Source organism: Mytilus galloprovincialis, chromosome 10 (genome assembly GCF_965363235.1).
Source record: "Mytilus galloprovincialis chromosome 10, xbMytGall1.hap1.1, whole genome shotgun sequence".
Classification (NCBI taxonomy): domain Eukaryota; kingdom Metazoa; phylum Mollusca; class Bivalvia; order Mytilida; family Mytilidae; genus Mytilus; species Mytilus galloprovincialis.
This window is the reverse complement of record NC_134847.1, coordinates 65,920,573-65,988,162: the sequence shown is the minus strand read 5'-3', so window position 1 is coordinate 65,988,162 and position 67,590 is coordinate 65,920,573. Positions and strand designations below refer to the sequence as shown.

At 30.8% G+C, this 67,590-nt stretch overlaps 4 protein-coding genes across 4 annotated transcripts; all 4 read right to left on the bottom strand.

Moving 5' to 3' along the window:
* Positions 1 to 12,646: 12,646 nt before the first annotated feature.
* LOC143048145 (protein mono-ADP-ribosyltransferase PARP15-like) lies at positions 12,647 to 19,154 on the bottom strand. Its single transcript, XM_076221649.1, has 4 exons — positions 19,009 to 19,154; positions 17,011 to 17,168; positions 16,614 to 16,791; positions 12,647 to 14,549 (listed from the first exon to the last, which is right to left on the bottom strand). Exons 1-4 carry the CDS (start codon positions 19,016 to 19,018, stop codon positions 14,266 to 14,268), a joined length of 630 nt encoding a protein of 209 aa, XP_076077764.1. The 5' UTR covers positions 19,019 to 19,154; the 3' UTR covers positions 12,647 to 14,265.
* Positions 19,155 to 20,394: 1,240 nt separating this feature from the next.
* On the bottom strand, positions 20,395 to 25,958 carry LOC143049556 (uncharacterized). Its single transcript, XM_076223159.1, has 4 exons — positions 25,699 to 25,958; positions 23,823 to 24,065; positions 20,721 to 20,902; positions 20,395 to 20,424 (listed from the first exon to the last, which is right to left on the bottom strand). The coding sequence occupies exons 1-4, from the start codon at positions 25,829 to 25,831 to the stop codon at positions 20,395 to 20,397; spliced, it is 588 nt and encodes a 195-aa protein (XP_076079274.1). The 5' UTR covers positions 25,832 to 25,958.
* Positions 25,959 to 28,514: 2,556 nt separating this feature from the next.
* Positions 28,515 to 35,466, bottom strand: LOC143049555 (uncharacterized). Its single transcript, XM_076223158.1, has 4 exons — positions 35,207 to 35,466; positions 33,331 to 33,573; positions 30,174 to 30,410; positions 28,515 to 28,678 (listed from the first exon to the last, which is right to left on the bottom strand). Exons 1-4 carry the CDS (start codon positions 35,337 to 35,339, stop codon positions 28,515 to 28,517), a joined length of 777 nt encoding a protein of 258 aa, XP_076079273.1. The 5' UTR covers positions 35,340 to 35,466.
* A 2,558-nt stretch (positions 35,467 to 38,024) lies between these two features.
* Positions 38,025 to 44,763, bottom strand: LOC143049554 (uncharacterized). Its single transcript, XM_076223157.1, has 4 exons — positions 44,558 to 44,763; positions 42,684 to 42,926; positions 39,687 to 39,923; positions 38,025 to 38,188 (listed from the first exon to the last, which is right to left on the bottom strand). The coding sequence occupies exons 1-4, from the start codon at positions 44,688 to 44,690 to the stop codon at positions 38,025 to 38,027; spliced, it is 777 nt and encodes a 258-aa protein (XP_076079272.1). The 5' UTR covers positions 44,691 to 44,763.
* Positions 44,764 to 67,590: the final 22,827 nt, after the last annotated feature.

Sequence of the window (67,590 nt, the reverse complement as noted above, 5' to 3'; positions counted from 1 at the left end):
CAGGACACCAAATGCGTCTTCGAACGACGTATAGATAATAGAAAGTATAAAATTTGGACAACTAGTATGTGACAAACCGGGGTACCTTTTTCTGACTGATGGAATCCGGAGAGCTAAAAAAGAAGCTAGATTTGATGCGTCAATGAACTAACAACCGAATAACACAATGAAAAAAAAAACCATCTAAACGTTTTATATAGAAAGTCTTTTAAAATATCAGTATTGACTATAGGACATACATCGAGTACCATCTATGACTATGGGACATTTAACAATTACAATGTATCTACTATAGCTATATAACATTCAACAGGTTCCTGTTATAACTATAGGACATTCAACAAGTACCTGCTATATTTATAGGACATTCAACAAGACCTGTTATACCAAGAGGATATTCAACAAGTAACTGCTATATTATAAGGCATTCAACAAATACCTTTTATAACATTAGGTCATTCAACAAGTATCTTCTATATCAATATGATATTTAACAATTACCTGCTATATCTATAGGGCATTCAACAATTCGTATCAGGTCAAAGTGTATGTAAAGGACATTTATCAACTCTAGAAATACTAAAAGACATTCAACAAGTACCTGCTTTGACTAGGAAATTCAACAAGTACCTGCTATTTCTATAGTACATTCAAGAAAATCCCTCTATATATCAATAGGATATCAACATTTTCCTGCTAAATCTATAGGACATTCAATCAGTACCTGTTGTATGCAGAGGACATTTATCAACTCTAGAAATACAATAGGACATTTAACAAGTACCTTATATGACTACTGGACATTCAACAAGAAATTACTATACCAAAAGGATATTCAATAAGTACCTCTTATAACTATAGGACATTCAACATGTAACTGCTATCACTATGGAACATTCACTAATTACATGCTATAATTTTAGGTCATTCAACAAGTTTCTTCTAAAGCAATATGATATTCAACAAGGACTGCTTATACCAACAGGACATTCAACAATTACCGGTTATAACTATAGGACATTGAACAAAAAAGTATCTGCTTTAACAATAGGATATTCAACAATTAATATCTGTTATAAGAATATGACATTCAACAAGTACCTGCTATGACTAGGACATTCAACAAGTACCTTCTATATTTATAGTACATTCAAGAAAATCCCTCTATATATCAATAGGATATCAACATTTTACTGCTAAATCTAATGGACATTCAATCAGTACCTGTTGTATGCAGAGGACATTTATCAACTCTAGAAATACTATAGGACATTCAACAAGTACCTCATATCACTACTTGATATTCAACAGGTACCTTATTTGACTACTGGACATTCAATAAGTAATAACTTTACCAAAAGTATATTCAATAATTACCTGTTATAACTATAGGACATTCAACAAGTACCTACAAAAACTGTTAGATATTCAATAATTACCTGTATAATAATAACTATAGGACATTCAACAAGTACCTACAATAACTGTAGGACATTCAACAAAAACCTGCTATCACGAAAGGACATCCAACATGTTCCTACTATAGTGATAAGATATTCAACACGTACCTTGTATATATATATATAGGATATTCAACAAGTACCTGCTATACCAATAGGATATTCAATAAGTACCTGCTATAACAATAGGACATTCAATAAGTACCTGCTATAACAATAGGACATTCAACAAGTACCTGCTATAACAATAGGACATTCAATAAGTACCTGCTATAACAAAAGGACATTCAACAAGTACCTGCTATAACAATAGGATATTCAATAAGTACCTGCTATAACAATAGGACATTCCATAAGTACCTGCTATAACAATAGGACATTCAATAAGTACCTGCTATAACAATAGGACATTCAACAAGTACCTGCTATAACAATAGGACCTTCAACAAGTACCTGCTATAACAATAGGACATTCAATAGGTACCTGCTATAACAATAGGACATTCAACAAGTACCTGCTATAACAATAGGATATTCAATAAGTACCTGCTATAACAATAGGACATTCAATAAGTACCTGCTATAACAATAGGACATTCAATAAGTACCTGCTTTAACAATAGGACATTCAATAAGTACCTGCTATAACAATAGGACATTCAATAAGTACCTGCTATAACAATAGGACTGACATTCAACAAGTACCTGCTATAACAATAGGACATTCAACAAGTACCTGCTATAACAATAGGACATTCAACAACAAGTACCTGCTATAACAATAGGACATTCAACAAGTACCTGCTATAACAATAGGACATTCAACAAGTACCTGCTATAACAATAGGACATTCAATAAGTACCTGCTATAACAATAGGACATTCAATAAGTACCTGCTATACCAATAGGACATTCAATAAGTACCTGCTATAACAATAGGACATTCAACAAGTACCTGCTATAACAATAGGACATTCAACAAGTACCTGCTATAACAATAGGACATTCAATAAGTACCTGCTATAACAATAGGACATTCAATAAGTACCTGCTATGACAATAGGACATCCAATAAGTACCTGCTATAACAATAGGACATTCAACAACAAGTACCTGCTATAACAATAGGACATTCAACAAGTACCTGTTATAACAATAGGACATTCAACAAGTACCTGCTATAACAATAGGACATTCAACAAGTACCTGCTATAACAATAGGACATTCAATAAGTACCTGCTATAACAATAGGACATTCAACAAGTACCTGCTATAACAATAGGACATTCAACAAGTACCTGCTATAACAATAGGACATTCAACAAGTACCTGCTATAACAATAGGACATTCAACAAGTACCTGCTATAACAATAGGACATTCAACAAGTACCTGCTATAACAATAGGACATTCAACAAGTACCTGCTATAACAATAGGACATTCAACAAGTACCTGCTATAACAATAGGACATTCAATAAGTACCTGCTATACCAATAGGACATTCAATAAGTACCTGCTATAACAATAGGACATTCAACAAGTACCTGCTATAACAATAGGACATTCAACAAGTACCTGCTATAACAATAGGACATTCAATAAGTACCTGCTATAACAATAGGACATTCAATAAGTACCTGCTATGACAATAGGACATTCAATAAGTACCTGCTATGACAATAGGACATTCAATAAGTACCTGCTATAACAATAGGACATTCAACAACAAGTACCTGCTATAACAATAGGACATTCAATAAGTACCTGCTATACCAATAGGACATTCAATAAGTACCTGCTATACCAATAGGATATTCAATAAGTACCTGCTATACCAATAGGACATTCAACAAGTACCTGCTATAACAATAGGACATTCAATAAGTACCTGCTATAACAATAGGACATTCAACAAGTACCTGCTATAACAATAGGACATTCAATAGACATTCAATAAGTACCTGCTATGACAATAGGACATTCAACAAGTACCTGCTATAACAATAGGACATTCAATAAGTACCTGCTATAACAATAGGACATTCAATAAGTACCTGCTATAACAATAGGACATTCAATAAGTACCTGCTATAACAATAGGACATTCAATAAGTACCTGCTATAACACTAGGACATTCAATAAGTACCTGCTATAACAATAGGACATTCAATAAGTACCTGCTATAACAATAGGACATTCAATAAGTACCTGCTATAACAATAGGACATTCAATAAGTACCTGCTATAACAATAGGACATTCAATAAGTACCTGCTATACCAATAGGACATTCAACAAGTACCTGCTATAACAATAGGACATTCAACAAGTACCTGCTATAACAATAGGATATTCAACAAGTACCTGCTATAACAATAGGACATTCAATAAGTACCTGCTATACCAATAGGATATTCAACAAGTACCTGCTATAACAATAGGACATTCAATAAGTACCTGCTATAACAATAGGACATTCAATAAGTACCTGCTATACCAATAGGACATTCAACAAGTACCTGCTATAACAATAGGATATTCAACAAGTACCTGCTATAACAATAGGACATTCAATAAGTACCTGCTATAACAATAGGACATTCAATAAGTACCTGCTATAACAATAGGACATTCAATAAGTACCTGCTATAACAATAGGACATTCAATAAGTACCTGCTATACCAATAGGACATTCAATAAGTACCTGCTATAACAATAGGACATTCAATAAGTACCTGCTATAACAATAGGACATTCAATAAGTACCTGCTATAACAATAGGACTGACATTCAACAAGTACCTGCTATGACTGCAGTACATGGTATAATTATAGGACATTCACCAAGTACTTGCTATTACTATAGGACATTCAAGAAGGTCCTACTTTAACAATAAGATAATCAACACGTACCTGTTATATCTATAGGTCCTTCAACAAGAACCTACTATACCAATAAGATATTCAACAAGTACCTGCTATAACTAATATCTGTTGTAACTATAGGACATTCAACAATTTAGTTGCAACATTTTAAGTACAAACAAAGATGATAAACTGTTATCACAGAGATATGTCTCGCTTTTTTGTAATTTTGATTATGCAAATGATGACATTAGAATAGCAATACTTAACATGATACATAAGTAAGGCAAATATTCAAAGTCAATGAACCATGACCGAGGTACTTGGCTAAGCAATCTTCATGTAAATAAGATGTTCCAATGCTAGAACAAATATCATTGACTTATTATAAGTCACTAGAACACACCCGCGAAATCGCGGGCATTCAGAGCGTATAGTTTAAAGTATGTAAAGTGTTGTTGGAAGAATTTTGTAAAATACTGAATGACTGGAGAATTTCAGCAAAAGTATCATAAGTCATACTAGGTTATTGGGGACAGGAAAATGATTTTTTTTATCCCTCCACCTTTATTTCTAAAGTTCCTAATTTTTGGTTTTAATTTTGACTTTCACTTTCAAATGGACGTCAAGTTACGAGAGAGTTCGTGGCCTCGAGACTCAAATATGCAAATTTTGTAGGAGATCGATGTTTAACATTTAGTAGCCAACCACGATTTTTCACCTCCTTTACAGGAGATCGGTATTAAGCATTTAGTTCCGACCACGAGAACAATCGGAGGCTCTCGGACATTTAGATAACTTGCATCGTAAATGAACGAAGTGTTACATTATGGTCATTTGCATAAATCATCACTGTTTTCTCGTGGTCACGTGATAATCTTTGAAAATGAAAGGCAAAATGCAGAAATCGATGGGTCTCTGTGAAAACTGTTAAAATATGGAAAAATAAAGGTTGGCAGGTAGGTGAAACTTACATAAATGAAAAGATAAATAAAAAATGAACAGATTGATGCCCGATTTATATAATTCCAAGGTCGTCAGTCGGCATCAGAAGCAACGAAGCAGCGCATCTATTTTGGGTGGGTAAATATCCACTTTTTGATATGGGACGAGCTCTGACGTCCCACGGCCCAGCTTGTCTGGCAAAACAGCCGTTGGACGTCAGAGTAATCTCGGACTATGAAGATGTTATCACTATTCTTGACTGAATATTTTTGAGTTTGATGGTTAATATCCCAACAGATAGTTGGTATAATTCCTATTTCTACTAATTGTTTACCACCACAGGCCGAAAGAATATTATCAAAGACAAAAAAGGCCTCAGTCTTTCAAAGTTCTTTAATTCTACTTTCCGATGATATAATTGATGATGATATGTCACTGAATAACCCACATTTCAAAGAGTGGTTACATTTCATATATCATAGTTAACTTATATTATGCTAATGATACTAATTTTGAGACACCAAAATTAAATCCATGATAAACGTGATAAATCAACTCAAAATCAGCTTCCCTCAGCCCCTCGTCTGTTATTTTAATTTCTCAATAAAATGTGCCATGTGCATGTATGCTGCGCCTGGGCTTCAGGGTTCTTTATAAAATTATGCTGTGGATTTTAACTTAACTTTCAGAAGTTTTAAATACAATTTACTTATAAACACGTTGGAATTTGAGTATTGAATGCTTATTGACTATTTGATGGAAACGACATGAAGGCAAATCCAGCTAAATTTCAGGTTATTGTCGTAGGACATATTAAAATGTTTGTAAAATATCCAAACATAAAAAATCACGAACATGTTCTTTCTTGTGAGAAAACTGTCAAGTCTTGGTATCGATATCAGTAAATGACATTTGATGCACCAACATCATCTATACTATTAAACGAGAAGACCTCATTTTGTGTGTCGCTTCTCTTCCTTCCACAATAAATTAATCATCATGCCTCTGTGTCCTATAGGTACCATTTACTGTCGCATTTGTCATCCATTCTTATGATTATTCAGTTTGGGTTATTTTCGGAGAAAAACGAAAAAAACTGCGATCGGATATTTTTCCGTCATTGGAAGAAATTTTAAGTCAGACTAGATATCCGGTTTGCGTTTTTAACACGCCTCTGTGCCCGATAGGTACAGTGCATAGTCACATTTGTCATCCATTCATATGATTATTCAGATTGAGTTATTTGGGGAGAAAAACGAGAAAAAAGGCATCCGGATATTGTCCCGTCGTTGGACGAAATTATAAGTCAGATTATACTTCCGGTTTGCGTTTTTTTGTATACTTTGAACATACATATACTACGAATAAAGTGTATTTTAATTCTATCTGCTATCATTTTCAAGTTTGCTATGCACGGCGGTCACAGAGTTTATTAAATAGAGGGTCTGTATACTATATCAATGACCACCATGGATCGATTAGGCAGCATCCAAAAACTGGAAACAAACTTTTTTTTCCAAAAAAAAACATAGCCCCCCCCCCCCCCCCCCCCCGAAAATCAAATGGTTGCTGCCTTAGTAAACTTAGAATTGAAAGTAAATACACTTTATTTATATAGTAATGAATGTTCATAATATCCAGATAAGCGCTAAAATTATTCATGTGAACTTTTGATACCTTTTCTGAAATTCTCCAGTCATTAAATCTTTTACAAAATTCATTGATTACAAAAAAAAGAAGATGAGGTATGATTGCCATGTGGAGACAACTCTCCACAAGAGACCAAAATGACACAGAAATTAACAAACTATAGGTCACCGTACGGCCTTCAACAACAAGCAAAGCCCATACCGCATACTCAGCTTTAAAGGGCCCCGAAATGACGATGTAAAACAATTGAAACGAGAAAACTAGCGGCCTTACTTATGTACAAAAAATGAACGAAAAACAAATTAATATGTAACACATAAACAAACGACAACCCCTGAATTACAGGCTCCTTACTTAAATGTTCATAACATACTAAAGGTATGTTCATATTAAAATTGATAGAAAACCAAAAATTGGGAATTTTGGAAATAAAGGAGGAGAGATAAAAAAAAAACATTTCCCTGTCCCCAATAACCTATGACACTTTTGCTGAAATTCTCCAGTCATTCAATATTTTACAAAATTCTTCCAACAACACTTTACATACTTTAAACTACGCTCCGAATGCCCGCGATTTCGCGGGTTTGTTCTAGTAGTTATGAGGCAAAACAACCAAAACGACACCTAATAAATTGCAGTTAGTTCAATTTTATCAATACCGTGTTGGTATGTATCAACTCACTGGGAAATGTTTTTTGTGATCAGAGATTTCTATGTCGGTTGATCTCTAGTTCAATTATTAACGTTAACATTTAATTGACCGAGTAAATTCGCATGCTGGAGATTGCATGCATATCAGGAGGTGCTTATCTTGTAGACGCAGCTGGTTTTTCGAATCAAGTCACCAAATGTATTTAAGTTGCCTTGATTTTTCTCTCCTTCCTCTATGTACGTTTTGAAGATTAAAGTTAGTCGATAATTTGCTTATTTTAACATTTTAAAGCGTTGACTTCCAATAAAAAATTTATTGCACCATGATACCATTTCAACAAAAATTTCAATTTGCGACATGAATTTTATCGATATCTTTACAGTGCCTTAGTGTTATGATAAGACGTAAATTTTAATATGTAGTACAATAACTTGATCTGTGACCCCGACATTATTTCCTTTTTCTAGACGTTGTAGTGTATTGAAATTGTTTTCAAAGAAAGGAGAAAGATATCAGAGCAACATTCAAACCCAAAGATAGAAAATATACTGACAACGTCATGACTAACAAAAAAGACCGACAGACAAACAATAATACACAAAATATAACATAGAAAACTAAAGACTGAGCTAGCATTACGAACCCTAACAAAAACGTAGGGTGATCTCGGGTGATCCAGAAGAGTAAGCTGACCCTTCACCACATGTGGCAGCTGTCGAATGGCTCATTTTGTACAAACCCGGCAATAAGTCTTATTCGGTAGGTCCCATTAGGGAAAAGTGACGAGATTGTAGTTACGACATTTTGTATATAATTATCCAATATCATCTGTGAAACGGATATTCAATAACGGTCAGAACTCGTGAAGTCATCTGTACAATTTACGAAGGATGGTTTCAACTCCAACACTTTTGGTTTGGAAGCTGTCTTTTGAGTCTGAAACATATATCAAGGAAATCATGACAGAAAAGTTAACACAAAGCTTGGAATATAGTGTCAATTGGGAGATATATACTCCACATGCAGGCGGTGCTGGAATGTTGCTAAATCGAAATTGAGAGTTCACAATTGGGAAGCTGAAATCATCTCTTTCTTCATAACGTTTTGTTTTCAACCTTCACTCATTGTCAATTTCTTAATATAAATCAAGATCATTGTATCTGTTGTATTCTTTATCTCAAGTTCGAGTGATAGATGTGTTCATTATGGGCACCATATTTTGAATTATTTAGTGAGAAAACACCGTTATTATAGCAAAAAGTAAACTTAAAGGACACTACTTTAAAACTGATTTCATTTTTCATAAAAATTTCAGCCTCATATAAAAAAAAAGGAACAAGTAGGCAAGTAGAGGAAAAACTGTTTATCCCCATGGGATTGACGATTGATTGTTGAAAAACACGACCTCAAAAAATTGCGTAACAAATATGTTGCCAATAAATAAATCAATTGTTTTGATAATATCAGATTCGGCGATTTTGTATGTTTGAAATAGTGATTTTTTACAATGTAGGGTAAATCACTTCCTAAGACAAAAAGCTTGTCATTGGTCATTCTTTTTTTTATGAAAAAAACCCAAGACCAAGTGTTTCAGTTTGTCCCTTAGTTTGTAATAGGCCATTGTTGTGCAAAGTGTATAAAAGTCAAATGTTTTAATACTATTATCAAGATAACAGAGTCTTACATTGTAGATATATAAATTTAGTATCAACATCTGATTCACGGGACTGCGGACAGGTGCATGTGGTTTTCGAAAAAAAAAAATGATGTTAATTGAGCAATGTAGAAAAATATACCTATGTTGTCAGTTTCTTTGACAGTCGAGAAAAATTAGTGATAACAAAGAAAATATAGTTGGGAGAGACAACTCTAACAAGGAAAAGTGTTCAGTTAAACAATGTCAATTTTCAAATGCATAAAACCTAATTGATATGATATCATTACATATTATATCAAATATATAAGTGACATCTTGCAAAAGCAAACTACCCTACAAGAAATAAAAACAAATCATCAGAGCAATTTCTAACGTGCTTTCCACGATAAATATGAAAGACCTTATATAACATATTCAAAATGTCTTAATCTATGAAAGGTGGATGACCCAATAATCGAAAGAAAACCAGAATTTTATTTCAAGAAAAGTAGTAAGAACAAAATAGAGCAAATAAAAAAAACTCCCCACTAAACATATTTATCAATAAGACTAGATCAGAGGTATACATACACAAAAAGAAGAATACAGAAGCAAATAACAGCTTTAATCTGTAAAACTATGAATTCGCTATAGGATAAATATTATCAATACACATTTAAAAAAACAATGTATAACATAAAAATGGAATTAAAATACAACAGAAATTCCTAATATGAAATCAATATAAATTATCACAGTTTTCGTTCCTATTCCTGAGCTGATTATGCAAAGAAAATATATATTAAATAATTAATAGGTATCATTGTATATGTTCTAGAACTACCCGAACTAACATCCAAAAACAATCTCATTAATTACGATTAAGAACTATGTGCAGCAACACCTGTCCAACTTTTTTTCTATCAAAAGACAAAAACTGCTCTACCTGAACTGTTTTGTCTCCTCTGAGGTCAAATTCACACGAATAGCAATTATCATTACAATAATTAATTATAAATAAATTTTATAATACTTCAAAATGGCAAACAAAATCTCCCATAAATAAATTTTATTAGGAGCAAGATATACCCAAAACATCTAATAGCGGTCATCAGGTATTTTTTCTTCATCCTAAATAATAATATACATGTAGAAATAAATGTAAATTAAATATATAGCAAATAAATATACATCATGACCAATCCTATTCTCACTTGGGTACGTGAAAAATAATAAAAATATTTTAAAACTACATGACATGTATCAACGCTACTCATATGAAATAAAATAAAATGCAAACGATTTATCTCTAAAACAACTAAAACAATCAACTTACAAGTGATAATTTCAAAAATAAGGTTAAAGACATAGATTATTTTTTACCGACTAGTACATGTAAAAACTGCTAACCACATCAGATATAAATAACACATGCAATATTATTAGTTATGCCGTGACTGTAAGGTGATCGCATGCAGACATATTGGGGTCCATGAAAGGAACTTCTTGGTTCAAAATCCAGTGCAATATTTGTTATGGACATTACATATTACCTCATTCAAATGCTCTCAGTATTCAGATAAAATGAATTTATCATCCAGAGACATTTTGTGGTAACAACATTCTGAAAACGTGTTCTTAGCTTTTACAGCTTATTACATAACGTTGAGTTAACTTCAGAACTTAACAATTTGTAAGTCTCAATTTTCATAGGCATTTTTATTCCAATCTTTATTATAAGTAATTTGTTTTTCCTTTTAAAGCTAATGTGCTTTGTCTATATGCCTTTTGTGTTCCTTTATGACGTGGCTTTGTACTTATACAATCTGTCATTGTGTTATTGTGCTTTGTGCTATGGTAAATTTTGTGTTCTTGTCTTTCAAATTTGGAAATGTGCTTTGTCTATATGCCTTTTTTGTGTTTCTTTATTACATATTTGTTTTTTTTTGTATAGTGATTAAGATCATAACACAATGTTGGCTGTTGTACCACTATTTTTGACATTTTTACCTGTTATGTCTGTTTGTTTTGTTCACACATTGTTGTCAATATAATGGAATTGTATGCAACTAAGAGGTGTATCTAGCTATAAAACCAGGTTTAATCTACTATTCTTTGCACAGGAAAATGCCTTTACCAAATCAGGTATACGACTCTATTCGTTTGATGTGTTTAAGTTTTAGATTTTGTCATTTAATTACGGACTTTCCGTTCTGAATTTTCCTCGGAGTTCGGTATTTTTGTTATTTTACTTTATATTTAATCAGAACACTTCTTGGTGCATTTAACATCATATACAATACATGTTTATATCAACAACGAACTTTTAACTATAACATACAAAAATGTGTTTCATATTACAATATATGGCTTCGTTCCTGTACCAAGTAAGGAATATGACAGTTGTTATCCATTCGTTTGATGTGTTTGAACTTTTGATTTTGCCATTTGATTTGGGACTTTCCTTTTTGAATATTCCTCGGAGTTCAGTATTTTTGTGTTTTTACTTTTTACTGGAATTAAAACCATTCTTTAATGAAATGCCTAACTTTTTGTCAGTTTGATATAGAAACAGCTGTCCTTTGATAATATATTTGAGATTCAAGTTCTACATTCAGAATATTATTCGACTATACAAAGGCAAAGTGACGTCAAAATATCTTAAATTAAAATATAAAATAAAAAAATTCTTACAGCTTTTACATTAATGCTAGCAAGACAAAATTTTGTTTGGCTTGCTTGCTTTGTTTGTATCAGTGTTTGCTCAAGCATGGTAATTAAGATAGGCGGGGCTTCAGCTTGTATACATTATACTTAAATTTTATTGGACGTTTTGTTGGAGGTTAAGGACACTAAATTTTAAAACATCACATGACACATATTCTCACATGTTTCCTTACCTGTAAATATACAATACAGACAGGATTCTACTTCGTCGAAATTATCTTCCTATTACGCCAGTTCATTTTCGCAATCGTAAAAATGGAAGACAATTTTTTTTCAAAGATCCAACTTAAAGACTGTCGTCAAGCACTTTTAGTAAAATAACTATTCGAACACACCTACTCTGATTTTGTGATCCATTGGATAGGTATTTCACTTGACCCCTATATTTCATCTTTTAGTACTGTGATTTTTTTTATGTTATAAAGTCAACCTGTAGCTTTGCTATATAAAATGATATAGTCTGAAGCGAGATGATGTATCAAATACTCTTGTTTTGTACATTTTCAAGACAAAATATTCATCTCAAACACACCCTAACATAAAAAAAGGTGCACTCGATTTTCTCTTTTCGATACAAATGTTTCCCATTTTTTTGAATATTTTCGCGGGTATAAGATTTTCAGAAAAAAAATTTAACATTTATTTTTCATTACAAATTTTACTAATTACCTTAAGTAGTTGTTACTTTATCATATGGAACAAAAATAATTCCAAAAAATCAATTCGTGTTGGCCCCAGACTTTTAAAATGTAGCTATCATTGAAAAAGCTCCAAATTATCTCCATTTGGTGCAAAAATGCCATTTTTTTTGGCATTAAAATTGAAATATCTTTTTTTAACTCATCGGTGACCTATATTTTTATTGTTGTTTTCGAATAAGCTGTACATAAACTAAATAATTGTAAAATTTAAGCGATTTCTGTAATATAGTTCTTTTTTTTATTTCGATATTACCGCTATCTTCCTATTAGTTCAACAGAAAAAAAGGACATTAACAAACATGTCTGCTTCTTTCGAAGGCATATTGTGAGCGTAAATGATCGGTGACCCCATTTTTTTTATTTCATTTTTCTATTAAGTATAAGACAAAGTTCATTTATAGAAAAATATATCGAAATCCTATATTAAATAAAAAAATCGATTTAGACCCGCGAGCCCCCTTAACCCATATGTTCCATTTGAGCAATAGTGGCTGTTTCTTGACGTAATAGGAAATAAATACCAAATTTATACTAGATTCATTTGAGAAGAATTTTTTTAATGGTTTTAGAAAACATAAACATGTTGTGTAAAATAGTCCTTATGGGGTCAATTGACAATTTTTGTCATTTTGATTTATTTGTAAATCTTACTTTGCTGAACAATTTTACTGTTTACAGTTTATCTCTATCTATTATAATATTCAAGATAACGACCAAAACTGCAACATTACCTATTCAGGGACAGCAACCCAACAACAGGTTGTTTAATCGTCTGAAAATATCATGGCAGATAGATCGCGATCTAATGAATAATTTTACCACATGTCAGATTTGCTCTCAATGCTTTAGTTTTTGAGATATAAGCCAAACACTGCATTTAATCTCTACATGTGTATGTTCAATTTTTAGCCATTGCTGCAATGTTTGTTGATGGATCAAAAATTCAGATACAATTCACAAACTAGATTCCTAAAGGAACATTCATTTAAATAAATGTTTAAAAGTACTAGGCACAGTAGTTTCAGAGGAGAATATTTTTAAATGTTAGCAAACATGAGGAACACATTGTGTAAAATTGTATTCAAAGTGCAATAACTCCTTAATATAAAAGGTTGATTGATAATTTTGGTTATATTAACAATATTGCTGTTAACAATTTATCTATAGTTATTATGATATCCAAGATAATAACAAAAAACTTTCTCTAAAATTACTAATTCAGTGACAGCAACACAACAATTGGTTGTTCGATTCATTTGAAAATTTCAGGGCTGATAGATCTTGACCAATTGAACATTTTTACCCCATATGCTCTAAAAGCTTTTAAATTAGTTTTTTCAGATATCAGCCAAAAACTGCATTTGTGTCAGCTATGCTCTAAAAGCTTTTAAATTAGTTTTATTAGATATCAGCCAAAACTGCATTTGACCCTTGTATTCTATTTTTAGCCCTGGCGGTAATGTTTGTTGTTGGATCAAAACCTAGGATACAATTTTTACACTGGATACCATAAGGAACATTCAGTTCAAGTTTGAAGATATTTGGCCCAGTAGGTTCTGAGAAGATTTTTGAAATAGTTTAGGACAACAGACGACGATGACGACATCAAACAATCATTTGAAACCTTATCTAAAAGTTATCATATATGCAGGATATGCCTGTGTATCATGGAAAATGATATATATGGTCGGATCTGTAGTGTTGTTCACAACACAATCGTATAAAATATCATGAGTCCCAGTCTTGTTCGGAGGGATTTTCATTCCTCTTCCCCCTAATGTAAATTCTCCTGTCAATACTTTGCAAAGGTACATTCTTTTGTTGCCACTGGAGTCCGGCACCGAATACGTATCTGATGCAGAAAGGCTTGCATCTCTAGCAAAATACACACCTTCACCATATGCTATAGCTGTAATAAAGTAAATTACCAAATCATACGTGTGAGTGCAAAAAAATCAATGTTCATAGTGACTGACTTTATTACAGGTTATAACAGTTACAGCATTGTACAAGAGGTTAAAGGAAAATGGGGAGGAGAGTGGTTTGAAGCAAGTGTTATTGTATTAGCCTAAATAAAAAAAACTGTTACTGTTGACAAGCCGACTTACTGACCTGTTAATGAGAGTGACATATTGAAGCAACATAAACTGTTACCGCAGTGATATGTCTCACCTTTATTTAGTTTTGATAGTAAAAGGCACATGTTGAAATACAAATGGCAACTCTTTAACCTGTTTTAAACTATGCACTCATACCACATTATCCTTATAACTATATGCAAATATAATTGGCTTCCCTTTAAACTGACCTCATCACAAACGTCAACATTTAAACTATGATAAAGTTTAGTAGTCTATGCACCATAATGTAGTGAGTAGAGCCATTCAATTTCCACGGAAAGGAGATATGTAAATAATCATTGAACATCATGTCAAATACCATTGACTTTCAATTTGTGGTCCATTTTAAACTGACCAAATTAAAAAAAAAAGATATTTACTATGCAAAGATATAAAGGGTAATCGACCATGACTGAGGGGGCGGAACAAAACAATCGTCATGAATATAAAATGTGATAATTTTGACATAAAACAAGCTATCATTGGTGTACCATGAGTGGTTCCCCTTGAACAGACCTTTATTGCCAGAAAGTAGTAATTGACTTACTTAATGCGTTCAAATTTAAACTGACTCACAAATTTTATCAACTCGTCGACGCCACAAACCACAACCGAAACAGCACACCACAGTTCAGTCTCTACCTCTTCGTATGGTTGATACAAATAACCAGAAGACATTTAAGTCAACATATATTCGTCAATAATACACAAGTGTCAAACTGTAAATTGACATGAACCAATTCGTTGTAAACAAATAAAATTATAAGGTCTAGCTGCATCAATACAAATTTAAATTCCATAAAAAACAAACACATTTAGATTTATCAGGAAATAACCACTCACAAAATACCGGAGGGTTAAGCTACATTTAAGTACTGTAGTAGTTACTCTTCACCTTTGTATAAACAAACTATTTACAGGAAAATGTAAAATAAGTTCATAATGACTATTTTAACTCCCCTATTTATATCAAGATAACGACATATTTTACAACAAAATAAAACATGCCCTTCTTAAATGCTCCTCAACTTCCGAAATGCTCTTCAACTTTGTACTTGTGTGGCTTTATAACTCTTTTGATCTGAGCGTCACTGATGAGTCTTATGTAGACGAAACGCGCGTCTGGCGTATTAAATTATAATCCTGGTACCTTTGATAACTTCTTTCTCTAATATAGGAGGGTTAACCTTGGGGAACATTGCAAAGTTTGACTTCTCATATCTTTGTTTTAATCCATCATAATTGCTTTCAAAACATTTTGTCCTGTAATTCCTAATCCAAAACAGTTTTTTTTTAAAGCCAATCATAGTCCAAGATTATATCGGGCTGTTATTTTTCTCATTAGATCGAATTCCCATCAAGTTTCAGTGCGATATACATATATGTGACAGTGAAATGCCAAATGCTGCCAATTTGCCACACAACCAACATTACATTGGGTCATTAATTAATTTTTCAAATAATCAATAAAATTGTTTATAGAGTGGCATAAGGTTATTTTTATTTCCATATCATTACTATAAAGTTTTATTCTAATATCTAAAACTAGAAAACAATTCCATTCTGTAAATATTTAAATTTTGGAAGGGGTACAGATATTTTTCATTTTCTGTTTTTTTTTTATTCTTGTCATTTTTGATATGAAAAAACTATTTTTTAAAAGGATAAATTCTTTTTTTTAAATTCAGTTCATATTTTCTAAGAGGCATTTAACAAATGTAAGTTTCTCCTTTTTATTTAAATGGGTGATAATTTCCAGTTTTATAATCTACTCTGTCTCTTTTCAGTTGTTTTCAAGAATTTTATGTACAGTTAGAAATAAGAACCTTTGTATATTTGAACAAGTATCTCACCATTTTTACCACAATAGCTTCTATTAAATCCACGACTATTGATACTACCCATAGCATTCTTGGCAAATCCATGCCACAGCGACTTTTCATTTTGATGACCAGGTAAATTGGTACTGTCGATCATCTTCTTCTTGGCTGCATATTGTTGGTAAAGGGTTTTGTTTTGAATTCTGTGTATCTGAAAAATTATTTATGCATATTCAAAAATTAGGTTTTTTTTGCTTTTAAATATATCGATTTAAACAAAATTGTTAATATAAACTTTTTTTAATATAACCAAGAATATCTTGTTGATATTTCTATTATGGTACTTATTTCTAGGGTCATCAACCATAAAACTTCATGATATAGATCATGAAAGTGGGAATATAAGTATAAATTGCATTAAATCTCATACCTCAACGATAGTTCTATGACCTCCCACACTAGAAAAGAATTTCTTGGATACGTCCTTGTATTCTGAGGTACGGGTATTCAAAATAACAGCTCTGGAGATCTCTCTATCATCTGTGATTTCCCAATGATCGGGAATCTGAAATGTACTATATGTACTATCTGAAAAAGATTTCATTAGTGTGATAATCAAAGTCCTAGAAAATGCTTCACCATTATTATCGTACTTTGCAGATACTTCAACTGAATAGTATTTTAATTTAAAAATGAGAATTTCTTATACACATTTTTGTTTACAACTTAGATACATTTAACATATATATGCACGTTAAAAATATTAATCAATGTTGTGTGTACATTTTTTAATAACTATATAAAATTTTAGCGAGGTTTTGCGATTTAAATTCTAAATCTTTATGGATGTAATTTTCCATTTATTTTGATATTAGAAAGATCGAATCTATAACAGATCAATTCATTGTAAAAGTACGTACTTTTTATTATCTTATAAGGAGTTTATCTATGTTGAAAACGGGTAAACTTTCATCACTTAAAACAATGTGTTCTACATACTCTTTATATTGCTTATTAATTGATAAATTAAAGGAAAAGACTATGTTACGAAGTCACTTTGTTTCACAAAAAGTAATTTCCAGTGATAAAAATTCCCTCTTTGCCAAATTAAATGATTCATAGATCTTAAAAGCCCCCAAACAAACATTATTGCAAAGACTACACAACCTTTCATGTGAATCAGATATTGCTGTTCAGGGAATTTTCATATTTTTAAGTCAAACTGTCTCATTGAAAACAAAAGTGTTTATATTTATTTTTGTTCTTCATATAATGTTATAATTTAAACGTGTTCTTTACCGGATTAATTATCTAAACAGATAAAAATAAATTTTGAAACGGAATTTGGCTATGTTCCTTGTGACTTTCAATTTAATTTTGTTTGACTTTTATAAACTTGAAAATATAACTGTAAAACATTTGCATGCCACCCTGAATACATGCATTTTATTTGTAAACATCAATTTACCACATAGCTAAAGGAAAACAGTTCCCAAAAGAATAACAGTAATTTCCTTTCAGAAAGTGACAAATATACTGGTCTTTGATACACATTTTGTAAATCTTGGTGACCTATTTGATGAGGAAGCCATATTGATCATAGGAACTTGGAAATAGACATTTTTTTTGGCATTCTCCCTTTTTGCTAAATCCTTTAAATTTAAATGAAATTTGCGTTTAATCAGTGACCGTTGTGGATAGTAAACTTGAAATTAATTGATAGATAATAGCAAATACAAGTTATATCTTAGTAAATATATGTTCATATAACACAGACAAACGCTAAATAATTGAAATTAATAGAAAACCAAACAATCACATGAATAACAGATTTAAAAAACGGGGTAGGGCCAAAATTAGTGTCATGTCCTGAAAGTACCTATTGTTTTAATGTTGTTTGTATTTTTCATCCTTGTAATTTAATCAATATATTGAAACCCTCTCTGATGTCAAAAAATTGAAGAACAATGTACAAAACAAAAAAACTCTGGATTGAAGACTGGTACTAATGAATAAAGAAAATGCTCGCAAATCATATACCTAAATGAATTAAGAAAACATGTAATAATTCTCTGTCAATAGTCTATAATTGACCTACAATTGTGATCATTGCTATAAAAATGTGTGTATTTAATACGATTCAGTATTGGTACATGTATTTACATGCTTTGAAATTGATCATTATTTTACTTTATCTATCCATTAATGTAAATTCTATATTTTCTTTTCCTCAACACTCAAAGCAACAAGTTTGTCAATCACTTGTATCTATACACACTAATATTTCACATTTTTTATATTGAATGGAAAGTAAGCACATATGATTGTGTCTTAACATTTCGACAATATTCCAAAGTTTTGACAAGTTTTTTACAGTCTTTTGTTTCAGCAGTAAGAGCACATTCCATGATTATCTAAGTAAATTTACCTGTAGGCATCTTTTGAACACATGCATTGTTTGATTTAAATTTTGGTTCATCTCCAGTAGCAGTGCCACTAAGACATTTATAGTATATCTCAACTTTGACGACACTTCCTTCTATTTTGTGTATCTTTTTACAGACTGTTGTTACAGGGGCTTAGCATGAAATGAATATAAAAATACATGTCAATTCTGATTTCTATTTGGATTTTGGGTGGGTATACAAAAATTTATAACTAAATACCGAAATCCAAGACATCGTGAATTCAAACGTAATAAATTCTGTTTATGAAACAAAACTACAGCTAACTTCTAAAACATCTTAATTATTGAAAGTTATGTATTTGAATTCGAGAGTGTGATATTTTCATGGGGCATAATTTAACATAAATTCATTTTGGTTTTTAAAATCTATGTATAAATAGATTTTAAAACACAATGGATCCTATCTTAGATATTTATTACTCCCTCCTTTTTTGAAAAATGTATTATGTGTGAACTTGGTGAATTACATATCATTAATCAAAGCTAACATAAAAAGTTATTTAGGTGATACTTATACTATCTCTGTAGCATATTGTAATGTAAATAGTAATGCGAATTCACAGACACGAATAATTTTATATCAGAATGGTGTAAAAAACGAAAAATCAGAAAGATTTAATTTTTGAAATACATTAGTTTGTTAGTTTTTAAGTCAGAAAGACGATAGGTTCTATGATTTGTTAGGTTGAACGTATATTACATAATCATGATCTTGAATTGAATGCTGAATGATTGTTTGAATTCGTGGTAAAGGTTTAAAGCAGAAAATAGTTTCCGCGTGAGCCTTGTAACAGTAGTATACAAGCCTTTTAGTAATTTCCCCTAAACAAATCTAGTATTAACATCATTACTTGAGCATTAAAGTAATGAAACTTGCCAGTAATTGACTTTGTACATATAAAAATACTCATAAGTTAATTGAAACATTTGTTGTAAGTTGAGGATCTAAGACATGATCTATTCAAATGGTTCAGAATACTTTTCCTATCTATATATATGCATGCGTTCGAATCCCTGTGAGAGAGGATTTTTTCTGTTTGAAATTTGCAGATTTAATATTGTTGTGCTGATATTTAAAGTAATTATGAATATAAAATGTGTTTTCATCCGTTTATCAGCTTCACTGGCGATACAATGGTTTGATCTATTGTAGAGTTGTTACTTGTATAGACGTACTTATCAAATAATTATTTATGCTCCTTAACAACAGATAATTTAACTAATCTGCAAACAATTCCATCTTCATGTATTATGTCTTCTATGCTTAGTCTTATCCAGTAACAATTCGAGTTTCTACTGACGAGGAAATGTAACACTAGGTAACCAAAAACTGAATTTTGAGTTCAGTCAAGGCTGCTGAGTTTCACAGTCCAGCACCTGGAGGCAGGCAAAACAAAATACGTAATAGTTCAGTGAAAATGGAAGTCACACTTAACTTAGACACATATTAGTGAATTGAAAGAAGTCTTTTTGTTTTCAATAGATGATTTAGCTTTCTTTTGTTAACTTTTCTGAAGAGTTATTGCAGAAGTGATGAGGTTTTCTCGTCTTAACTGGAAAACAATTAAATACAAAGTCTTTTCAATGATAATAATATACTCATAATGGAACATCTTACCTTTACAGTCTACAAAATGAACTATACATGTATTTTTTTTAGTATCAAGGTGAACCTTTTCTACTCCAGTGACACCCGACTTTCTCTCATTGTCGAAGTAGAACATTACAGCATCCCTTGTTGTACCTGGTTTAATCTTTGATACAATAATTGACTTTGATACTGGTACAGACTCTACTTTCAGAAAACATCCATGAAGCTGTCTATTCTTACATTCACTAGTAAGCTTTCCCATGTCTGTAGAGAAAAAAAAAGAAACACATATAATACAAATTTAAATAACATTGTCTTATAAACCTCAAATGGTGTTGTCTAAGTCTGCAATATGACAGACAAAAATCATCAAATTTATAAACTTAACAGTTTGCATTATGACTTTGAATGGTATTTTACCTATTAAAATTATAGTTGAACTTCACAAGCTTAAACTTGAACGATATTTCGAGTGTGTAAAGAACTTCTCAATATTTTTTCGGGAATTTAATCTCAATATTTAAAAAGCTTACTAAATCAGAATTTCACATTTACATGGCTTGAGTGTTTGGCTTTTCTAGCTATTTTGACCAAATGTTATCAACCCGTACATCATTAAAAGATAAATAATAAACTGATCATCACAAAGAACAATCTAAAGATGGAAGCTACAATGACAAGTAACTACAATCTGTACATAGAAACTACATGTTACATGACAGATCTAGTATCTGTTGCTTTTTTCTTATTTTTAAAGTTCATAATAATAATATGATTTCAAAATTATCTTTATCTGATAGGCAGTAGGTTTTCAATTGTGTTTTTTTTTTTATACATACAGAAATATTTCAGAAACAATTTTAGCAAACCTGATTTTATCATGAATGAAAGTATATCTGTGATGAACAGAGAAAACTATGTTGCGCACTTGTAATAGAATATTCAAATCAAATAGGAAATTCATTCTTGGCACAAGCACAAATTGTACAACAACATTTTTCCCAAATGGTATTACTGAAAAAAAGGGTAATCTTATGTTTGCCTCTATCTATTAAAAAAGATCAATTTGTATAGTGTCCTAATTGAATCTCTAATCAAAGTATAGTCATATATTTAAATTCTCCTCAAGATTTTCCCCTATGAAATTCGTACAGAATTTGTAACCTATATTTCAAAAATAAAGTGCAAACTTTTTAATAATGATACATTTTACAATTACAACTGGTTTTTTTTTGCAATGACTTTATAAAAAAACTATTATAATTTGGTATAAATCAATATGGCTTTTCACTAAAAACAAAATAAGATAGCAAAAATGAATATTTAAGCTACTGCAAAGCAAGGATAAAAAAAAATTAATTTGCCTTATGAATGAAATTATGACCGCAAAGATCAAACCTTGAACAGTTGAGACAAGCTTGGACACAATATTCAAGCTTGATACTGTCTGAATTTGGATTGTTATCATTTTTTATAACATGAAATAGGTTTCTGACACAAAATAAATGTTGTCAATGATCTTAAACTTTTGAAATGGAACATATAATTTACCTAGAATGGTCTGATACTATAATCTAACAATATGGTTAGATTCAGCATTAAAAAAAAATAAAAAATAAAAAAATTAAGTTGAAATCAAACAAAGTTAAATTTTGAACCCTTTTGACCTGAATGTAGACTAATTTCAAATGGGGCCCATTAACCAAGATATTGTTGCTCACCTGACTCTTCTTTGGCTTTGGATATCAGGTAAAAAAATAGATGAAATCATAACAAATAATGATTGAGGCCAAATTTGGATTAACATGGCACCATATTTTAAAATAAAATCCTGGTGGTCATCTTGAACAGTAAATCGGCAACAAAGTAGCAACACTTCACCAACACCTCATAAGTAACATTTATGCCAAGTTTGGTTTGTTCCATTCAGTGGTTGTCTAAAAGAAGACATTTGTATGTATTTTCTTTAGGATCCTTTGTAAAACTAAATCTCCTTCTGGCGGCCATCTTGGAAAATAAATCAGCTTCAAGTAACAACACTTGATCAGTACCTAAGAAAAATTCATGCCATCTTTGGTTTCATTCCATTCAGTGGTTCTCTAAAAGAAGACATTTTTATGTACTTCCAACAAGGTCCTATGTTAAACTAAGCCCCCTGTTGGCAGCAATCTCGGATGATAGGTGGGGTTCAAAGTATCATCATTTGGACAGTACCTCATAAAGACCATTTATGCCATGTTTGGTTTCAGTCCATTCAGTGCTTCTCTTAAAGAAGACATTAAATGTATAAGAAAAAAATATGAACCACATTTAAAAATTGGAAAAAATCCCCCCCAAACTTTTGAACCCCATTCCGCCTCTTAAAGTAATTACCCCAAACTTAATCCCAGCATTCCCTTTGTTGTATGGAACCTTTTGGTACAATTTTTAATACAGATCCAAACTCTAAAAAAAAGTTTAGTTTAAATATTTTTATTTTTATAGTGGATTGGGAAACAAGTTTTGCAAAAGTTATTGTCTAAACACTAGAAAAATGCTTGTTTTTGGCTCAAATTTTGCCCCTAATTCCTGAATGTTTAAGACAATTGCCCTTAAAGTCAATTATAGCCTTCCTTTTGTGATATGGAATCTTGTGGTACAATTTTAGAGAGATCCATACACTTACACACTAGTTATTGTACAAAACTGCTGGTTTTGACCCTTTTTGCCACCTAAATCCTAAACTGTTGGTACCATAACCCCTACAATCAGTCCCAACCTTCCTTTTATGGTATTGGCCCTTCTTGTATTTTTTTTTTATATATCCATCCCTTAAACTAAAGTTATTGGCCTAAACCCAAATGTGTCTTCTGACGACGCCAATGCTGACGCATAGACGACGACATCATAGCATTATAAAACACAATTTTTTCCCCCTTCGTATAAAAAGGACATGTAGTGTGGAGGAATAATGCTTTAATGATAACAAATCTTGCAGACAGCTGTGTAGCTTTGGGATCTGAAACACATTTTTTCAAATAAAATTCTAATTGAGTTTGGAAAAGCTTACATCAGAATTTCTTAAGGAGTTCTTTTTCAAATTTTGAACTTCAGGTTAATGGTTTTAGATGAAAAATTAAAGAAAACAATTTTAAATATTCCCTTATGGTGAGCATAAAACAAACACATGTTTACACAATTATACCTGGTTGTGTTTTGAATTCAACAATAGCTGTGCCTTCAATATCTCCAAATATAATTTTGTTCACATCAGTTTTAGATCTGGCCTCAAGGTAGTTTCTTAAAGCTCCCTCTGTAGTATTCATATTGAAGCCAGAAACAAAAGCTTGTTTTGGATAAATAGCGTATGGTTGAAGAGGGATATGTTTTCTTACATATAAATCAGTCTGATCTAGTCTGTGAGTCTTCTTCAGACATTCATCAACCACTAAAATCAAAAGGTTTTAACTTATATTAATCTTATAAATAAAAGTGAAGATGAATATTTAAGATGCTAAAATACCACATAATGTTTTGTAAATTTTAATTTCATCAATATGTCTTGTGTCAGTTTCTGATTTTTATAACCAAGAATTTTACAGTCCATTCAGCAAAAATAGTATTTTTCCTGACGCCTGATACATATAGGAGAATACCTTAAATAATTATTGCTAACCTTTTTTCTATTGATAATCAGAAGAAAAACACAATTTACAGATCTATGTTTGTTTTTATTTTACTAGTTAATAATTTTAGGGCTTCAAAAATTTACTTCAAATGTAAAATTTATACATATTAAAAATAGACGAGAAAAATGTCATATTTAAAACAAAAAACATGTTGTTTAACATTACGATAAAGTAAATTGATTAATATCAATAAACATGTACATATTGCATGTATTGTTGGCATTGCACATAGTCATGTTTATTCAGTCTGTTTTTGATGTCCTTTTACTGAATTCATTGGAAGTGAACTGGTTGATACTTAAGTCTGTGAGAACATGATTACCTTATCAGTTATTATCAGCTATTAACTAGCTTTAGGCAATTGTACAATTAGATCAGTAGTTAATATATATTGTCTTTATATAAAATATCAATAAACTTGTAAATATTGTTGGCATTGAACAGTCATGTTAATTAGACTGTTTTTGTTATGTCCTTTTACTAGATTTGTTGGAAGTGAACTTGTTGATACTTAAGCCTATGAGAACATGATTACCTTATTAGTGATCGTCAGCTTTGAAATAGCTTTAAAAAATTGTACAATTAGATCAGTAGTTAATATATTTTGTCTTTATATTGAATGTTTTTGTGCTTTATGATGATGAATCAATCAATTCCAACTGATTTGTTATTATGTTACATTTTAACACCACTGACCAAAGTAAGTGGACGTTTAAAGTGCTCACAAACATTCTACATGTGCTTGTCATTGAGTACTTGTTGGTTTGTCTTGTCATATCTTTTTTATTGTTTTGTCATAACTTTTGCTGTTGGTTTTTTAGTTTGAATTGTTTCACATTTTGTCATGCCAGGGCCTTTGTTAACTGACTTTAGCAATGTTTTTTCTCATTGTTGTTGTACAGTAAACTCTCATCAAATGGATTCTGTTATATAGTTGTCTCATTAGCAATAATTCCACATCTCCTTATTTTATACTGACAGTAGTGTGTCACTGGCATTAATATCACATCTCCTAATTCTAAATTTATATCAATAAACCTACTTGTCTCATTTGCAATTTAACTACATATTCTTTTTTTAATAAACATAGTTTAACCATTATGATCACTGTTGGATTGCAGTCACATTGACATATACATGCATGTATCCAACATCTCCATTTGTTCATAACACTGATATTGGTGCAAGATGTATTATTTCCCTACATAAGAATAGCTTTTTTTATCTGGGTATCAAAACTTTACTAGTAAAGTCACATTAAACTTTACTTTATCCCATTTTTGATTGTCTCATTAAAGATACCATGTTAGAGTTTTAAAAGTCTGAACATTAATTAGTCTTCAAAAACTTTGATATCAATAAATCTAGTTTAACCATTTGAATTTTTAATACCTTCTTCACTTTCGAATTTAATAAGGTACATTTCCTCCTCTTCAACATAGTCTAAACTCAATACATCTGCATAAGCACCTCGTTTAGACTCGAAGTATAACTTTACACCATATCTAGTAGAGAACTGGCTCATTCCTGTCACCTCAATAGTACATCTATTGTATTCCTCAGTGTCTGGCTCATCCTCCACATATACTTTTTCTATTTGTATTGGTGTGTCATTAAATAACAAAGGTGTTTTGGATAGAACTGCTTCTACAGTTTTAATGAAGATAAATTAATAAATACTAGTAAGTGGTAGAGGTTAGCAAGAAAAATCTCTTATATTTAATGCGTTTTCCTCAGTTTTAATTTGTAACCCGGATTTGTTTTTTTTCTATTGATTTATGAGTTTCGAACAGTGGTATACTACTGTTGCTTTTATTTATCAAACATGGCTGGTACTTATAATCAATATTTAAAGACAGTAAAATAAATTCTTGTTGAGATTGTGTATGATTTTATAGGTTTTAGCATATAGTAGTGTTAATAGTTGTCTACCTCCGATTTTATACAGAAATATACTTATAAACAAGTGGACACTTCTGCCTAAACATTTCTCACTAGTATCTATTATAGTTTCTGCAAAAAAACACAAATAAACTGTAAAATATATTTTCCAAGAAAATAACTCCTTTAAGAGGTCAATTGATGTTTCCTTCATATTGATTTTTTTGTAGATCATATTTCATTGAACATTTGTACTGTGAAACGATTCTCTTTATCAACTTTAGTTTCAAAATAAAATGCACAAAGGGTTAACATAATTAATAACTCTATAAAGGTCATTTAGAAACAAAAATGTATCTATCTAAATAAAAAATATTTGCTCTCACTGTTTAGTTTCAAAGCTCCATTTGACATCTTCGTTCTTTTGACACAATAGTGGCCATAGTTGATAATAGATCAAATCACCAGATAACATTTTAAAGTAGATACCCTAAGGAACTTTCAGGTCAAGTTTGGTGGCATGTAACCCAGCAGTTTAAGAGAAGGTTTACTAAAAAGTTGAAAGGGGGGAGGGGGCCTTTAACCCTTTCTGTCAGGTTGACTAGAAAAGAATTTCTTTGATACGTCCTTGTATTCTGATGATCGAGTATTCAAAATAACAGCTCTGGAACTATATGAAATAAGAAATATAATACTGAGTATTTACAATATTAATTAAGTTAGTATCGTGAGGTTTTGCGATTTAAATTCTATATCTTTATGGATGTAATTTTCCATTTATTTTGATATTAGAAAGAATCTATAACAGATGAATTGATTGTAAAAGTACGTACTTTTTATTATCTTATAAGGAGTTTATCTATGGGTAAAACGGGTAAACTTTCATCATTTAAAACAATGCGTTCTACATACTCTTTATATTGCTTATTAATTGATAAATTAAAGGAAAAGACTATGTTACGAAGTCACTTTGTTTCACAAAAAGTAATTTCCAGTGATAAAAATTCCCTCTTTGACAAATTAAATGATTCATAGATCTTGAAAGCCCTCAAACAAACATTATTGCAAAAACTACACAACCTTTCATGTGAATCAGATATTTCTGTTCAGGGAATTTTCATATTTTTAAGTCAAACTGTCTCATTGAAAACAAAAGTGCCTATATTTATTTTTGTTTTTCATATAATGTTATAATTTAAACGTGTTCTTTAACGGATTAATTATCTAAACAGATAAAAATAAATTTTGAAATGTAATTTGGCTATGTTCCTTGTGACTTTCAATTTAATTTTGTTTGACTTTTATAAACTTGAAAATATAACTGTAAAACATTTACATGCCACCCTGAATACATGCATTTTATTTGTAAACATCAATTTACCACATAGGTAAAGGAAAACAGTTCCCAAAAGAATAACAGTAATTTCCTTTCAGAAAGTGGCAAATATACTGGTCTTTGATACACATTTTGTAAATCTTGGTGACCTATTTGATGAGAAAGCCATAATGATCATAGGAACTTGGGAACTAGACATTTTTTTGGGCATGTTCCCTTTTTGCGAAATCCATTAAATTTAAATGAAATTTGCGTTTTATCAGTGACCGTTGTGGATAGTAAACTTGAAATTGATAGATAATAGCAAATACAAGTTATGTCTTAGTAAATATATGTTCATTTAACACAGACAAACGCTAAATAATTGAAATTAATAGAAAAACAAACAATAACATGAATAGCAGATTTAAAAAACGGGGTAGGGCCAAAAATAGTGTCTTGTTATGAAAGTACCTATTGTTTTGATGTTGTTTGTATTTTTCATCCTTGTAATTTAATCAATATATTGAAACCCTCTCTGATGTTAAAAAATTGGAGAACAATGTACAAAAAAAAATCTGGATTGAAGACTGGTACTAATGAATAAAGAAAATGCTCGCAAATCATATACCTAAATGAATTAAGAAAACATGTAATAATTCTCTGTCAATAGTCTATAATTGACCTACAATTGTGATCATTGCTATGAAAATGTGTGTATTTAATACGATTCAGTATTGGTACATGTATTTACATGCTTTGAAATTGATCATTATTTTACTTTATCTATCCATTAATGTAAATTCTATATTTTCTTTTCCTCAACACTCAAAGCAACAAATTCAAGTTTGTCAATCACTTGTATCTATACACACTAATATTTCACATTTTTTTATATTGAATGGAAAGTAAGCACATATGATTGTGTCTTAACATTTCGACAATATTCCAAAGTTTTGACAAGTTTTTTACAGTCTTTTGTTTCAGCAGTAAGAGCACATTCCATGATTATCTAAGTAAATTTACCTGTAGGCATCTTTTGAACACATGCATTGTTTGATTTAAATTTTGGTCCATCTCTACTAGCAGTGCCACCAAGACATTTATAGTATATCTCAACTTTGACGACACTTCCTTCTATTTTGTGTATCTTTTTACAGACTGTTGTTACAGGGGCTTAGCATGAAATGAATATAAAAATACATGTCAATTCTGATTTCTATTTGGATTTGGGTATACAAAAATTTATAACTAAATACCGAAATCCAAGACATAGTGAATTCAAACGTAATAAATTTTGTTTATTAAACAAAACTACAGCTAACTTCTAAAACATCTTAATTATTGAAAGTTATGTATTTGAATTCGAGAGTGTGATATTTTCATGGGGCATAATTTAACATAAATTCATTTTGGTTTTGAAACTATGTATAAATATTGGTAAAACACAATGGATCCTATCTTAGATATTTATTACTCCCTCCTTTTTTGAAAAATGTATTATGTGTGAACTTGGTGAATTACATATCATTAATCAAAGCTAACATAAAAAGTTTTTTAGGTGATACTTATACTATCTCTGTAGCATATTGTAATGTAAATAGTAATGCGAATTCACAGACACGAATAATTTTATATCAGAATGGTGTAAAAAAGAAAAATCAGAAAGATTTAATTTTTGAAATACATTAGTTTGTTAGTTTTTAAGTCAGAAAGACGATAGGTTCTATGATTTGTTAGGTTGAACGTATATTACATAATCATGATCTTGAATTGAATGCTGAATGATTGTTTGAATTCGTGGTAAAGGTTTAAAGCAGAAAATAGTTTCCGCGTGAGCCTTGTAACAGTAGTATACAAGCCTTTTAGTAATTTCCCCTAAACAAATCTAGTATTAACCCCATTACTTGAGCATTAAAGTAATGAAACTTGCCAGTAATTGACTTTGTACATATAAAAATACTCATAAGTTAATTGAAACATTTGTTGTAAGTTGAGGATCTAAGACATGATCTATTCAAATGGTTCAGAATACTTTTCCTATCTATATATATGCATGCGTTCGAATCCCTGTGAGAGAGGATTTTTTTTGTTTGAAATTTGCAGATTTAATATTGTTGTGCTGATATTTAAAGTAATTATGAATATAAAATGTGTTTTCATCCGTTTATCAGCTTCACTGGCGATACAATGGTTTGATCTATTGTAGAGTTGTTACTTGTATAGACGTACTTATCAAATAATTATTTATGCTCCTTAACAACAGATAATTTAACTAATCTGCAAACAATTCCATCTTCATGTATTATGTCTTCTATGCTTAGTCTTATCCAGTAACAATTCGAGTTTCTACTGACGAGGAAATGTAACACTAGGTAACCAAAAACTGAATTTTGAGTTCAGTCAAGGCTGAGTTTCACAGTCCAGCACCTGGAGGCAGGCAAAACAAAATACGTAATAGTTCAGTGAAAATGGAAGTCACACTAAACTTAGACACATATAAGTGAATTGAAAGAAGTCTTTTTGTTTTCAATAGATGATTTAGCTTTCTTTTGTTAACTTTTCTGAAGAGTTATTGCAGAAATGATGAGGTTTTCTCGTCTTAACTGGAAAACAATTAAATACAAAGTCTTTTCAATGATAATAATATACTCATAATGGAACATCTTACCTTTACAGTCTACAAAATGAACTATACATGTATTTTTTTTAGTATCAAGGTGAACCTCCTCTACTCCAGTGACACCCGACTTTCTCTCATTGTCGAAGTAGAACATTACAGCATCCCTTGTTGTACCTGGTTTAATCTTTGATACAATAATTGACTTTGATACTGGTACAGACTCTACTTTCAGAAAACATCCATGAAGCTGTCTATTCTTACATTCACTAGTAAGCTTTCCCATGTCTGTAGAGAAAAAAAAGAAACACATATAATACAAATTTAAATAACATTGTCTTATAAACCTCAAATGGTGTTGTCTAAGTCTGCAATATGACAGACAAAAATCATCAAATTTATAAACTTAACAGTTTGCATTATGACTTTGAATGGTATTTTACCTATTAAAATTATAGTTGAACTTCACAAGCTTAAACTTGAACGATATTTCGAGTGTGTAAAGAACTTCTCAATATTTTTTCGGGAATTTAAACTCAATATTTAAAAAGCTTACTAAATAAGAATTTCACATTTACATGGCTTGAGTGTTTGGCTTTTCTAGCTATTTTGACCAAATGTTATCAACCCGTACATCATTAAAAGATAAATAATAAACTGATCATCACAAAGAACAATCTAAAGATGGAAGCTACAATGACAAGTAACTACAATCTGTACATAGAAACTACATGTTACATGACAGATCTAGTATTTGTTGCTTTTTTCTTCTTTTTAAAGTTCATAATAATAATATGATTTCAAAATTATCTTTATCTGATAGGCAGTAGGTTTTCAATTGTGTTTTTTTTTTTTATACATACAGAAATATTTCAGAAACAATTTTAGCAAACCTGATTTTATCATGAATGAAAGTATATCTGTGATGAACAGAGAAAACTATGTTGCGCACTTGTAATAGAATATTCAAATCAAATAGGAAATTCATTCTTGGCACAAGCACAAATTGTACAACAACATTTTTCCCAAATGGTATTACTGAAAAAAAGGGTAATCTTATGTTTGCCTCTATCTATTAAAAAAGATCAATTTGTATAGTGTCCTAATTGAATCTCTAATCAAAGTATAGTCATATATTTAAATTCTCCTCAAGATTTTCCCCTATGAAATTCGTACAGAATTTGTAACCTATATTTCAAAAATAAAGTGCAAACTTTTTAATAATGATACATTTTACAATTACAACTGGTTTTTTTTTGCAATGACTTTATAAAAAAACTATTATAATTTGGTATAAATCAATATGGCTTTTCACTAAAAACAAAATAAGATAGCAAAAATGAATATTTAAGCTACTGCAAAGCAAGGATAAAAAAAAATTAATTTGCCTTATGAATGAAATTATGACCGCAAAGATCAAACCTTGAACAGTTGAGACAAGCTTGGACACAATATTCAAGCTTGATACTGTCTGAATTTGGATTGTTATCATTTTTTATAACATGAAATAGGTTTCTGACACAAAATAAATGTTGTCAATGATCTTAAACTTTTGAAATGGAACATATAATTTACCTAGAATGGTCTGATACTATAATCTAACAATATGGTTAGATTCAGCATTAAAAAAAAATAAAAAATAAAAAAATTAAGTTGAAATCAAACAAAGTTAAATTTTGAACCCTTTTGACCTGAATGTAGACTAATTTCAAATGGGGCCCATTAACCAAGATATTGTTGCTCACCTGACTCTTCTTTGGCTTTGGATATCAGGTAAAAAAATAGATGAAATCATAACAAATAATGATTGAGGCCAAATTTGGATTAACATGGCACCATATTTTAAAATAAAATCCTGGTGGTCATCTTGAACAGTAAATCGGCAACAAAGTAGCAACACTTCACCAACACCTCATAAGTAACATTTATGCCAAGTTTGGTTTGTTCCATTCAGTGGTTGTCTAAAAGAAGACATTTGTATGTATTTTCTTTAGGATCCTTTGTAAAACTAAATCTCCTTCTGGCGGCCATCTTGGAAAATAAATCAGCTTCAAGTAACAACACTTGATCAGTACCTAAGAAAAATTCATGCCATCTTTGGTTTCATTCCATTCAGTGGTTCTCTAAAAGAAGACATTTTTATGTACTTCCAACAAGGTCCTATGTTAAACTAAGCCCCCTGTTGGCAGCAATCTCGGATGATAGGTGGGGTTCAAAGTATCATCATTTGGACAGTACCTCATAAAGACCATTTATGCCATGTTTGGTTTCAGTCCATTCAGTGCTTCTCTTAAAGAAGACATTAAATGTATAAGAAAAAAATATGAACCACATTTAAAAATTGGAAAAAATCCCCCCCAAACTTTTGAACCCCATTCCGCCTCTTAAAGTAATTACCCCAAACTTAATCCCAGCATTCCCTTTGTTGTATGGAACCTTTTGGTACAATTTTTAATACAGATCCAAACTCTAAAAAAAAGTTTAGTTTAAATATTTTTATTTTTATAGTGGATTGGGAAACAAGTTTTGCAAAAGTTATTGTCTAAACACTAGAAAAATGCTTGTTTTTGGCTCAAATTTTGCCCCTAATTCCTGAATGTTTAAGACAATTGCCCTTAAAGTCAATTATAGCCTTCCTTTTGTGATATGGAATCTTGTGGTACAATTTTAGAGAGATCCATACACTTACACACTAGTTATTGTACAAAACTGCTGGTTTTGACCCTTTTTGCCACCTAAATCCTAAACTGTTGGTACCATAACCCCTACAATCAGTCCCAACCTTCCTTTTATGGTATTGGCCCTTCTGGTATTTTTTTTTTATATATCCATCCCTTAAACTAAAGTTATTGGCCTAAACCCAAATGTGTCTTCTGACGACGCCAATGCTGACGCATAGACGACGACATCATAGCATTATAAAACACAATTTTTTCCCCCTTCGTATAAAAAGGACATGTAGTGTGGAGGAATAATGCTTTAATGATAACAAATCTTGCAGACAGCTGTGTAGCTTTGGGATCTGAAACACATTTTTTCAAATAAAATTCTAATTGAGTTTGGAAAAGCTTACATCAGAATTTCTTAAGGAGTTCTTTTTCAAATTTTGAACTTCAGGTTAATGGTTTTAGATGAAAAATTAAAGAAAACAATTTTAAATATTCCCTTATGGTGAGCATAAAACAAACACATGTTTACACAATTATACCTGGTTGTGTTTTGAATTCAACAATAGCTGTGCCTTCAATATCTCCAAATATAATTTTGTTCACATCAGTTTTAGATCTGGCCTCAAGGTAGTTTCTTAAAGCTCCCTCTGTAGTATTCATATTGAAGCCAGAAACAAAAGCTTGTTTTGGATAAATAGCGTATGGTTGAAGAGGGATATGTTTTCTTACATATAAATCAGTCTGATCTAGTCTGTGAGTCTTCTTCAGACATTCATCAACCACTAAAATCAAAAGGTTTTAACTTATATTAATCTTATAAATAAAAGTGAAGATGAATATTTAAGATGCTAAAATACCACATAATGTTTTGTAAATTTTAATTTCATCAATATGTCTTGTGTCAGTTTCTGATTTTTATAACCAAGAATTTTACAGTCCATTCAGCAAAAATAGTATTTTTCCTGACGCCTGATACATATAGGAGAATACCTTAAATAATTATTGCTAACCTTTTTTCTATTGATAATCAGAAGAAAAACACAATTTACAGATCTATGTTTGTTTTTATTTTACTAGTTAATAATTTTAGGGCTTCAAAAATTTACTTCAAATGTAAAATTTATACATATTAAAAATAGACGAGAAAAATGTCATATTTAAAACAAAAAACATGTTGTTTAACATTACGATAAAGTAAATTGATTAATATCAATAAACATGTACATATTGCATGTATTGTTGGCATTGCACATAGTCATGTTTATTCAGTCTGTTTTTGATGTCCTTTTACTGAATTCATTGGAAGTGAACTGGTTGATACTTAAGTCTGTGAGAACATGATTACCTTATCAGTTATTATCAGCTATTAACTAGCTTTAGGCAATTGTACAATTAGATCAGTAGTTAATATATATTGTCTTTATATAAAATATCAATAAACTTGTAAATATTGTTGGCATTGAACAGTCATGTTAATTAGACTGTTTTTGTTATGTCCTTTTACTAGATTTGTTGGAAGTGAACTTGTTGATACTTAAGCCTATGAGAACATGATTACCTTATTAGTGATCGTCAGCTTTGAAATAGCTTTAAAAAATTGTACAATTAGATCAGTAGTTAATATATTTTGTCTTTATATTGAATGTTTTTGTGCTTTATGATGATGAATCAATCAATTCCAACTGATTTGTTATTATGTTACATTTTAACACCACTGACCAAAGTAAGTGGACGTTTAAAGTGCTCACAAACATTCTACATGTGCTTGTCATTGAGTACTTGTTGGTTTGTCTTGTCATATCTTTTTTATTGTTTTGTCATAACTTTTGCTGTTGGTTTTTTAGTTTGAATTGTTTCACATTTTGTCATGCCAGGGCCTTTGTTAACTGACTTTAGCAATGTTTTTTCTCATTGTTGTTGTACAGTAAACTCTCATCAAATGGATTCTGTTATATAGTTGTCTCATTAGCAATAATTCCACATCTCCTTATTTTATACTGACAGTAGTGTGTCACTGGCATTAATATCACATCTCCTAATTCTAAATTTATATCAATAAACCTACTTGTCTCATTTGCAATTTAACTACATATTCTTTTTTTAATAAACATAGTTTAACCATTATGATCACTGTTGGATTGCAGTCACATTGACATATACATGCATGTATCCAACATCTCCATTTGTTCATAACACTGATATTGGTGCAAGATGTATTATTTCCCTACATAAGAATAGCTTTTTTTATCTGGGTATCAAAACTTTACTAGTAAAGTCACATTAAACTTTACTTTATCCCATTTTTGATTGTCTCATTAAAGATACCATGTTAGAGTTTTAAAAGTCTGAACATTAATTAGTCTTCAAAAACTTTGATATCAATAAATCTAGTTTAACCATTTGAATTTTTAATACCTTCTTCACTTTCGAATTTAATAAGGTACATTTCCTCCTCTTCAACATAGTCTAAACTCAATACATCTGCATAAGCACCTCGTTTAGACTCGAAGTATAACTTTACACCATATCTAGTAGAGAACTGGCTCATTCCTGTCACCTCAATAGTACATCTATTGTATTCCTCAGTGTCTGGCTCATCCTCCACATATACTTTTTCTATTTGTATTGGTGTGTCATTAAATAACAAAGGTGTTTTGGATAGAACTGCTTCTACAGTTTTAATGAAGATAAATTAATAAATACTAGTAAGTGGTAGAGGTTAGCAAGAAAAATCTCTTATATTTAATGCGTTTTCCTCAGTTTTAATTTGTAACCCGGATTTGTTTTTTTTTCTATTGATTTATGAGTTTCGAACAGTGGTATACTACTGTTGCTTTTATTTATCAAACATGGCTGGTACTTATAATCAATATTTAAAGACAGTAAAATAAATTCTTGTTGAGATTGTGTATGATTTTATAGGTTTTAGCATATAGTAGTGTTAATAGTTGTCTACCTCCGATTTTATACAGAAATATACTTATAAACAAGTGGACACTTCTGCCTAAACATTTCTCACTAGTATCTATTATAGTTTCTGCAAAAAAACACAAATAAACTGTAAAATATATTTTCCAAGAAAATAACTCCTTTAAGAGGTCAATTGATGTTTCCTTCATATTGATTTTTTTGTAGATCATATTTCATTGAACATTTGTACTGTGAAACGATTCTCTTTATCAACTTTAGTTTCAAAATAAAATGCACAAAGGGTTAACATAATTAATAACTCTATAAAGGTCATTTAGAAACAAAAATGTATCTATCTAAATAAAAAATATTTGCTCTCACTGCTTTAGTTTCAAAGCTCCATTTGACATCTTCGTTCTTTTGACACAATAGTGGCCATAGTTGATAATAGATCAAATCACCAGATAACATTTTAAAGTAGATACCCTAAGGAACTTTCAGGTCAAGTTTGGTGGCATGTAACCCAGCAGTTTAAGAGAAGGTTTACTAAAAAGTTGAAAGGGGGAGGGGGCATTTAACCCTTTCTGTCAGGTTGACTAGAAAAGAATTTCTTTGATACGTCCTTGTATTCTGATGATCGAGTATTCAAAATAACAGCTCTGGAACTATATGAAATAAGAAATATAATACTGAGTATTTACAATATTAATTAAGTTAGTATCGTGAGGTTTTGCGATTTAAATTCTATATCTTTATGGATGTAATTTTCCATTTATTTTGATATTAGAAAGAATCTATAACAGATGAATTGATTGTAAAAGTACGTACTTTTTATTATCTTATAAGGAGTTTATCTATGGGTAAAACGGGTAAACTTTCATCATTTAAAACAATGCGTTCTACATACTCTTTATATTGCTTATTAATTGATAAATTAAAGGAAAAGACTATGTTACGAAGTCACTTTGTTTCACAAAAAGTAATTTCCAGTGATAAAAATTCCCTCTTTGACAAATTAAATGATTCATAGATCTTGAAAGCCCTCAAACAAACATTATTGCAAAAACTACACAACCTTTCATGTGAATCAGATATTTCTGTTCAGGGAATTTTCATATTTTTAAGTCAAACTGTCTCATTGAAAACAAAAGTGCCTATATTTATTTTTGTTTTTCATATAATGTTATAATTTAAACGTGTTCTTTAACGGATTAATTATCTAAACAGATAAAAATAAATTTTGAAATGTAATTTGGCTATGTTCCTTGTGACTTTCAATTTAATTTTGTTTGACTTTTATAAACTTGAAAATATAACTGTAAAACATTTACATGCCACCCTGAATACATGCATTTTATTTGTAAACATCAATTTACCACATAGGTAAAGGAAAACAGTTCCCAAAAGAATAACAGTAATTTCCTTTCAGAAAGTGGCAAATATACTGGTCTTTGATACACATTTTGTAAATCTTGGTGACCTATTTGATGAGAAAGCCATAATGATCATAGGAACTTGGGAACTAGACATTTTTTTGGGCATGTTCCCTTTTTGCGAAATCCATTAAATTTAAATGAAATTTGCGTTTTATCAGTGACCGTTGTGGATAGTAAACTTGAAATTGATAGATAATAGCAAATACAAGTTATGTCTTAGTAAATATATGTTCATTTAACACAGACAAACGCTAAATAATTGAAATTAATAGAAAAACAAACAATAACATGAATAGCAGATTTAAAAAACGGGGTAGGGCCAAAAATAGTGTCCTGTTATGAAAGTACCTATTGTTTTGATGTTGTTTGTATTTTTCATCCTTGTAATTTAATCAATATATTGAAACCCTCTCTGATGTTAAAAAATTGGAGAACAATGTACAAAAAAAAAATCTGGATTGAAGACTGGTACTAATGAATAAAGAAAATGCTCGCAAATCATATACCTAAATGAATTAAGAAAACATGTAATAATTCTCTGTCAATAGTCTATAATTGACCTACAATTGTGATCATTGCTATGAAAATGTGTGTATTTAATACGATTCAGTATTGGTACATGTATTTACATGCTTTGAAATTGATCATTATTTTACTTTATCTATCCATTAATGTAAATTCTATATTTTCTTTTCCTCAACACTCAAAGCAACAAATTCAAGTTTGTCAATCACTTGTATCTATACACACTAATATTTCACATTTTTTTATATTGAATGGAAAGTAAGCACATATGATTGTGTCTTAACATTTCGACAATATTCCAAAGTTTTGACAAGTTTTTTACAGTCTTTTGTTTCAGCAGTAAGAGCACATTCCATGATTATCTAAGTAAATTTACCTGTAGGCATCTTTTGAACACATGCATTGTTTGATTTAAATTTTGGTCCATCTCTACTAGCAGTGCCACCAAGACATTTATAGTATATCTCAACTTTGACGACACTTCCTTCTATTTTGTGTATCTTTTTACAGACTGTTGTTACAGGGGCTTAGCATGAAATGAATATAAAAATACATGTCAATTCTGATTTCTATTTGGATTTGGGTATACAAAAATTTATAACTAAATACCGAAATCCAAGACATAGTGAATTCAAACGTAATAAATTTTGTTTATTAAACAAAACTACAGCTAACTTCTAAAACATCTTAATTATTGAAAGTTATGTATTTGAATTCGAGAGTGTGATATTTTCATGGGGCATAATTTAACATAAATTCATTTTGGTTTTGAAACTATGTATAAATATTGGTAAAACACAATGGATCCTATCTTAGATATTTATTACTCCCTCCTTTTTTGAAAAATGTATTATGTGTGAACTTGGTGAATTACATATCATTAATCAAAGCTAACATAAAAAGTTTTTTAGGTGATACTTATACTATCTCTGTAGCATATTGTAATGTAAATAGTAATGCGAATTCACAGACACGAATAATTTTATATCAGAATGGTGTAAAAAAGAAAAATCAGAAAGATTTAATTTTTGAAATACATTAGTTTGTTAGTTTTTAAGTCAGAAAGACGATAGGTTCTATGATTTGTTAGGTTGAACGTATATTACATAATCATGATCTTGAATTGAATGCTGAATGATTGTTTGAATTCGTGGTAAAGGTTTAAAGCAGAAAATAGTTTCCGCGTGAGCCTTGTAACAGTAGTATACAACCCTTTTAGTAATTTCCCCTAAACAAATCTAGTATTAACCCCATTACTTGAGCATTAAAGTAATGAAACTTGCCAGTAATTGACTTTGTACATATAAAAATACTCATAAGTTAATTGAAACATTTGTTGTAAGTTGAGGATCTAAGACATGATCTATTCAAATGGTTCAGAATACTTTTCCTATCTATATATATGCATGCGTTCGAATCCCTGTGAGAGAGGATTTTTTTTGTTTGAAATTTGCAGATTTAATATTGTTGTGCTGATATTTAAAGTAATTATGAATATAAAATGTGTTTTCATCCGTTTATCAGCTTCACTGGCGATACAATGGTTTGATCTATTGTAGAGTTGTTACTTGTATAGACGTACTTATCAAATAATTATTTATGCTCCTTAACAACAGATAATTTAACTAATCTGCAAACAATTCCATCTTCATGTATTATGTCTTCTATGCTTAGTCTTATCCAGTAACAATTCGAGTTTCTACTGACGAGGAAATGTAACACTAGGTAACCAAAAACTGAATTTTGAGTTCAGTCAAGGCTGCTGAGTTTCACAGTCCAGCACCTGGAGGCAGGCAAAACAAAATACGTAATAGTTCAGTGAAAATGGAAGTCACACTAAACTTAGACACATATAAGTGAATTGAAAGAAGTCTTTTTGTTTTCAATAGATGATTTAGCTTTCTTTTGTTAACTTTTCTGAAGAGTTATTGCAGAAATGATGAGGTTTTCTCGTCTTAACTGGAAAACAATTAAATACAAAGTCTTTTCAATGATAATAATATACTCATAATGGAACATCTTACCTTTACAGTCTACAAAATGAACTATACATGTATTTTTTTTAGTATCAAGGTGAACCTCCTCTACTCCAGTGACACCCGACTTTCTCTCATTGTCGAAGTAGAACATTACAGCATCCCTTGTTGTACCTGGTTTAATCTTTGATACAATAATTGACTTTGATACTGGTACAGACTCTACTTTCAGAAAACATCCATGAAGCTGTCTATTCTTACATTCACTAGTAAGCTTTTCCATGTCTGTAGAGAAAAAAAGAAACACATATAATACAAATTTAAATAACATTGTCTTATAAACCTCAAATGGTGTTGTCTAAGTCTGCAATATGACAGACAAAAATCATCAAATTTATAAACTTAACAGTTTGCATTATGACTTTGAATGGTATTTTACCTATTAAAATTATAGTTGAACTTCACAAGCTTAAACTTGAACGATATTTCGAGTGTGTAAAGAACTTCTCAATATTTTTTCGGGAATTTAAACTCAATATTTAAAAAGCTTACTAAATAAGAATTTCACATTTACATGGCTTGAGTGTTTGGCTTTTCTAGCTATTTTGACCAAATGTTATCAACCCGTACATCATTAAAAGATAAATAATAAACTGATCATCACAAAGAACAATCTAAAGATGGAAGCTACAATGACAAGTAACTACAATCTGTACATAGAAACTACATGTTACATGACAGATCTAGTATTTGTTGCTTTTTTCTTCTTTTTAAAGTTCATAATAATAATATGATTTCAAAATTATCTTTATCTGATAGGCAGTAGGTTTTCAATTGTGTTTTTTTTTTATACATACAGAAATATTTCAGAAACAATTTTAGCAAACCTGATTTTATCATGAATGAAAGTATATCTGTGATGACATAGAAAACTATGTTGCGCACTTGTAATAGAATATTCAAATCAAATAGGAAATTCATACTTGGCACAAGCACAAATTGTACAACAACATTTTTCCCAAATGGTATTACTGAAAAAAAGGGTAATCTTATGTTTGCCTCTATCTATTAAAAAAGATCAATTTGTATAGTGTCCTAATTGAATCTCTAATCAAAGTATAGTCATATATTTAAATTCTCCTCAAGATTTTCCTCTATTAAATTCGTACAGAATTTGTAACCTATATTTCAAAAATAAAGTGCAAACTTTTTAATAATGATACATTTTACAATTACAACTGGTTTTTTTTTGCAATGACTTTATAAAAAAACTATTATAATTTGGTATAAATCAATATGGCTTTTCACTAAAAACAAAATAAGATAGCAAAAATGAATATTTAAGCTAATGCAAAGCAAGGATAAAAAAAATAATTTGCCTTATGAATGAAATTATGACCGCAAAGATCAAACCTTGAACAGTTGAGACAAGCTTGGACACAATATTCAAGCTTGATACTGTCTGAATTTGGATTGTTATCATTTTTTATAACATGAAATAGGTTTCTGACACAAAATAAATGTTGTCAATGATCTTAAACTTTTGAAATGGAACATATAATTTACCTAGAATGGTCTGATACTATAATCTAACAATATGGTTAGATTCAGCATTAAAAAAAAAAAAACAACAAAAAAATTAAGTTGAAATCAAACAAAGTTAAATTTGGAACCCTTTTGACCTGAATGTAGACTAATTTAAAATGGGGCCCATTAACCAAGATATTGTTGCTCACCTGACTCTTCTTTGGCTTTGGATATCACGTAAAAAAAAGATGAAATCATAAGTAACATTTATGCCAAGTTTGGTTTGTTCCATTCAGTGGTTGTCTAAAAGAAGACATTTGTATGTATTTTCTTTAGGATCCTTTGTAAAACTAAATCTCCTTCTGGCGGCCATCTTGGAAAATAAATCAGCTTCAAGTAACAACACTTGGTCAGTACCTAAGAACAATTCATGCCATCTTTGGTTTCATTCCATTCAGTGGTTCTCTAAAAGAAGACATTTTTATGTACTTCCTGTTGGCAGCAATCTCGGATGATAGGTGGGGTTCAAAGTATCATCATTTGGACAGTACCTCATAAAGACCATTTATGCCATGTTTGGTTTCAGTCCATTCAGTGCTTCTCTTAAAGAAGACATTAAATGTATAAGAAAAAAATATGAACCACATTTAAAAATTGGAAAAAATCCCCCCCAAACTTTTGAACCCCATTCCGCCTCTTAAAGTAATTACCCCAAACTTAATCCCAGCATTCCCTTTGTTATATGGAACCTTTTGGTACAATTTTTAATACAGATCCAAACTCTAAAAAAAAGTTTAGTTTAAATATTTTTATTTTTATAGTGGATTGGGAAACAAGTTTTGCAAAAGTTATTGTCTAAAAACTAGAAAAATGCTTGTTTTTGGCTCAAATTTTGCCCCTAATTCCTGAATGTTTAAGACAATTTCCCTTAAAGTCAATTATAGCCTTCCTTTTGTGATATGGAATCTTGTGGTACAATTTTAGAGAGATCCATACACTTACACACTAGTTATTGTACAAAAATGCTGGTTTTGACCCTTTTTGCCACCTAAATCCTAAACTGTTGGTACCATAACCCCTACAATCAGTCCCAACCTTCCTTTTATGGTATTGGCCCTTCTGGTATTTTTTTTATATATCCATCCCTTAAACTAAAGTTATTGGCCTAAACCCAAATGTGTCTTCTGACGACGCCAATGCTGACACATAGACGACGACATCATTGCATTATAAAACACAATTTTTCCCCCTTCGTATAAAAAGGACATGTAGTGGGGAGGAATAATGCTTTAATGATAACAAATCTTGCAGACAGCTGTGTAGCTTTGGGATCTGAAACACATTTTTTCAAATAAAATTCTAATTGAGTTTGGAAAAGCTTACATCAGAATTTCTTAAGGAGTACTTTTTCAAATTTTGAACTTCAGGTTAATGGTTTTAGATGAAAAATTAAAGAAAACAATTTTAAATATTCCCTTATGGTGAGCATAAAACAAAAACATGTTTACACAATTATACCTGGTTGTGTTTTGAATTCAACAATAGCTGCGCCTTCAATATCTCCAAATATAATTTTGTTCACATCACTTCTAGATCTGGCCTCAAGGTAGTTTCTTAAAGCGTCCTCTGTAGTATTCATATTGAAGCCAGAAACAAAAGCTTGTTTTGGATAAATAGCGTATGGTTGAAGAGGGATATGTTTTCTTACATATAAATCAGTCTGATCTAGTCTGTGAGTCTTCTTCAGACATTCATCAACCACTAAAATCAAAAGGTTTTAACTTATATTAATCTTATAAATAAAAGTGAAAATGAATATTTAAGATGCTAAAATACCACATAATGTTTTGTAAATTTTAATTTCATCAATATGTCTTGTGTCAGTTTCTGATTTTTATTACCAAGAATTTTACAGTCCATTCAGCAAAAATAGTATTTTTCCTGACGCCTGATACATATAGGAGAATACCTTAAATAATTATTGCTAACCTTTTTTCTATTGATAATCAGAAGAAAAACACAATTTACAGATCTATGTTTGTTTTTATTTTACCAGTTAATAATTTTAGGGCTTCAAAAATTTACTTCAAATGTAAAATTTATACATATTAAAAATAGACGAGAAAAATGTCATATTTAAAACAAAAAACATGTTGTTTAACATTACGATAAAGTAAATTGATTAATATCAATAAACATGTACATATTGCATGTATTGTTGGCATTGCATATAGTCATGTTTAGTCAGTCTGTTTTTGATGTCCTTTTACTGAATTCATTGGAAGTGAACTGGTTGATACTTAAGTCTGTGAGAACATGATTACCTTATCAGTTATTATCAGCTATTAACTAGCTTTAGGCAATTGTACAATTAGATCAGTAGTTAATATATTTTGTCTTTATATAAAATATCAATAAACTTGTAAATATTGTTGGCATTGAACAGTCATATTAATTAGACTGTTATTGTTATGTCCTTTTACTAGATTTGTTGGAAGTGAACTTGTTGATACTTAAGCCTATGAGAACATGATTACCTTATTAGTGATCGTCAGCTTTGAAATAGCTTTAAAAAATTGTACAATTAGATCAGTAGTTAATATATTTTGTCTTTATATTGAATGTTTTTGTGCTTTACGATGATGAATCAATCAATTCCATCTGATTTGTTATTATGTTACATTTTAACACCACTGACCAAAGTAAGTGGACGTTTAAAGTGCTCACAAACATTCTACATGTGCTTGTCATTGAGTACTTGTTGGTTTGTCTTGTCATATCTTTTTTATTGTTTTGTCATAACTTTTGCTGTTGGTTTTTTAGTTTGAATTGCTTCACATTTTATCATGCCAGGGCCTTTGTTAACTGACTTTAGCAATGTTTTTTCTCATTGTTGTTGTACAGTAAACTCTCATCAAATGGATTCTGTTATATAGTTGTCTCATTAGCAATAATTCCACATCTCCTTATTTTATACTGACAGTAGTGTGTCACTGGCATTAATATCACATCTCCTAATTCTAAATTTATATCAATAAACCTACTTGTCTCATTTGCAATTTAACTACACATTCTTTTTTTAATAAACATAGTTTAACCATTATGATCACTGTTGGATTGCAGTCACATTGACATATACATGCATGTATCAACATCTCCATTTGTTCATAACACTGATATTGGTGCAAGATGTATTATTTCCCTACATAAGAATAGCTTTTTTATCTGGGTATCAAAACTTTTCTAGTAAAGTCACATTAAACTTTACTTTATTCCATTTTTAATTGTCTCATCAAAGATACCATGTTAGAGTTTTAAAAGTCTGAACATTAATTAGTCTTCAAAAATTTTGATATCAATAAATCTAGTTTAACCATTTGAATTTTAAATACCTTCTTCACTTTCAAATTTAATAAGGTACATTTCCTCCTCTTCAACATAGTCTAAACTCAATACATCTGCATTAGCACCTCGTTTAGACTCGAAGTATAACTTTACACCATTTCTAGAAGAGAACTGGCTCATTCCTGTCACCTCAATAGTACATCTATTGTATTCCTCAGTGTCTGGCTCATCCTCAACATCTATTTTTTCTATTTGTATTGCTGTGTAATTAAATACAAAAGGTGTTTTAGATAGAACTGCTTCTTGATTAATGAGTTTCGAACAGTGGTATACTATTGTTGTCTTTATTTATCAAACATGGCTGGTACTTATAATCAATATTTAAAGACAGTAAAGTAAATTCTTGTTGAGATTGTGTAAGATTTTATAGGTTTTAGCATATAGTAGTGTTAATAGTTGTCCACCTTTTATACAGAAATATACTTATAAACAAGTGGACACTTCTGCCTAAACATTTCTCACTAGTATCTATTATAGTTTCTGCAAAAAAACACAAATAAACTGTAAAATATATCTTCCAAGAAAATAACTCCTTTAAGAGGTCAATTGATGTTTCCTTCATATTGAATTTCTTGTAGATCATATTTCATTGAACATTTGTACTGTGAAACGATTCTCTTTATCAACTTTAGTTTCCAAATAAAATGCACAAAGGGTTAACATAATTAATAACTCTATAAAGGTCATTTAGAAAAAAAAAATGTATCTATCTAAATATATAAATATTTGCTCTCACTGCTTGAGTTTCAAAGCTGCATTTGACATCTTCGTTCTATTTGACACAATAATGGCCATAGTTGATTATAGATCAAATCACCAGATATTTTAAAGTAGATACCCTAAGGAACTTTCAGGTCAAGTTTGGTGGCATGTAACCCAGCAGTTTAAGAGAAGGTTTACTAAAAAGTTGAAAGGGGGGAGGGGGCCTTTAACCCTTTCTGTCAGGTTGACTAGAAAAGAATTTCTTGGATACGTCCTTGTATTCTGATGTACTGGTATTCAAAATACATTTGTAACAGCTCTGGAACTATATGAAATAAGAAATATAATACTGAGTATTTACAATATTGATTAAGTTAGTATCGTGAGGTTTTGCGATTTAAATTCTAAATCTTTATGGATGTAATTTTCCATTTATTTTGATATTAGAAAGAATCTATAACAGATGAATTGATTGTAAAAGTACGTACTTTTTATTATCTTATAAGGAGTTTATCTATGTTTAAAAAGGGTAAACTTTCATCACTTAAAACAATGTGTTCTACATACTCTTTATATTGCTTATTAATTGATAAATTAAAGGAAAAGACTATGTTACGAAGTCACTTTGTTTCACAAAAAGTAATTTCCAGTGATAAAAATTCCCTCTTTGCAAAATTAAATGATTCATAGATCTTGAAAGCCCCCAAACAAACATTATTGCAAAAACTACACAACCTTTCATGTGAATCAGATATTTCTGTTCAGGGAATTTTCATATTTTTAAGTCAAACTGTCTCATTGAAAACAAAAGTGCCTATATTTAGGTCTTTCCACTTTTCTGTGGAAAGCCTATTGTATTTGTTCTGATTATTTTTTTTTTTTTTTTTTTTTCTTCTGCCTAATTTTGTTCTTGCGATAAACATTTGTTTCGCAATATGTCGCTTAGATATTTGGTATATGATATCGAACAGTTTATGCGCTTTTGAAATTTACCCTGCGTAAACGAATACTTTTCTTTGTAGGAGTTATCTCCCCAAACACTGTTTTCCTTGTTAGCGCAACTCCTTCGCAACCGTAAAATATTATGACAAATTTATTTTACAAAATTACTCGTTATATCCTTCGCATGATTTGTCCTATTTTGACCGAAGCGATATGAACGCTCCATATGAGAGTTATTTCCCCTTATGCATTTGTTATAAGTGATATGCATTTCTATCTTGTAAACCATAAGTGCTAGAGACCTAGGATCTTTTGATTTGAGGTCCTTGGTCCAAAAAAATGAAAATTAGGTCAAGGTCAAAGGTCAAGGTCATATTTGAGATTTTCATATGTCTTTGATTTCCCTATAATTCTTAAATGGTTATAGATACAGAAAATTTAAGCAGTGAAAAATGTTAAGGACTTCAAGGGGCAACTTTGTTACATTATGACTATATTGGTTTTACCATTGTGTAAGGGACATAATCCCCATTGATGGTTTATATAAAGCCATTATTAGACAAAACTCTTAAACAAAATGACCTTGACCCATAGGGTCTTCTGCAATGACATTGTGAAGAAATGACCTTGACAAAGGTCACAAGGTCAAAGGTCAAGGTCATGTACATATGTGATTTGGGGCACTACTTGAAGAGTTTTATGTGTGTTTGCCTGCCAACCAACCAACCAACCAACCAACCAATCAATCAATCAATCAATCAATCAATCATGATCATGATCAATCAACCAATAATTATCATGATCAATCAATCAATCACGTTTCCGTCTCGTGTGTTTATCATAGGGTTCAAGATCTTCTTTGTTTCTTTTTCGCTGTTTCAACTGACCCTATCCAACGTGTTTGACCAAACAACCAACCAACTAATCAATCAATCAATCAATCAATCATGATCATGATCAATCAATCAATCAATCATGTATCCGTCTCATGTGTTTATTATACGGTCCAAGATCTTCTTGGTTTCTTTTTTGCTGTTTCAACTGACCCTATCCAACGTGTTTAACCAACCAACCAACCAACCAACCAACTAATCAATCAATCAATCAATCAATCAATCAATCAATCAATCATGATCATGATCAATCAATCATGTATCCGTCTCATGTGTTTAATATACGGTCCAAGATCTTCTTTGTTTCCTTTTCGCTGTTTCAATTGACCCTATCCAACGTGTTTAATCAACCAACCAACCAACCAACTAATCAATCAATCAATCAATCAATCAATCATGATCATGATCAATCAATCATGTTTCATGAAAAATTGAAATTTAATATTGTTCTTGCGTCACTTCTGAAAAAAAATCAACATGTACTCTGAAACTACAAGTACAATCGACCTCAAAATTTGCAGTCAGCAGGGCATACATGTACTTAAAGTTTATAAAAAAACTTGGTGCAGATATCTCTCAAAGCTTTTCAAAGAGAAAAGAAATGGCAATGCCGTAAAAATCGCTTGCAAGGTCCGTAAATCTCAGTAAAAACCTACATAAAATGTCCGCTCCGAGATTGAAATACTAATCTGTGTTACAAACAGGTGCTGAAAAATGTACAATATCAGAAAATAATCAATAAATGTGTTTTAAAGTTACACCGGATCAATTAAATCCAAAACATGCACTGCCCGTGAACTGTGATCCAAATGTCAATTTCCTACAATAACAAAAGAAATTACATTGTGTTTATTCCGTCTCTATACATGTTGTCTGTTCAAAGTCCCCACCTAAAAAGAAATAAAAAGACTAACTTTTCGTTATTATAAACCCGTGTCACGTGATTTGGCGCGCGCGCTGTACCTAAAATAAAAGAAAAACTTTCCAAACTAAACATGAAACTTCTCCGGTAACAATAATATAGACCCTATACAGAAACAAACAAACAAACAAACAAACAAACAAACAAACAAACAACCCCCCCCAAATTCAATTAATTTTAAAGGGGGAAAGACCGCCTACAATTGCTTTTTTAAAGCAATTGATTTATATTTATTTTTGTTTTTCATATAATGTTATAATTTAAACGTGTTCTTTAACGGATTAATTATCTAAACAGATAAAAATAAATTTTGAAACGGTATTTGGCTATGTTCCTTGTGACTTTCAATTTAATTTTGTTTGACTTTTATAAACTTGAAAATATAACTGTAAAACATTTGCATGCCACCCTGAATGCATGCATTTTATTTGTAAACATCAATTTACCACATAGGTAAAGGAAAACAGTTCCCAAAAGAATAACAGTAATTTACTTTTAGAAACTGACAAATATACTGGTCTTTGATACACATTTTGTAAATCTTGGTGACCTATTTGATGAGAAAGCCATAATGATCATAGGAACTTGGGAACTAGACATTTGTTTTGGGCATTTTCCCTTTTTGCGAAATCCATTAAATTTAAATGAAATCTGCGTTTTATCAGTGACCGTTGTGGATAGTAAACTTGAAATTGATAGATAATAGCAAATACAAGTTATGTCTTAGTAAATATATGTTCATATAACACAGACAAACGCTAAATAATTGAAATTAATAGAAAAACAAACAATAACATGAATAACAGATTTAAAAACCGGGGTAGGGCCAAAAATAGTGTCCTGTCCTGAAAGTACCTATTGTTTTGATGTTGTTTGTATTTTTCATCCTTTTAATTTAATCAATATATTAAAACCCTCTCTGATGTTAAAAAATTGGAAAACAATGTACAAAACAAAAAAATCTGGATTGAAGACTGGTACTAATGAATAAAGAAAATGCTTGCAAATCATATACCTAAATGAATTAAGAAAACATGTAATAATTCTCTGTCAATAGTCTATAATTGACCTACAATTGTGATCATTGCTATGATAATGTGTGTATTTAATACGATTCAGTAATGGTACATGTATTTACATGCTTTGAAATTTATCATTATTTTACTTTATCTATCCATTAATGTAAAATCTATATTTTCTTTTCCTCAACACTCTAAGCAACAAATTCAAGTTTGTCAATCACTTGTATCTATACACACTAATATTTCACATTTTTTTTAATATTGAATGGAAAGTAAGCACATATGATTGTGTCTTAACATTTCGACAATATTCCAAAGTTTTGACAAGTTTTTTACAGTCTTTTGTTTCAGCAGTAAGAGCACATTCCATGATTATCTAAGTAAAATTACCTGTAGGCATCTTTTGAACACATGCATTGTTTGATTTAAATTTTGGTCCATCTCCAGTAGCAGTGCCACCAAGACATTTATAGTATATCTCAACTTTGACGACACTTCCTTCTATTTTGTGTATCTTTTTACAGACTGTTGTTACAGGGGCTTAGCATGAAATGAATATAAAAATACATGTCAATTCTGATTTCTATTTGGATTTTGGGTATACAAAAATTTATAACTAAATACCGAAATCCAAGACATAGTGAATTCAAACGTAATAAATTTTGTTTATTAAACAAAACTACAGCTAACTTCTAAAACATCTTAATTATTGAAAGTTATGTATTTGAATTCGAGAGTGTGATATTTTCATGGGGCATAATTTAACATAAATTCATTTTGGTTTTGAAACTATGTATAAATATTGGTAAAACACAATGGATCCTATTTTAGATATTTATTACTCACTTCTTTTTTGAAAAATGTATTATGTGTGAACTTGGTGAATTATATATCTTTAATCAAAGCTAACATAAAAAGTGATTTAGGTGATACTTATACTATCTCTGTAGCACATTGTAATGTAAATAGTAATGCGAATTCACAGACAAGAATAATTTTATATGAGAATTGTGTAAAAAAGAAAAATCAGAAAAATTTAATTTTTGAAATACATTAATTTGTTAGTTCTTAAGTCAGAAAGACGATAGGTTCTATGATTTGTTTAAAGCACAAAATGGTTTCCGCGAGAGCCTTGTAACAGTAGTATACAAGCCTTTTAGTAATTTCCCCTAAACAAATCTAGTATTAACCCTATTACTTGAGCATTAAAGTAATGAAACTTGCCAGTAATTGACTTTGTACATATAAAAATACTCATAAGTTAATTGAAACATTTGTTGTAAGTTGAGGTTCTAAGACATGATCTATTCAAATGGTTCAGAATACTTTTCCTATCTATATATATATATGCATGCGTTCGAATCCCTGTGAGAGAGGATTTTTTTGTTTGAAATTTGCAGATTTAATATTGTTGTGCTGATATTTAAAGTAATAATGAATATAAAATGTGTTTTCATCCGTTTATCAGCTTCACTGGCGATACAATGGTTTGATCTATCGTAGAGTTGTTACTTGTATAGACGTACTTATCAAATAATTATTTATGCTCCTTTACAACAGATAATTTAGCTAATCTGCAAACAATTCCATCTTCATGTATAATGTCTTCTATGCTTAGTCTTATCCAGTAACAACTCGAGTTTCTACTGACGAGGAAATGTAACACTAGGTAACCAAAAACTGAATTTTTTAGGCTTTGAGTTCAGTCAAGGCTGCTGAGTTTCACAGTCCAGCACCTGGAGGCAGGCAAAACAAAATGTGTTCTAGTTCAGTGAAAATGGAAGTCACACTAAACTTAGACACATATTAGTGAATTGAAAGAAGTCTTTTTGTTTTCAAAAGATGATTTAGCTTTCTTTTGTTAACTTTTCTGAAGAAATGATGAGGTTTTCTTGTCTTAATCGGAAAACAATAAAATACAAGGTCTTTTCAATGATAATAATATACTCATAATGGATCCTCTTACCTTTACAGTCTACAAAATCAACTATACATGTATTGCTTTTAGTATCAAGGTGAACCTCCTCTACTCCAGTGACACCTGACTTTCTCTCATTGTCGAAGTAGAACATTACAGCATCCCTTGTTGTACCTGGTTTAATCTTTGATACAATAATTGACTTTGATACTGGTACAGACTCTACTTTCAGAAAACATCCATTAAGCTGTCTATTCTTACATTCACTAGTAAGCCTTCCCATGTCTGTAGAGAAAAAAAGAAACACATATAATACAAATTTAAATAACATTGTCTTATAAACCTCAAATGGTGTTGTCTAAGTCTGCAATACGACAGACAAAAACCTTCAAATTTATAAACTTATCAATTTGCATTATGACTTTCAATGGTATTTTATATATTAAAATAATAGTTGAACTTCACAAGCTTAAACTTGAACGATATTTCGAGTGTGTAAAGAACTTCTCAATATCTTTTCGGGAATTTAAACTCAATATTTTAAAAGCTTACTAAATAAGAATTTCACATTTACATGGCTTGAGTGTTTGGCTTTTCTAGCTATTTTGACCAAATCTTATCAACCCGTACATCATTAAAAGATCAATAATAAACTGATCATCACAAAGAACAATCTAAAGATGTACGCTACAATGACTAGTAACTACAATCTGTACATATAAACTACATGTTACATGACAGATCTAGTATTTGTTGCTTTTTTTTGTTAAAGTAGATAATAATATGATTTCAAAATTATCTTTATCTGATAGGCAGTAGGTTTTCAATTGTGATTTTTTTTTATACATACAGAAATATTTCAGAAACGGTGACCTATAGTTGTTAATGTCTGTATCATTTTGGTCTTTTGTTGATAGTTGTCTCATTGGCAATCATACCACATCTTCTTTTTTTATATTAGCAAACCTGATTTTATTATGAATGAAAGTATATCTGTGATGAACAGAGAAAACAATGTTGATTACTTGTAATAGTATATTAAAATCAAATAGGAAATTCATACTTGGCACAAGCACAAATTGTACAACAACATTTTTTCCAAATGGTATTACTGAAAAAAAGGATAATCTTATGTTTGCCTCTATCTATTAAAAAAGATCAATTTGAATAGTGTCCTAATTGAATCTCTAATCAAATTATATTCATATATTTAATTCTCATCTTGATACTGTCTAAATTTAAATTTTTGAACCCTTTTGACCTCAATGTAGACTAATTTAAAAAGGGGCCCATTAACCAAAATATTGTTGCTCACCTCACTCTTCTTTGGCTTTGGATATCACGTAAAAAAATAGATGAAATCATAACAGATACGCAAATAATGGTTGAGGCCAAATTTGGATTAACATGGCACCATATTTTAAAATAAATTTCTTCGTGACCATCTTGAACAGTAAATCGGCAACAAAGTAGCAACACTTCATCAGCACCTCATAAGTAACATTTATGCCAAGTGTGGTTTCATTACATTTAGTGGTTCTCTAAAAGAAGACATTTTTATGTATTTCCAATAAGGTCCTATGTTAAACTAAGTCCCCTGTTGGCACCAAGCTCGGATGATAGGTGGGGTTCAAAGTATCATCATTTGGACAGTACCTCATAAAGACCATTTATGCCATGTTTGGTTTTAGTCCATTCAGTGATTCTCTTAAAGAAGACATTAAATGTATAAGAAAAAAATATGAACCACATTTAAAAATTGGAAAAAATCCCCCCAAACTTTTGAACCCCATTCCACCTCTTAAAGTTATTACCCCCAAACATAATCCCAGCATTCCCTTTGTTGTATGGAACCTTTTAGTACAATTTTTAATACAGATCCAAACTCTAAACAAAAGTTATAGTCTAAAAACTAGAAAACTGCTTGTTTTTGGCCCAAATTTTGCCCCTAATTCCTGAATGTTTAAGACGATTGCCCTTAAAGTCAATCACAGCCTTCCTTTCGTGATATGGAATCTTGTGGTACAATTTTAGAGAGATCTATACACTAACACACTAGTTATTGTACAAAAATGCTGGTTTTGCCCCTTTTTGCCACCTAAATCCTAAACTGTTGGTACCATAACCCCTACAATCAGTCCCAACCTTCCTTTTATGGTATTGGCCCTTCTGGTATTTTTTTTTATATATCCATCCCTTAAACTAAAGTTATTGGCCTAAAACCAAATGTGTCTTCTGACGACGCCAATGCTGACGCCTAGACGACGACATCATAGCATTATAAGACACAATTTCACCCTCCCCCCCCCCCTTTCGTATAAAAAAGACATGTAGTGGGAGGAATAATGTCTTAATGATAACAAATCTTGCAGACAGATGTGTAGCTTTGGGATCTGAAACACATTTTTTCAAATATAATTCTAATTGAGTTTGGAAAAGCTTACATCAGAATTTCTTAAGAAGTACTTTTTCAAATTTTGAACTTCAGGTTAATGGTTTTAGATGAAAAATTAAAGAAAACAATTTTATATATTCCCTTATGGTGAGCACAAAACAAAAACATGTTTACACAATTATACCTGGTTTTGTTTTGAATTCAGCAATAGCTGTGCCTTCAATATCTCCAAATATAATTTTGTTCACATCAGTTTTAGATCTGGCCTCAAGGTGGTTTCTTAAAGCTCCCTCTGTAGTATTCATATTGAAGCCAGAAACAAAAGCTTGTTTTGGATAAATAGCGTATGGTTGAAGAGGGATATGTTTTCTTACATATAAATCAGTCTGATCTAGTCTGTGAGTCTTCTTCAGACATTCATCAACCACTAAAATCAAAAGGTTTTAACTTATATTAATCTTATAAATAAAAGTGAAAATGAATATTTAAGATGCTAAAATACCACATAATGTTTTGTAAATTTTAATTTTATCAATATGTCTTGTGTCAATTTCTGATGTTTATTACCAAGAATTTTACAGTCCATTCATCAAAAATAGTATTTTTCTTGACGCCTGATACATATAGGAGAATACCTTAAATAATTATTGCTAACCTTTTTTCTATTGATAATCAGAAGAAAAACACAATTTAAAGATCTATGTTTGTTTTTATTTTACTAGTTAATAATTTTAGGGCTTCAAAAATTTATACATATTAAAAATAGACGAGAAAAATGTCATATTTAAAACAAAAAACATGTTGTTTAACATTACGATAAAGTAAATTGATTGATATCAATAAACATGTACATATTGCATGTATTGTTGGCATTGCACATAGTCATGTTTATTCAGACTGTTTTTGATGTCCTTTTACTGAATTCATTGGAAGTGAACTGGTTGATACTTAAGTCTGTGAGAACATGATTACCTTATGAGTTATTATCAGCTATGAACTAGCTTTAGAAAATTGTACAATTAGATCAATAGTTAATATATTTTGTCTTTATATAAAATATCAATAAACTTGTAAATATTGTTGGCATTGAACAGTCATGTTATTAAGACTGTTTTTGTTATGTCCTTTTACTAGATCTGTTGGAAGTGAACTTGTTGATACTTAAGTCTATGAGAACATGATTACCTTATTAGTGATCATCAGCTTTGAAATAGCGTTAAAAAATTGTACAATTAGATCATTAGTTTATGTATTTTGTCTTTATATTGAATGTTTTTGTGCTTTATGATGATGAATCAATCAATTCCAACTGATTTGTTATTATGTTACATTTTAACACCACTGACCAAAGTAAGTGGACGTTTAAAGTGCTCACAAACATTCTACATGTGCTTGTCATTGAGTACTTGTTGGTTTGTCTTGTCATATCTTTTTTATTGTTTTGTCATAACTTTTGCTGTTGGTTTTTTAGTTTGAATTGTTTCACATTTTGTCATGCCAGGGCCTTTGTTAACTGACTTTAGCAATGTTTTTTCTCATTGTTGTTGTACAGTAAACTCTCATCAAATGGATTCTGTTATATAGTTGTCTCATTAGCAATAATTCCACATCTCCTTATTTTATACTGACAGTAGTGTGTCACTGGCATTAATATCACATCTCCTAATTCTAAATTTATATCAATAAACCTACTTGTCTTCTTGGCAATTGTACAACATATTCTTTTTTTTAATAAACATAGTTTAACCATTATGATCACTGTTGGATTGCAGTCACATTGACATATACATGCATGTATCCAACATCTCCATTTGTTCATAACACTGATATTGGTGCAAGATGTATTATTTCCCTACATAAGAATAGCTTTTTTATCTGGGTATCAAAACTTTTTTAGTAAAGTCACATTAAACTTTACTTTATTCCATTTTTAATTGTCTCATCAAAGATACCATGTTAGAGTTTTAAAAGTCTGAACATTAATTAGTCTTCAAAAATTTTGATATCAATAAATCTAGTTTAACCATTTGAATTTTAAATACCTTCTTCACTTTCAAATTTAATAAGGTACATTTCCTCCTCTTCAACATAGTCTAAACTCAATACATCTGCATTAGCACCTCGTTTAGACTCGAAGTATAACTTTACACCATTTCTAGAAGAGAACTGGCTCATTCCTGTCACCTCAATAGTACATCTATTGTATTCCTCAGTGTCTGGCTCATCCTCAACATATATTTTTTCTATTTGTATTGCTGTGTCATTAAATAACAAAGGTGTTTTGGATAGAACTGCTTCTACAGCTTCAATGAAGTTAAATTAATAAATACTAGTAAGTGGTAGAGGTTAGCAAGAAAAATTTCTTATATTTAATGCGTTTTCCTCAGTTTTAATTTGTAACCCGGATTTGTTTTTTTCTATTGATTTATGAGTTTCGAACAGTGGTATACTACTGTTGCCTTTATTTATCAAACATGGCTGGTACTTATCATCAATATTTAAAGACAGTAAAGTAAATTCTTGTTGAGATTGTGTAAGATTTTATAGGTTTTAACATAAAAATCCAATCTCTATATTGGTTAAGGTACATAGATAAAAAAAATCTTAGAAAAATTCAAATTTGAATAACAGAATACAACGTTATAAACTGTTCAGTCAAAGATAAATGATTTCATCTTCTTTGGCACTGCTTGGAAGATTTAATACTTTTATTCTGTTTGTAAGATCTTCTGAAATATAGGGTTGCAATTTGGTATGAATGCCATACAGACAACCATCCATCAGAGCTCAAAGTCCAATAAACAAACGAAAACTGGCAATTCATTTGGAATAAACAGAGTTGTTCCGGTTCTGTACACCTTAATTGATTAGTAATTCCATACATATATTAATTTCAAAATAGTTCTATTTGGAAATGACTAGGACTCGTACATTTGCGAGTATGGTCTTGAGGAAACGATGATAGTCCGTCGGAAGGGGACGATAAATGGATGACCCGTGTTAAGAGAGAGCCATATCTCTTGCACGTTAAAGACACCCTGGTAGATTTTGAAAAAGATCAGGCTAATGCCGCTACAAGGCAGCACTCGCACCCGCAAAGTGAAAAGGGATTAATATAAGTTGCAAAACTTGTTTCCCAATCCACTATAAATAAATATGTTTTAAACTAAATGACAAGGACTTGGTTTATTTGATACCAGGGTCATTTTCAAAATGTCTTTCAATCTGAACTAAAATTCCCAGTATCACAAATCTAGGTCTATGAGTTGGTTCCAACTGTATTTTTAAAAGAGTTCCAAGGTCACCACGTTGCACTTACTGTGAAAGTACTTTAATTCGTGGGTATCAATTTTGAATTCGTGGATTGAGCAATATTTACATCTTCGTGGGTTTTTTAATTCGTGGATTTTATTTTATTTTTTTTAAATTGAAAATTAAAGCCTTTAGAAACGAAGGTTACAAATGTTTTGAATGGTGGAAATTGCAAAGTAAGCATTGACCCCTGTAAATTGAAGTGATAACACTAATGAACCCATGATAAAGTGATCATCAAAGGTGTAAATTAGGCCATAAACATGTCACCTAAAGAAAATAGTAACATAAAAAATGATATAAACGTATCTTAAATTTTGAAATAATTCTTATCAAAATCAAGCCCAGTATGAAATTATTATTTCCCATATGTACGAGCACTATGATGATATGAAATGAATACTTTATCATACTAGCATATCAATACCAGAAATCTGACTTTCATCCATCAAAAATATTTTTTATGAGAATTAAAAGATCAAAAGTTGTACAGTTTAGGCTATTAATGATTAAATGAGTATAATCCTGCATGTGGTTGTAGTTCTGTGACGGCTATTAAAGTATTCTCAGATTTGGCGTTTTCAATATATTCTCAATATTATATCAGTAGTCAAACCTACCGACGGGGATCTTTCCATGTCTTGATTTGGACAATGGTTGTTTTATTTCGTTGGAAACTTAAATTCGTGGATAAAGTCATCCACGAAAACCACGAAAATTGGTACCCCAAGATTAAAGTACTTTCACAGTATTTGATATTTACATGGGGTATAACTTTTTTTTTAAAAGTCGATAGTCCACTATTTAAAAACCTGTCAGAGATATTACTGTTATTAACCTATAGTATAAGTTTTAAAAAATCTAACAAGAATTGTACCTGTTAAAACGCTAATGAGGCCATGTCCCTAAATCTTACATTTTAAAGGGACATAACTCTTCTTAAAAAGATCGATTGTACATTATTTTAGAACTTGTATGAGATATTACTGACATTGACTTTTCATATGAGTTTTACTCAGCGAGGCCATTTTCCTTACATTTATTATTTCCAAGGGACGTCACCCTTTTGAAAAAATGCGATCGCCAACCATCGTCAGAGATATTGCTGATAATAATTTATAGTAAAAGTTTTATAAAAACATGGCAGGAAATGTACCCTTGAGAGCGCTTATGAGGCCATTTTATATAAACTAATATTTTCAAGGGACATAACTCTTCTAAAAAGAGGGACGAAAGAAACCAGAGGGACAGTCAAACTCATAAATCGAAAATAAACTGACAACGCCATGGCTAAAAATGAAAAAGAACAACAGACAAACAACAGTACACATGACACAACATAGAAAACTAAAGAATAAGCAACATGAACCCCACCAAAAACTAGGGGTGATCTCAGGCGCTCCGGAAGGGTAAGCAGATCCTGCTCCACATGTGGCACCCGTCGTGTGCTTATGTGATAACAAATCCGGTAAATAGTCTAATTCAATAGGTCACATTCTTGAAAGGGAAGGGGATTGTAGTTACGATGTTAGGTACATATCCGATATCATTTGTGAAACTGTTATTTCATAAAGGTCAACCAACTCGTGATGGCGTTCGTAAAATTAACGAAGGGATGGTTTCAACTTCACCATTTGGAACTCTTGGTTTAATAGTTTCCTTGTGAGCAGCAACCCTCTATCAAGAAAATCATGATAGGAAATGCAAGCACGGGAATATCGTATCAATTGGGAGATATATACCCCGTATGTAGGTGCTGCTGGAATGTTGCTACTTAGAAATGGAAAGTTCACAATTGGAAAAGCATCCCTTTTGTCGTAAAGTTTTGTTTTCAACCGACCCTCAAAAAGTCAAGCAGTTGTCCGAGATACAGGCTGTTATTGTACGGAAATGGATATCAAAACACATGTGAATTATAATTTCAATATAGATTTTGGGTATACAAAAAGTATAACAAATACCAAAGGGAAATTCAAGGTGAATATAAATGTAACAAATTTTGTGGATAAAACAAAACTGCCCTTACTTTTAAAATATCTTTATGCTTGATAGTTATGTATATGAGTTGCAGATTGTTATATTTTCATCATTTTCATTGAGGTCATAATTGAATGTGAATCTATTTTGTTTTTAAATATATAGTTCATTATTCCTGTACAGAAATAAAGCTAACATGAAAAGTGATTTAGGTGATACTTATACTATCTCTGTAGCACATTGTAATGTAAATAGTAATGTGAACTTACAGACAAGAATAATTTTATATCATAATGGTGTAAAAAAAAATTCAGAACGATTTATTTTTGAAATATATATTTGTTAGTTTTTAAGTCTGAAAGACAATAAGTTCTATGATTTGTTAAGTTGACAATCTTTTACATTATAATGATCATGATCTGAATACTGATTGGTTGAATTTGTGGTAAAGGTTGAAAGCACACAATGGTTTCGACGAGGGCCTTGTAACTTAAGTTTAATAGCCTTTCAGTCATTTCGCCTCACAAAATCTACCGTTTGCCCTTACTTGAGCATAAAAGTAATGAAACTTGCCAGTAATTAACTTTATACATATAAAAATACTCATTAGTTAATTAAAGAATTTGTTGTAAATTGTGGATCTAAGACAAGATCTATTTAAATGGTTCAGAATACTTTTCATATATATAATCATACAAATTAATTTATAGAAATTCATACAATTAATCGAACATCTATAAATGTGTTAAACTTTTATTCCATCTTTATGTAGTTGTAGCTACAAACATAGTTTATACCACTGCATGAAATGATACGTTTACAAAGTTTATTCATAAATTAAATTTCTAGTTTTGAATTTAAGGTCTGATTTATGAAGAATTATTTTAGTAGTTTATGAAAGTTTAATAATTTTTTTAAATTTCTTATTTTCTTAAGTTTAATTCCGATTTATGGGTTATTAAACTTGTTATTTATTTGAAAAATAATAGCAGTTTAAATTTGTTATTTAAAAGGTTTAAATCTAGTTTATCACTGTTAAATTTTTCGTTTAAACATACGTTTATTTTTTATCAAAACTACTAATATCAGACGATTTAACTGAAATTTAATTTAGATTAAATAACAAGTTTATACTGATCAATTTTTGTTCGGTAAATTTGAAATTTAATGCCAGTTTTGGTATACGTTTATTTTTTATCGAAACTACTAATATCAGACGATTTAACTGAAATTTAATTTAGATTAAATAACAAGTTTATACGGATCAATTTTTGTTCGGTAAATTTGAAATTTAATGCCAGTTTTGGTAACGTGTTTTACATTGTTTTATCGGGGCCATTTATAGCTGACTATGCGGTATGGGCTTTGCTCATTGTTGAAGGCCGAACGGTGACCTATAGTTGTTAATGTCTGTGTCATTTTGGTCTTTTATGGAAAGTTGTCTCATTGGCAATCATACCACATCTTCTTTTTTATATTATGTTTCTTGTTTAATTTCAATGATGAAGTAATTCTTCTTCTTAAGGGTCAACAAGGCTTCACTACTGTCATGTGAATACATGTTGTACAAAATAAAATGGAGCGAAAACGTTATTAAGAAAACAAGACGACTTTACGATCGGGCTTATTATAATTGTTCAAAAGGAAGAAGAAGAAAAAAGAAACTTTCGTTGAAAAAATATTTACAACTTACGTAAATCAATATTTAAATCTTGAAAATCCCCCAAACCTTTAGAGATTTTCAAGTAAGTAAAGGTCTTCGTCAGATTTCCATGGACGTTCTGGTTATCTTTTATCCCAGTAACAGAAAATACAAAACACAACAAATAACAAGAGCTTGGATAATGGCTAAATTTCATTGATTGATTTTTATCGTCTTTTATAAGGAATAATTCAGTTATTAATAGTTTAAACAACATGTATTTATCGAAGTACATATGTACATATCAACAACACAAATAGAATATATTCTTAGAAACAAGCAGTTTTTATTATCCCCCTTATTATAAACTAAATATATTTTGACATTTTGACATTTTTCTTTCATTTGATATTTATAATAATCATATATATACGAAATTTACTTCTATACAGTGCACTTTGTCAGATATTTTTTAAATATCGTATTACTTTTTTGATAATATTTATGATGGGATGTAACTCTTTTTGTCAACATTCATATCTGTTTCAGAGGAAAATATTTATTTTAAAAATAAGTTATCTCCCATTACATTGGAAAAGCGTAAAGATTTAAGATTATACATTTTAAAATTTGTCTTTCTTTTTAATATATTCAACACAGTTTTACAGATGGGTGGATAATTCTTAAAAAAAAAATAACCAAATGTGCCGCATACTAGTATAAAAGGGTACACTAAAAAAAGTAAAAGCTGTTTTAGCGCAAATTTCACAATATTCACGAAGTAAACGGGATTTTTTTCCCAGTCGTCGTATTTTGCTAACGACTCTTTCGCAAATAATGATACCCGTTTGTACAACATAAATCGCTTTTCCGTAAGTGAAAGTTATGCGGACGCATTTCATTTGCGCGCATTTTGTGATTATTAAGTCTCCCAAACAAAGTTTGGAGACTTATTGTTTTTGCTCAGTTCTTATTATTTTTATTATTCTTCTTCTTCCTCTTCTTCTTCTCCTTCTTCCTCTTCTTCCGCCACTTTAAAAATGAACTTGTCCGCAGCGTTTCTCCAAATCGCTTGTCAGATTAACTTAGGGTTTCATAGAATGTTAGACTTATATGTCTAGATGAGCAATTTATTGTTCGTTTGTGCATTCACCCCAAGGGTGACTGGGGTATAGAAATATGGTCGCTTGGTCTTCTTCCGACCGGCAGTAAAACGCTTGCTGAAGTGGGGCGTCCGTTTGGCTGTGCGGGATGTATCAAGTTCGCAGTCACGTCCGTCAGAAGGGGACGTTAAATCCGATGCCTCGTGTAAAGAGAATGTCACGCTCTTTGCACGTTAAGAACCCTTGCAACAACTCTTTGAGGGGTCCGTAGGTGGCCTGTTGCAAGGCAAAATTTCTGTCCCTATCCAATATATCCTCATTTTCCAGTGGCAGTCCAAATTTCCCCGACCATCATCCTAGATGGCCTCTATTACAACAACCTACCTATTGTATTTATTGTGAACTTGTTCTCGTCCTGAATATGCATGAAATATTTGCCACTGGACGTTAAGCAACCAACAATCAATCAATCAATCGTTTGTGCATTGGGGTCTATTTAGGGGTATTTTTTTTGGGGGGGGGGGGGGGTGCAGAAAGAAGGGAGGGGCATAGGATTCTATTTTCTAAAATTTTCAAAAGAATATAACTTGAAAACTATAAGTGATAGACACATGCAGTCTTCAGAAATGCTCAAAGGACAATAAAACAAATTGCATAAAACATAGGGCAAGTCCCATGGGGGTCATCCCCATCCCCTTCAATTTGAGAATATGCTATTATCTTGTAAACGACCCTGATACCCACCCCTAAACCATATATTTTCTTGAATGGGACAATAAAACAAATCAAATGAAACTAATAGGAAGTTCCGGGGGTCACCCCCACCCCATTCAATTTGAGAATGTGCTATTATCTTGTAAACGGTCCAGATCCCCACCCCTAAACCATATATATTCTTGTAGAGGACAATAAAACAAATCAAATGTAAGAAAAGGGAAGTCCATGGGGTCACCCCAACTCCTTTCAATTTAAGAATATGCTATTATTTTGTAAACCATTCAGATCCCCACCCCTAAACCATATATATTCTTGAATGGGACAATAAAACAAATGAAATAAAACTAATGGGAATGTCATGGGGGGTTACCCCCACCCCATTCAATTTGAGAACGTGCTATTAACTAGTAAACGGCCCAGATCCCCATCCCTTAACCATCTATATTATTGTAGGGGACAATAAAACAAATGCAATGAAATAAAAGAGAAGTCCCTAGGGAGTCACCCCACCCCCTCTTGTTTGAGAACTTGTAAACGGTCCAGATCCCCACCCCTAAACCATATACATTCTTGAATTTGAGGATAAAACAAATCAAATGAAATTAAAGGGAAGTACCTGGGGTCATCCCCACCCTGTTCAATTTGAGAATGTGCTATTATCTTGTAAACAGTCCAGATCCCCATCCCTTAACCATCTATATTATTGTAGGGGTCAATAAAACAAATGAAATGAAATAAAAGGGAAGTCCCTAGAGAGTCACCCCACCCCCATCTTGATAGAAAACTTGTAAACGGTCAAGATCCCCACCCCTAAACCATATATATTCTTGAAAGGAAGAATAAAGCACATCAAATGAAATATAGGGAGAGTCCATGGGGTCAACCCCACCCCACAACTTTTAAATGATTGAGATCCCTACCCCTAAACCATATATATTCTTGTATGGGACGATAAAACAAATCTAATGAAATGTAGGTAAAGTCCCTGGTGTTCACCACCATCCCCTCCTGTTTGAATACTTGTAAATGGATGGTACCATAGGAATGGCGAGTTATGGGAGCTTTGTTTGGGAGACTTCGTAACAGCATCCTGTTACAATTACTTCTTGTTTTTTTTACGTTTGCGTAATTACATTGGCGCGCATTAGTTTTTCAGAAACACTATGACAAGTAAATTAAGATAATTCATTTTTAAAATGACTGTACATATGTAGTTATATTGAACTGAACATGTTCAAAAGTTGAATTTTATATTTTTCACGTTTCTGTATTTTATTTGTTTCTGAAAGAAATCGAAATGATTTAAAAGCAGACCGCAATGAGGACCCCAAATTGGATGTATTTCAAATAGATATAGGAAGATGTTTTTCTACAACGGAGATCTATGAACATGCACTGATACGCCTAGACTGGGAAAAGGATATCAAGGTTGGGGTAACCCACCCTTTTTATTCTGTTTTATTAAGTAAACAGCTTTTTTTTCTTTTTGTTTCTATCGTAAACACAATCTAACGTTTGGGGCAGGTTACACGTGCTTACCTTTTTCTCTTATGTCCTCCGAGTCATTAAAAAAAAAAGTGCAAAATGACGACCTGATTTAAAAAAAAAGAAGGGGAATAATAAATGCAGGACCTTCTTTTGGAATCATACAGTGGAAATAACTTCTGATCTCTCGTTAGAATTGTCAGAATAATCTGTCATAGAGCTGTTGTAAACTCTCCTAGAACAGTTCTACCTAGAACAGTTCTACCCCAAAAACTGTTCTTAGTAGAACTGTCAGAACCAGTTTTAGATAGAACTGTATTAAACTGTTATAGGTAGAACTGTTAGATCTGTAAATTTAATCTCGCATTTTTTGTTTGTTCTGCCCTATATATATATATATATATAATTCACAAACACTAAATAGTATGCACTTTGGATGTGCATCATTATATTCCTACTTCCTTAAGTTAGCGCCCTTAAAATCCCTACCCCTTTACTTTCTTATTTGGTATCTTGAATTATGTTTTTAATTTTAAAACAAAAAAATCAAGTTAGTAAATAGCTGTAAAAATGACAAAAAAAATCAGTGATTACCAGTAATCACTGAAACAACTAGTAAATACATGTAATTACTAAATTGGCTAGTAATTACAGGTATTTACTGAAGTGTTTAGTAATTACGTGTAATTCCTAATTTCACCTATTTACTGTAACATATATATATATATATATATATATATATATATATATATATATATATATATATATATATATATATATATATATATATATATATATATATATATATATATATATATATATATATATATATATATATTTATATATAAAGCAAATTTACAGATCTAACATTGTTGGGTTGATGTTTAGACGAGTTGTATATATATACAACTCGTCTAAACATCAACCCAACAATGTTAGATCTGTAAATTTGCTTTCGCAAATTTTTGGTTCTTCCCTCGCCGGGATTCGAACCCATGCATATATATATATATATATATATATATATATATATATATATATATATATATATATATATATAACAAGAACAGAACAATTGCGAAAGCAAATTTACAGATCTTACATTATTGGGTTGATGTTTAGACGAGTTGTATATACAGAATGTACACAGTCATGTATCACCATCACTGCTGGTGATCCGATAGATACATCTGTTGTAAAATTGTCACTGGTTCAGACGTACTTGTAAATATAATTATTTCTGTGACTGTATCTTACATTAATTTGTAGGATCCTTCACTATATATAAAGATAATTTAGCTGATCTGTAAAAATATACCTTCATGCCTTTTATAGCATGTACTGTAGTACGATGCTAGATTAAAACTGGCGAGGAAAGGTAACACCCGGCCAGCGAAAGCTTCATTTTTATGAAGCCCATGTGTTCGTGTGATCTAGCGCTCCGGTTACAGTGCAGGCGATTTGGTGCCACGATATCTCAGTAGCATGGGTTCGCCGGGATTCGAACCCATGCTACTGACATATCGTGGCACCAAATCGCCTGCACTGTAGCCGTCCCGCTAGACCACAAGACCACCTGGGCTTCACAATAATAAAGCTTTCAGCGGCCGTGTGTTACCTTTCCTCGTCAGTTTTAATCGAATTCCGGCGAGGGAAGAACAAAAAATTTGCGAAAGCAAAGTTACAGATCTAACATTGTTAGGTTGATGTTTAGACGAGTTGTATATATTTATATATTTATATATACCACTCGACCACCTTGGCTTCACAAGATGTATATATTATTATTAATAAGACTTATTTACATTTAAGATAAAGAGTTCTTAATACTGTTCTATGTATAGAACTGACTAAATCAAGTCTAGCCAATTTAGAATCGATTCTATGTGAAAGTTTGATATCAGAAGTTGATATGGAAAAAGAAATATATTAAAATATTTATAATTAAACTTTAATTTATTCTATGTCAACTGCAAAGGGATTATGGTGTATTGCAATTTTAATTGTTTTGCACAGTAGCAAATATTACACACTTTTAAAAAGAGAATGACATAGGTTCAGATATTGTCAAGCATTAATGGGCAGGCTGGAAAAGAAGAAATTGATAAATACATTGTACTGTTATGGGGGAGAAAGGGGGATAGTCATTTGGGGTGTCGTTTATCTTTTGATAAAATTGATTTTGACAAGGGCGTGTGCGACGTTGAAATGACACCAAAAGCTACACCATGTTATTTATCAAATGACATATTTACCTCAGTTTTTGTAGAAATGGAATTTGGCAATATGCCTTTATTGACTTGCATAGGAAGACATATGTAAGATATCTTTAGAAATACCAAAAAAAAAAAGGTGCAAGTAGTTATTACAACAAAAAGGAATGCTTATCAAAACAATCATACTAATTAACGAGATAGGTAAATACAGGTAGCTGAAACAAGTTCATGTTTTTCAAGTTTTTGAAAATCATGTGTTGCTGTTACTGCATTTGTACTTAAATAAATATGGATTTGTTATCTTAAAATGAATAAAACTTGGATAGAACCTTGTTTATGATCAAAAGCTAGTATCTAGTCCCGTATAGAACCTTTTAGAATTTTCTATAGTAGGGTTTCATAGAATAACATTGTGAAGGTGATTCGTTATGGTCACAAATCATCAGAATTCTTGTTACCCTATTTTATGGATTTTCTTTAAACCTTGTAACGTTTCCAGCTTGGAAATTATCAAATTTACTTATAGATTAATTAATTCTGATGATTTTTAAAGTTAAACAAATTGTTCAATTGAAATCTTCGTATAGTTTATATTAACTTATAAAATATTCAAAATGAAATGAAATTGAATAAACCGTTCAAACACTTGCAAAAAATGTTACAGTAGATTGTCTTTCAAATACAGGTTTCTTGTCAGCAAGTCTTCATTTTGCAACTATTCCAGATTTTCTTGTTTAGGGTCAAGGGTGTCTATCAAAATTATAATCAGGAGAAATTGAATGCAACTTTGGACCTAAAACCTTTGCTAAAGACATCAAGGGAGAACTGTTTTCCCAAGAAAACAAAATATTCAAGAAGATGAATTACCGTAAGCCAAAAAGAAATTGTCACGCAGAAAATTCCCAAGGACTCCGCAGTTTAAGTAAAATAAATGGTAGCTAAAATGTCAAAACTACTTTACTCCAAAGTATGTTTAAGTTCAATCAATATCTAAAATTTAAAATAAATAAAAAATGAATCCATAGATCAAGGACAATATTTTTGTTTAGCCCTCCCCCTTTTTCCAAGATCTGTTAGTTTTTGTTTTCTATTAATTACAGCTACGTATTACACTTGGAATTGAAAGTTTGTTTGATCATTTAAACAAACTAGACAGGCAGGGCAATACCTCGTGCCTACTTAAGAGTTAATTTTTACGCACGAAAATATATATATATATCAGATCCTTTGTCGATGCTGGAATAATTGTTTATGGTACATCTTTGTTTTTTCCTGAATTCACTTCAACAATAGTTTTAAAAAATAGGAAGTCATTAAGTTAATGAGAAATTTATCTAGATTTTTTTTCCCATACATTTAATTAAATTAAATTAGATTAAGAAATACAAGGAATAGAAAATAAATATTCGTTTTTTCATTATCAATCTTGTATTTTTTTCTTATTATAAATGTTATTGCGTAAACCCCTGAGGGTTTACGCAGTATATATTGGACGAGTGATGTAGTCTTTCGGAACACCGGATGTTAGTCAGAACACTTCTGGTCTTTCTATGACCACCTTTCAAATACATGCGCAATAGCTATGACCACCTTTCAAAGGCATGCGCAATAGCTTACTAATCTGTTGACTATGCATTAGCATCTTAAGTTGCTATAGAGATATTTTACGTATGATCTGAAATTTATTATGATATAATATTTTCTTGCACACGATTACAAGCTGCTAATATTAACCTACATGCGTAGTATTTTAATTAGTCAAACGATGTAACCA

Coding starts and splice junctions, on each gene's coding strand:
- LOC143049555 (XM_076223158.1), bottom strand. CDS start 35,339: ATGAGCCAGTTCTCTACTAGATATGGTGTAAAGTTATACTTCGAGTCT. Junction 33,574..35,206: donor TAAATTCGAAAGTGAAGAAG/GTATTAAAAATT, acceptor TTTTGATTTTAG/TGGTTGATGAATGTCTGAAG. Junction 28,679..30,173: donor TCATTTTGTAGACTGTAAAG/GTAAGATGTTCC, acceptor TTTCATGCTAAG/CCCCTGTAACAACAGTCTGT.
- LOC143049556 (XM_076223159.1), bottom strand. CDS start 25,831: ATGAGCCAGTTCTCTACTAGATATGGTGTAAAGTTATACTTCGAGTCT. Junction 24,066..25,698: donor TAAATTCGAAAGTGAAGAAG/GTATTAAAAATT, acceptor TTTTGATTTTAG/TGGTTGATGAATGTCTGAAG. Junction 20,903..23,822: donor TGAATTCAAAACACAACCAG/GTATAATTGTGT, acceptor TTTTCTCTACAG/ACATGGGAAAGCTTACTAGT.
- LOC143049554 (XM_076223157.1), bottom strand. CDS start 44,690: ATGAGCCAGTTCTCTTCTAGAAATGGTGTAAAGTTATACTTCGAGTCT. Junction 42,927..44,557: donor TAAATTTGAAAGTGAAGAAG/GTATTTAAAATT, acceptor TTTTGATTTTAG/TGGTTGATGAATGTCTGAAG. Junction 39,924..42,683: donor TGAATTCAAAACACAACCAG/GTATAATTGTGT, acceptor TTTTCTCTACAG/ACATGGAAAAGCTTACTAGT.
- LOC143048145 (XM_076221649.1), bottom strand. Junction 16,792..17,010: donor GTCATAGAACTATCGTTGAG/GTATGAGATTTA, acceptor ATAATTTTTCAG/ATACACAGAATTCAAAACAA. Junction 14,550..16,613: donor AAGCTATTGTGGTAAAAATG/GTGAGATACTTG, acceptor ACTTTATTACAG/CTATAGCATATGGTGAAGGT.